The 72,089-nt window shown below is 38.4% G+C and overlaps 1 protein-coding gene and 1 non-coding gene across 2 annotated transcripts; one reads left to right on the top strand and one right to left on the bottom strand.

Annotated features, from left to right (window-relative positions):
• Positions 1-44,200: 44,200 nt before the first annotated feature.
• On the bottom strand, positions 44,201-44,306 carry LOC145593255 (small nucleolar RNA R71). The gene has a single exon (XR_014102625.1). It is a non-coding gene; the product is annotated as a small nucleolar RNA R71 (small nucleolar RNA).
• Positions 44,307-48,959: 4,653 nt separating this feature from the next.
• On the top strand, positions 48,960-49,409 carry LOC145592059 (uncharacterized). Its single transcript, XM_081648526.1, has one exon. The coding sequence runs from the start codon at positions 48,960-48,962 to the stop codon at positions 49,407-49,409; it is 450 nt and encodes a 149-aa protein (XP_081504652.1).
• The last annotated feature ends 22,680 nt before the right edge of the window (positions 49,410-72,089 follow it).

The raw sequence follows: 72,089 nt of genomic DNA, 5'->3' as shown, positions 1-72,089 counted from the left end.
AAAGAGAGTCAAGAAAATAAAAGGAGTGAGAAATAAAACAATGAGTGAGAGAAGAAAAGAATAAGAGTGTTGAGAATATCTGATTTTGGCTAATTTTGTTGAATTATGTCCTTGTGGTTTTAATGCAGGAGAAGGAAGCAAAAAAAAAAAAAAAAGAAAGAAAGCAAGGAAGGATTCAATCAAAGCTTTGAGCAGTGAGGAGCGGGCGCTCCTCAGCCTTGCGCGTCCGCTCGTCACAGGAAATTAATTTCAGCCAAAACAGAAGAAAAGCAAAAGGTTCTCCAAACAATTGGAGCGGGCGCTCCAATGATCTGCACGCCCGCTCCAAAGCCAGGAGCGGGCGCTCCAAATTTTGCACGCCCGCTCCTCACAGGGTGTCCCAAATTAACAAAAAAAACAGAAGGTTCTCCAAAGCCAGGAGCGGGCGCTCCAAATTTTGCACGCCCGCTCCTCACAGGGTGAACCAAATTCAAAAAACAGAAGGGTGAAGAAGAGTTCGGAGCGGGCGCTCCGGAACCTAGAGCGGGCGCTCCACCCTCAAGAGAGGGCGCTCCAAAAATTGCACACCCGCTCCTCACAGGAAAATTCAAAAAAAAAAAAAAACAGAAGTAAATTGCCAGGTTCGGAGCGGGCGCTCCTCTTCCCTGCACGCCCGCTCCAGTCGATCCGGGTAAAAAAAGGGGAATCTTTCTCCTTCTTTCAATCTCCTTCACCCATTTTCACCAATCATTCTAACATTCATGCTCTCTCTCCTCATCCCCATCTACTTCTCACTCTAAAAACCCTCACTTTCTCCAACTTCTCTCTTCATTTTCATCATCAAATCTCAACTTTCTTCAATCAAAATTCACAAATTCTTATTCTCCATCAAATTCTCTCTCCAAAAACCATAATTTTTCACTAATTTGGGCGAAAATTTTGAAGACCCATGAAATCAAATTAAAAGAACAAGCAAGGAAAAGGGGTAAAGTTTGCTAGAGGAGGAGGAAATTTGGGTAAATTGGAGGATTGTAGAGTATTTTCATACTCTAATTGGTAAAATCTTCTTCCCCACTTCACTTTCCCTCTTAAACCTTATCTTTTCTAATTTGTTTATTTCATGATTGTTGTATGATAATTTGCATGATTAGGTGAATTAAACAAATTTACTTGCCTTTGATAATTAAATTGTAGAATTTTGTGATTAGTTATGGAGTAAGAGAATTGTGATTTGTTTCTTGCTTAAGTTTGATGAACTTGTGCACAAAAATTGGTTAAATTCTGTTGGAATTGTGAATTTGTTGTGTTGGAATTATTGTGTTGGAATTGTTGGTTGTTTGTGTTGGAATATTATTGAATTGTAAGCAGGTACTTGGATTTTATCGGGGGTTTGAAGTTTCGGAGATTGTTTGTGTTGTGTCGTGAGTGTGTTTGTGGTGTTTTAAGTTACCTTCCCTGTCCAATCTTAAATTCCAAAATGGTTCTTCGTTTATTTGGAGGTGCGGGAGGGAAGAAGAGGAAGACTACTTCTGGTATCCAAATAAATGAAAATCGTCATTTCGAAAGCCCAACTGAAACCCCAAACCAAACAATAGATCAATCAAATCCTCCCCCTTTAATAAAAATACCCGAAAAATCCAAAGGTTACCACAAAAAGCTATCCGCACGAAAAATTCTTCCAACCCGATTCTATGACCAAGAGTCGTGCCAATTGCTAGGAATAGACAACGGAATTCGTCAAGTGGCTGCAAATTTCGGATGGTTAGACTTCCTTCGAAAGAGGGAGGAAACATTCGAATCGCTCACTCTCGAATTCCTATCCACCCTAACCGTGAGAAAAACTAATGGTGAGGGAGAGCCCATTGAGTGCGAGATTAAGTTTAACATGTTCAATCGACCTCAAAACATAAGCTTAACTCGCCTCAATCAGATATTCGGGTGGCCCGTGAACAACCAAATAACCAAACCCGATAGTTACAACCTCACCAGTTACGAAGAGTGTAATTGGTGGAATATTATTGCGGGGTACCCCGCATTCACGTCTCGGTCTAGCCACGCTAGCCACATCATCCACCCCGTACTCCGTATATTCATGAGAATTATGGGGTACGCTTGCTTCACAAAGCAAGATCTCGGAAAGCTATCTAAAGAGGAGATTAAGGCCCTGTTCTTTTGAGCTTCTAGGCAGAGCAGAGCAGAGCAGAGCAGAGCAGAGCAGATTTCAGCAGAGCAGAGCAAAGCAGAGCAGAGCATAGCAGATTTCAGCAAAGCAGAGCAGAGCAGAGCAGATTGAAGCAGAGCAGAGCAAAGCAGAGCCGAGCCGAGCAGAGCAGATTTCATTATTATTATTATTATTATTATTATTATTATCATTATTATTACTAATATTATTAATACTATTATTATTATTATTATTATTATTATTACAATTATTATTACAATTATTATTATTACTACTACTACTACTACTACTACTACTACTACTACTACTACTACTACTACTACTACTACTACTATCATCATAATCATTAAATTTTATTATTAAATATTAATTATTATTAATAATATTAATATTATTAAATATTAATTATATTATTATTATTATTAATATTAATATTATAAAATATTAATTATATTATTATTATTATTATTATTAATATTAATTATATTATTATTAAAATTATTATTATTATCAAATATTAATTATATTATTATTAATATTATTATTATTATCAAATATTAATTATATTATTATTAATATTATTATTATTAAATATTAATTATATATTATTATTAAATATTAATTATATATTATTATTAAATATTAATTATATATTATTATTATTATTATTAAATGTTAATTATTATTATTAAATATTATTTATTATTATTATTAAATATTAATTATATGTTATTATTATTAAATATTAATTATTATTATTAAATATTATTTATGTATTATTATTGTTAAATATTAATTATTATTATCATTAAGTATTAATTATTTATTATTATTAAATATACATTATTATTATAATAATTCAATATTATGTATTAATTTTAAGCAGAGCAGAGCAGAGCAGGGCAGAGCAGAGTAGAGCAGATTGAAGCAGAGCAGAGCAGAGCAGAGCAGATTTCAGCAGAGCAGAGCAGAGCAGAGCAAAGCAGAGCAGATTTCAGCAGAGCAAAGCAGAGCAGAGTAGAGCAGCTCTAAAGAACGGGGCCTAAATGCCTCTTTATAGCTTCCCGATTTGAGGGGAATCTTGAGGGGAACGTGAATATGGGGTACATGTTCATTAAGCGGTGCTACGATATCAAGATGAGCACGGAGTTGACGGGTGAGATTAAGTGTGGTGGGATGATCACAATCATCGCCAAGGCATTGGGTTTCACCGGTTGGGTTAACCAATTAACCCTAGTTGAAGGCCCAAATTCTCTTGACCTTGCGGTTTTGCCACAATGAATATGATTGTGGAAATCCGGGGAAATGTGACCACCTACTCTTGGTTGGTCAAAGGGAAACACCGTTGCATTCTCCCTAATGCGGCGGTTATGAACATCGTGGGAACCACTTGGCAAGTGCCAAATGAGCCACTCCCCGACAATATTCCCGACCTTGATCAACCATCTCAACCCCGCCGCCATAGCATTTCTACCATTCCTAATTTCATGGGCGGTCAATCCTCCTCCTCATCTTCCTCCTTCAACCTCGAGTCGGCCTTCCACTACCTTAACCTTTCTAACCAAAGAATTCTCCAAGAAAATGAATATCAAAGCTATGTCTCCCAAATGTCCTACCAAAACCTCGTTGAAAGGGGAGAGTTTCTCCCTTATGTCAACTTTCCTCACCGACCCGTTCAAGAAGGGCCGGTTGCGGGTTGGAACAACAACCAACCTACCTACCCTTATTGGCAAGGACCCCGTAGCTCCATTTCGGAGCTTCGTTCCTTCCCTCCCTACGATTATACACAACCCGGGGGTTGTGATTTTAGGGGGGACCCCTATTACTACCACGTCCCCGAGACATGTGGTAGGATGACTCCGGAGGAGATCGATAACCACCCCCAAAGGGGATACTTCGGGTTCCCACCCGGGTATAATGGTGGTTGGGGCACTAGTGATGCACCGAACTACGGTCATTACCGTAGTAGCCCCAACTATGATCTCCCTCCCTATGTGGATCAACCTTCCTACTCCGGCGATGTAGATCCTAACTATAATTTCATGCCATCGCCGAGTAGGGAGGAGTGATCGGGAGTAGGCTTAGGCTTTTATATTTACCGTTCCCTTTTACTCTTTCCCGTCTTTTGAGACACCGAGGGCGGTGTCAAGTTCTAGCTTGGGGGGGAGAGTTGTCCCCTTCGTGTCTATCTTTTGTGGGTACGGTATTCAAAAGTCTAGCTTGGGGGGGTAGTCTTGGGGTTTTTATGCCTATGAGTAGGTTTTGGTTTTGGTAGGATGTGTGCCTTCTTGTGATGCTTTTTGTACTATGTATGGAGAAGTTTGAGTTTGTATGTGGAATGTTTGGCATGAAATGCTTAGTTTAGCCTTTAGGACTTGTGGTAGGATTCATATGGTATTATGTTCTAGTTTGCATGCCTATTTTAGGTTGGTTGTTGCCCTTTTCACGTTTTTTATGGCATGCCTAGGCTAGAACAATTGCATATTGATGTTTTTGTCTCACTTCTCCTTATGTGTGTGCTATTTGGAGCATCTTACCTATGGCTTTGATATGATTATGCTTTGGTTGGTTTGCTTGTTGGTTGGTATCATGGGTTGATTGGCATTGTCCTTGGTTTTTCTTGATGATGAATTTTGATGATGATTTGTGCGGATTTATGATGATGGTTTCCCCTAATATCCAAATTTCTTTTTCTTATCCTCTAATCCCTCTAACATCCAAAACCCTAATATCCAAATTCTTTAATTAGTTTTCCTTTCCCCCATTTTTAGCTTTCTAAAAAAAAAAAAAAAAAAAAATTGAAAAATGAAAAAAAAGGGGATTTTGTTTGCCTTTGATCTGTTTGCAATGATGATATTGAATTGTATGTGGTGGATGTTTGTTTTCTTTTCGTAATAAAATTTCGAGCATGGTTTAGATGCCCTTGGTTGAAAATAGAATTGGTTAGTTTAGGCTAGTGTGAAAATAACTTTCCCCAATGTACGAGACTTAAAGTCTAGGTTTGTGGTAAGATGGAGTCGCCTATCTCAAAGGAATTTGATCCCCGGATGGTAGTATTTGATCCCGCATTGTTCCAAAAAGGTGAGGTTTTATTATTTTTCAAGCCTACTACATTTTGCATGAGTGGCAAGGATCCTCTTTGATTTGGTACCTAGATCGAGAACTTGAGTCTCAACTCCCAAGGCCGTGGCCTAAACTACTCTTAGTATTGATAAAAGGTGTCATGTAATGTTTATTCACTAAGGGTTAAGGCATATCATTTTTCCTTATTTCTATTATTACCATTTCCATAGTTTAATTTTTAGTTCTCTATAATTAGTAGTTAGTGATGTATATACTTTTCTCAAAAAAAAAAAAAAAAAAAAAAAGAGAGAAAAGGGGATGAATGAAGAATAAAAAGAAAGGGAAATAGTGCGAAGAAGGAATGTATTGTCACCGCCCTAGCAACCAAATAAGCTTGGGGGTGTACTCTAAAAAGTTCATCCATAGTTGCAACTTGGGTCAAGGTTAGAAGCCTTCTTGGGTTTGCTATAAATAATACAATTTAGTCGGCTCATATTGCAAAACACTTCTAGTTTTATATATATGCCTTAACCTTGTGTCGTAGTCCTTGAGTCTTGTAATGATTAGGAGAGTAGTGGATGCCTTTGTCGGTGGAGGGAGTTGATTCGCAAGCATATGGAGAGGGTACTCCTTCATTGAGATGTCGAGCGTTCGAAACCCGCATTTATCTATGTTTTTCCGGCTCCTTCGTGGAGTCATGAGACACTACCATTAGGGGGGATTTGAACTTTTTGATAGGGACGCGGTAAGATGTGTTGAATAGGCTTGAGTTGAGTATTTTCGGAAAGGTTAGCTAGGCCTTGGCTAGTCATGACCGTGGTTGATCTTAGGCATAAACCTCATGCTCGAGTCTTATTGCTTAAGGATTCTTGTATCTATGCATGTGCTTTTCTTTGAGCAAATTGATCTTTGGGTTTGTTTTTGGGCAATGTAAATTGCTTGAGGACAAGCATTTGGCTAGCTTGGGGGGATTTGATAAGTGGTTTATTTGACCACTTATTGTGTTAATTTAAACCCGGTTTTGCATTCATTTCCCCTCTTTCTAACCCGTTTTGAATGAAAATGTTTTATCTCGGCCTTGCCTCTCCTTGGTTTGTGTTTGTCCATGTTTTGCAGGTTTATTGATTCAGTTTGGCAAGCATTCGATGCATGGATTTTGTCTAAGGCAAGAAAATTAGAGAAAGGAGAGCGGGCGCTCCAAACTTCCTGCAAACTTACTGCCAAGTGCACCCTGTGAGGAGTGGGCGTGCACCTGTGAGGTGCGGGCGCTCCTCCCCAAACTTTCAAAACCACTTGTATTCTAAAGACAGCTGGAGAGGGCGTGCAGCAACATGGAGCGGGCGCTCCTAGCCGTGGAGCGGGCGCTCCTCAGGTGGAGCGGGCGCTCCTTCGCTGGGAATCTATTTTCTTTTGACGGATTTCCCTATGTGTTTCGGGGAGTATAAATACTTCCCCTTTAGTTCATTTGTGGGAAGAGGAGATATAGCCTAGTTTTTAGAGACTCCTCTTAGTTTGAAACATTCCTTTTAATTAATTTAGCTTAATTTTCATCAATTCAATCATTGTAATAGTTGGTTTCAAGTTTGTTTCTCAAGATTGGCACTTTGTATTCAACAATTTCAAGCCTCAATTAGTAACTTCCTTCTACTTTTCTCCATTTAATTTCTGATTTTATTTGTTGTTGCATGATATTTAGATCTTCTTAGTTATTGATAATTTGTTATTAGATGATAGTTATTTCAATTGTTAATCATTTTTCCCCAATTATTGAAGAAGTTAGAAACCTAATACTTGTTTGCATGTTGATAAATATGAGTTGTGAGTAGTCTACTTGCTAGGGGTTGTGTGAAGCTCAACCTTTTGGGTTAATTATGCAAATGTGGGAGAAGCATTGATGCTTGTATTACAATTAAATTGATTATATGAGATTGCTTGTTAGTTCTTCAATGATAGGATTAGCTACCCTTGATTTAGGGGCTTGATAGCATGATATGCTTAGTTTGACATGGAAATGTGAATGAAGCATGACATTACTTATTGCAATTTGATTATGTATCTTCTATTGCTAAACTAATAAGGAATCTAAGTTTAGTAGTGTGAGTTGTTTCCTAATTGCATGAGGTTGATCTTACATATTGTCCTTGCTATATCTTATCAATTTCGCTCCCCGTTTGTCTATTTGCCTTGGTCGAGTGGATCCCATTCCCTAGTGTCCTCAATCCATTGATTGAGAACCATAGTTTGTTTGTCTTCTTGACGAACCCCAATTCACCATTGACTTCGAATTAGCTTAAGTGTTAAGATCTTTGGCAACCATATCTCGTTCCTTGTGGACCGAACTCTTACTTGTCATTATGCTTGGTTTGTAAGGTGTTTGTAAATAAATGTGTTTGATTGAGTGTGGAATGTGCGACCGTTCTAACGCCCATCAGGATACTAATTAGAAAAACAAAATTAATTTGGTTTGGTTTTGATTAGACCGAATCTTAATTTGGTTTGAGAAACCCTAAATCGAATTAATTCGAATTTGATTCAGTTTTGTCTATAATCCAAACCGCAAACTAAACTTTCACCCCTTGTATATATTAGATACACTATCAACAACCATCAAAACTACTCATTTAATTATAATAAAAATAAACAACTACAATATAAATATTGGAAATTTATATTAATTTTGGGCTAATAACTACCACCCATTTTAATGGAAAAATTGTAAGAAACCACCTTTTATAACACCTTTTTTTTTTTTTTTTTTTTTTTTTTTTTTTTTTTTATGAAAAAACACCTTATAAAAATTTTCTTGTAAAAACACACCTAAAACCAGATTTTTTTTGTGTGAAGTAACACCTAATCCGATTTTGGAGCTTTGACGTAGTTTTTCGGCGTTGACCCTCACATGCTCAACCCCTCCCTCCTCAAAACCACCGAAACCATAGCCGCCTAGCCAACCCAGCCGCCAACACCACTACCTAGCCGCCACTAACACCACCTCTCAACCTCCAACGTTGACACCACCCCCACCAACCTAGTTGCCATCACCGTCTTCCCAATTCACTCTAAACCCACCCCCTTTTTCTTTCTTTTTCCCCATTTTCCCCTCCAATTAGACTTTCTCACTCCTCTATTCTTCATAGCTACCCTCGAATTTTGTCAATTGAAGGCGAAAACTCCATTATTTTGATCGAATTGCGGCAAAGAACAACCTTGATTAATCTAATTTTGAAGTAGGTATGTTGTTAAAGTTAAGTTTTTAATTTTGTTGGATTTTTTATTTACCTTAGGTCTAGGGTTCTTAATTGGGGAAAAAGGGGGAAAAATTGTTACCTACCTTCTTCTCGATCTCCTCTCTATTGATTTTTGGGGGAGGGTATGCTTTTTCCAAATGGATTTGGGTGGGACGTGGGTGGCTTTGGAGGTGGGTAAGGATTTTTGTGGACGAGATTTAAGTGATTTGGGTGGGCGATGATGGCGGCTAGGTTGATCGGTGGTGGTGTCGGTGACTGAGTGGTGGTTCTAGTGGCGGCTAAGTGGTGGTGTTGGCGGCTGGGGTTGGCTAGGCTTGATTTTGGTGGTTTTGTGGAGGGAGGGGTTGAGCACGTGACCCTCACGTGAGACTCAACTCTAGAAAACAGGGTCAATGCCCTGAACCAGCCTAAAGTGTTACCTTGCAAAAAAAAAAAAATTGGTTTCAGGTGTGCTTTCACAAGAAAATTTTTATAAGGCGTTTTTTCACAAAAAAAGGTGTTTTAAAAGGTGATTTATGACAATTTTTCCTTAAATTTTTGATAATCAATATCTATCGATATACTTGGATGACAATTGAGTGAATAATAAGCACAAACACTACAAATTAATAAATAGCGTACTTGTAACTTACTAATTACACTAAAGAACTAGTTGTATAATGAATAAATTAAATATATTGTATAACTCATGTACAAGAAATGAACAAATATATTATGAACTTTACAAACAAATTTAGCAAATACTTGTCTACCTATTAAAAAAGATAAAAATCTTAACTATACCTTTCCTATAGCTAGGATTTTAGAATAAAAGCTCTCCAAGTTGCACTACACTCTCTACAGCCAACTTAGCCATAATTGTTCTTGGATTTCCAACAACTATTGATATCACATACGTTACAATAGCCTTTAGAATTCTCCAATACTTGCTCCCATCTCTACCACTTCTTCGCTTCTTAACTGTTGGTAGTAACTCCAAATTTGCTAAAGTCGTACCATCACTTATAGAGTTATTACCTATTTTTGAGCTCTTGATGATAGCCAAATTCATAATGCATGACACGTGACACTTATAATCTTTGTTCTTGGATGCATAAAACCATCCAGAATCAATTATATCACTTTTTTTTTGCATCATTTGAGTTGCAGAGGTCACACTTTTTTGGCACTCTATCTTTATTGAGAGTAAGCCTTAGTCAATCAATCTCTAGATGAGTTTCTAAGCTAGCACAACAAGGGTGCAGTTCGAAACCCATTATAAAGCAATGGTAAACGAACCCTTTCACTTTCACTCCACAAGAGTCACAATATCGCTTATAACTAGGTTTTGGTAATGGACGAGGCTCTTTCATGAACTCAAATGTATCTTAAAAAAAATGAATTGAAACACGATAAGACTAAGCCTGATTAGAAATTAGGCCTAATCCATGTATCAAACCTAATTTCGGACGAATATAGGGCGCTTAGGTTAAAAACTAGAGTTGCCGCAAGCAAATCTTCGCGCAACTCAAGAAGTCGTGATCAGTTTTCACGCGCTACTTTCATTGTTGGACGCAGCAGACCAGCACAACTCTGAGTGTTGCGCTCGCGAGATTCAAAATTTCACAAAGATACTGAATCGAATCTTACCATATAATCACGCGCAAGAACAGAAGTCACACTTCCTGCAGCGCAAATCCTCCATTTTCACGTGGATGCCACGAGCAACTTTCAAATTAAAGTTGCACCCGCCCCCAGCTGCGGCAGAATGTTTGAAACCTTAATCTTAACCTTTCTCTATAAATAGGGGTTCAAAACGAGTTTTAAACACAAAGAAAAATAGCCAGAAAGTAGTTAGCTATATTAACTCATAACTTTATGCAATAATCAAACCCTCTTGTCCTTAAAACTCACCCTTTTTGTTACTTTGTCCTTACGGTGGAGGTTGCCGAACAAGAAAGAGTCCATTTGCATTCTAAAGTAAGATCTAGCAAGGAAAAATGGTAATTCCCAAGCACATAGTTCAATCACTTTACTTTTCTTTTCCTAAATCACTTTTAATCAATTAACTAGTGTTATTTGATCACTTTAAATAAACTCTAATTAATCGATTCCACATATTATGCTTTCGTTAAATAAAGACTAGAATTGATTAATAAATTAATTGATTATTTTATCACTTAAGTCAAGACAAATCTTGTTTATTTATTGTTCTTTTCAATAATTTAGAATAAATGAGACTAATAGTATTCATTGCAATGTAAACCTTTTATGATTGATGTTTGTATATAAAACCAACTAACTTAGTTTTAGGTATCGCGTTGCATATATTGTTTGGTAATGCAATTGTGAAAAAGAAAGAGCTAGTAGAGGCCACAAAAGGACTAGGCCGCACTCATTTCTGGTACTAGTATATCAATTTGGGCATGAGTATACTTATGGTTTGGCTAAATATTACTTGAACTCTACTTGGGAGGAAGGCATGAACGAAGAATACGTGTTTTCTAGAAACTCATTGGCGACTCTCTATTGGTTTCTAATAAATTAAAAAAAGGATAATGATAGACTCAATTCTAATTAAAGGTCCCTCAAATAGTCATGAATTCAAATCCTAACACGCCCTAAATAGTGTAAAGTCTTAGCCTTTTAAAGGGTCAAGGGCATAGAGGAAATGAGATCCCCAATGACGGGCTACTCTCCTCACAGTGGCGATTCCACTAGGGACTTAGAGGCTAAAAGATTAGCTTTTCGTTATGGTTCAAGGTTTCCAACTTAGGTTACCTATGATTTGTAATGAAAGGCTAACTTGGATAATATATACTTAGATAGCGAGAGTTAAACGTATAATATCTTCCTTTTTCACAAAAGTAAAAGTCAAACAAGAAACATTGCATCATGCATAATCATAAAATGGGGATTGACTCATTAACTACGGGTCGCCAACACAAGGCTTCTATCCCGAAATTTATAACAATCATCTCACCCATACTGCCGCCAAAATTTTGGGAGAACCATGCCATGGGTCAACACGTTGAGTGATTGATTCATGCATTGTTTCTTAAGATACGGTACCTTTGGACACCCAAGCCTTGACCATAGAATGACCTTATATGCTTTGACGGTTCCTTTCATATGTTTATGTGTTGCATGACTATATGTAATATGATTAGGATAGCTTAACCCCTTTTAGGAGACCCTACTTAGATTAACTCATTTATGTCTCTTGACATGGGTGAATTAATTTGGGTTGGTTAAGGAATGTACTAGCTTGGTACTTTAAATAGAACCTTGTTAGTGCGATCCCTCTTCTTAGAAGTTTTTACTTTTGCAAGTGTCTTACTTTTGCAACTCCATAGTGGTCCTGAACTATGACTGGATATTTGGGGATGAAGGTACAAATCCAACCTAAAAGAGATTGAACCTTCCCTAAATAGGTCTCTACTTTGTTCTTCTCATATTCATGTATGCTTTCTAACTAACATATAATCAATATATTAACCTTAAGCTTATTTAATCTATGTTGGTTAATTATTAATGCACAAATAAATCTATTATTGGCGATCACTTGAATTAAAATCATATTAGCCTAATTCCAATTATTAATTATATTATTAAGCGTGATTTCAAGTACAAATTCCCTTTAAACCTGCATGAGAGGGCGTGATCAAGCAATAACAATAATATCAAGCAACATAATAATATTGACACAACAATCATCATCATAACGATATTCTCATCAAAGCATAATAATATTAACAAGATCCTAGGCATGATACTAACAAGATTAATAACAAATCCTAGCATGTCACTAAACAATAGAAATCAAAGCTTTAATCCTAACATGATACTAATCTAATATAAGAAATAGGAAGTAACCAAAACAAGATACTAGAAAGCGATAAAAGACATCCTAACATGATACTAGGAATTAAAATAAACTAAGCATGATTTATAAAGATATATAGCAATTAAATTACTCACTTTATTGCCTCGTATCTTTTTCTATCAAAACAATACACACGTTAGTAACTTCAATAAAAGTATTAAATCAAACAATTAATGTAAATAATTGAAATTGGGATTTGTGACCAAACCCTCATAAATTATCAACCTTTCACGTCTAGGACGAAGGCAACTTCAAGCTTGGCTAGGTGTGTCTAAGTCTCGTGATGCAGGAATATTTTATTTGAAAAGGCAAGACTTAGAAAGAGAGAGAGAAAGAATAAGCTTCTAGCTTAGAGAGAGAAGAATATAATAGATGATTGTTGATGATCGAAAACGGGAAAATATCGACCCTATTTATAGAAAAAAAAACGACCGTAAACGATAGAAAAAAGTCAGAATTTCAATCGGAGTAAAACTAATCTGTTGCGACGTGACAGAGCTTGTCGCGACGCGGTAGAGCTTGTCGCGACACGACAACTTTATCGTTCAGCGACATGCCTGTTGTTCAGCGATAGGCTTGTCGCAACGCGATGGAGTTGTATGATAAATTTTCGTACGGAGTCCGTGTTCCAATTTAATTGGGATTAATAAGAGTCTGTACTTATCTTCAAAAATCAGATTTAATATTCTAAAAACACTTATTTTATTCCAAATAAAACCCTTTATCTTTCCAAAATTAAATATAATTAATAATCCTAATCCCATTAGAACTTAAAATAACTTTCTAGATTATTCTAGAAAATTAAAGTAATTCCTAATGACTTTAGGAATAATAACTGAATTGACCCTTAACTTAATCATTGGGTCGTCCATAAAAGTCATTTAAGATCCACTTTAGTATTTTGGCCATAACTTCCTCATTATTCATCGGAATTGGGCTTATAATATATCGTTGGAAAGCTCATTTCAAGCCCCATCCAACTGCACAATTATTGGACCCATATCATGGACCAAAATAAACTAGGTCGGAAGATTTTCATAAATAGGATACGAAAAGATAGATTTTCGAAAACAGAAAGAACTATTTTATTAAAAACAGAGAATCACGAGACTCTTTCACACTTCACCTCATTCGATAATCAATGACATGAAAGGTACTCATCACTGGTTTTGGTTTTTGGGGGGTTCAATCAGGTGTCTACAGAAGCCCCCACTTTACATGAGTTTAGAGAAACACATGTTTCGAAAACAAAAGTCAAAGTAGCGATAGAGACGGATATTGGTTTAGAACTTTCTGCGATCCTAAATCATTCTTGTAACGCCTATACCTGCAAACTAGCGTTAGTTAGACAGATAAGAGAGTTAGAAACGCATATCTTGCACCGTCGAGTACACGTCTCTAGAGTAACCGATTTTTATTGCATTTTGTTGTGATAACCTCCACAGTGCCTCGTGAACGCCATCTGAAGGTAAAAATGGCTAGCTATCTTCATTTATTTGTGACAATCTTCCACATCTTAGGGAACATTGTAGTTATCTTCAGTTTACCTATAACAATCACATCTTAATGAAAGTCGTCGAAGACCTCGATACCTTGTGATCCTCAGTTTGCTGATGCTTCGTTTGAATGCGTGTTGTGCTAATTCTTTAGTGTAATCTTGTTGTGCCAGTACTTCGGCGCTTTTGTAGATGTGATGAGCCGGTACCTTGGCGCTTGTGCTTGCTTGTGAACCAAAACCTCTGTGATTATAATGAGTCAATGCTTAGGCGCTTAAATCAAGTGAGATGATCGTCGTCAAGCCGATCACCAATTGTGATTGAGCTGAATATTAATCATGTCAGTTGCTTGTAGAGGCTAAATGGCGTACCAAGGAACCTAGAATGCTGTAGAAGGTCCATATAAGGTGGCTATGAGACCTAAGAATTGCATCACTGAAGGGAGGAGGATCAGTGCGTGCTGCCACGCATTGTCACAGTGCGTCATGTCTGTCGCGTTTTTACGGTTTTAAACCCTTCTTCCTCATTTTGCTGTTTTTCTTTCTTTTTCTTCGAAAAGCGTCAAAATCTTTGAATTGCTCATTCTTGGACGTTTCTCAACCAAATTCGCTTAAATATTTTGCAAATTAAAGCTCTTCATCTCGAGTTTGCCGATCTATGTAAGTTTTGGTCCAACTCTTCTCATTTTGTTCATGTTTCTTCATGGATTTTCAAAAAATTCGAATGTGTTCTTGCTTGTTTTGCTTTGTTTGTCAAATTTATTGCCATGAAATTGCTTGTATGTGTTTGTATACTACCTTAGGACTATTTTAAGACTTGTTTGACATGATTTGGTGAAGAAACGGATAATTTTCCATTGTTGAACACCTTGAGTTCGTGAACAAAATGTGGCTTGTTTTACATGATTTTGCTTGATTTTTGTGCTTAATTTGTCACAATAATTGTCATAGTATTGTAAGAAATTGTTTGATTGCCCAAAAATCTTGTTATTACTCGAATTGAAATCATGCTCTGTTTTAGTACTACGTACTCTGTTTTTTGACGAACATAGTATCATGCGGCTAGGCGAACTCTAGATACTATAGAACCTTTTAATTTACTATTCTTATGCATGGAACGTTATTAGCATGGCTCAACGTCGTGGTTCTGGCTCACGTTCCCGTGGGGCTCACCGAGAGGACGAGCCTATCGACGCAGGCGTAGGGACTTCTACCAGTCTTGGTGAGTTCCCTGAGTGGGATGAGCGTACCTTGTACTTTGTGCCCATCTTCCATATTTCGAAGCGTGTACGGCGCGGTATTACGACTTAGAAAACAACGATATTGGGCATCTGTACGATCTTTACTTTCGCAACAACACGGAGCTGTTCGCACTTTGGTAGTCATGCGGCTTGACTCCTCTTTTGCAGACCACATTAGCGCTCTTTTCTTTGCAATCGAGCCATTACTTGGTTCGAGCTCTGGTGGAGTTGTTTTGGGACACCACCAACACTTTCCACTTTCCTTGGGGTGAAATGACTATAACTCCCCTCAACTTCTCTGTCATCACCTATTTAGATTTCTAGTCAACTGTAGTTCCCCTAGACAGGGACCTAACTATTTCCTCACTAGAGGTTTATGAGCTGTTGGGTCCTATTGTTACTCGGGCTCGTGCTAAAGTTGGGTCGGTACCGTAGAGTCGTCGATCCATTCGCCAGTCCTTATTAGCAGAGGCCTTTCGGGATGATGCGACAGCCTTGGAGCAGCGGGTGCGTATTTTTGTTTTGATTCTTTTGTCAGGGACTTTCTCCCCTGACAAGGGTAGTTGAGTGTTGCTCTACTACTTTCCTGCCGTCCGCGACCTTCGACTGGTCAGGACTTTTGAATTGGCCAGCTTGGCCTATGCTGACTTCCTACTTGGGTTGCGACTCGCTTGTCGTCACCGGAGATTTGAGGAGGAGGTCTCTCTTTCCAGTTTCTGGAGGATCGTAGAGTTATACTCTATTTTGTCAACTAGAGTTTAACGTCTCGTGTGTGTTAGTTTTTACAGATCTTTAGACCTTCTTTGTTATTTCAGATCTGTATTTACGAGTACATTCCGACCTTGGCTCTAGCCAGGTCTTTGCCTTGAGGGCTCCCCATTGCTGCCAGTTGGGAAGGTCGTTATCTTGGTGTGGTTGCTACTGCGCTCGTGAGATAGTCGCTTCTCTCGGTATGGATCATCATTTATTTCTGTTTGTTCCCTTTATAGGATTTTGACTAATGGATTTTCCCTTTTCAGGGTCCTCGGTCGACTTTCGCCCATGGGTCGAAATGAATGTCTCAGCGCTGGCTCTCTAGTATACAGCCCAAACGGCGCTATTCCCAAGGGACGTATGACATTATAGTGTACTTGGGCGAGAGAGTTACGATTCAGCACTCCTCGAAGTTTTTCGTCGTTCCGACTCGTCCTCCATTGCATATGATGAATCAGGCGAGTATGAGGACTCATATGGATTCGGCGGAGATTGGTGTGAAGTAGCGGAGATTTAGCCATCCAGGCCAATTTTATGGCGAGAGACTCTTGCCACGGCTGGCCCCACCACCTTGTAGACTAGAGGAGGAGGAGGAGGTATGTTTTTACATCTTTTTGGTATGCCTTTCAATAGCCTATAACGTTTTTAATTGTTGGCGTGTAATCTTGTAGGAGGACGCAGCTTCTTAGTTCGTACGTCCGACTATGTCCATCACCTATCAGGGGGCCTTATGGTCCGATCAAGGAGATGATACCCCCGGCTCCTGAGGAGTGGCGGCTGGTAGAGAGATCGATCCCTCGACATCAAACCTGGGTGAGTTTATCTCCTATTTTTATCTGTTTGTATATTTTGATTACTTCTAACCTTTTACTTTTGCAGTTTAATCACGAGGTGATGACGAGGATGGCGAGAGCTGTGGACGCCTTCCGTTACCAGTTGGTGAGGTTGAGGCACTAAGCATCATGCTGTCATGATGGTGATGCGTCAGAGGTACATCTTTTGACTTGCATTATGTTTGTTTTTTTGAATCTGACTCGGCTTTTGTTTTATCTTAGCCTGTTCCTTCGACCCGTACTTGCTCGAGACCAGAGGGTAGGAGAGAGAGATCTAGTGTGATGCGTTGTTGCACTTCGGTTGAGACCCAGGACGGGCGAGAGAGGTCGGATCATACTATCGTTTTAGATGATTCCGGCTCTTTTTTCGAGGGTGTGGTGATGTGACCACCTGGCCAGGGTACTCCGACATTAGCTCCTTTCATGGTTAGTGGGATGTACGAGGTTAGCTTGTCATCGTATCAGCCGCAGCGGCAGGAGCCTTAGCAGGGTGAGACAGGATGGGAGTGACTCAACGGACTTTGCAGTTTTATGATGCCTTGGGCATTCGTCCTCCGGCGCCATAACTTTGTGCCTGTATTTATTTATTTTGGACTATGTAGGACTTTGCTTTATATAAGTGTATCTGTAGGGAATATTTTAAGCATCCCACACTTGAGCCCTACTGTGATCATACACTTAAGCATGGTGGCGTCCAAAGGGAAGGAAGCTAGAGCAAAAGAGTCGCCAACAAGTTTTAGGAACTTGTAGATCGTTCACAGGGTGAAGGTTACACCCCTTCACGATCCATGAGATCGCTAACTCCATAGTGGTCCTGAACCATGACTGGATATTCAGGGATGAAGGTACAAATCCAACCTAAAAGAGATTGAACCTGCCCTAAATAGGCCTCTACTTTATTCTTCTCATATTCATGTGCGCTTTTCGACTAACTTACAATCAATATATTAACCTTAAACCTGTTTAATCTATGTTGGTTGAATATTAATGCACAAATAAATCTATTATTGGCAATCCCTTGAATTAAAATCATATTAGCCTAAATAAAATTATTAATTATCTTATTAAGCGTGATTTCAAGTACAAATTCCCTTTAAACCTGCAAGAGAGGGCATGATAAAGCAATAACAATATTATATCAAGTACAAGTTATTATTTCAAGTACAAGTTATTGCTTGATCACGCCCTCTCTTGGAGGATTAAAGGGTATTTGTACTTGAAATCACGCTTAATAAGATAATTAATAATATTATTTAGGCTAATGTGATTTTAATTCAAATGATCACCAATAATAGATTTATTTGTGCATTAATATTCAACCAACATAGATTAAACAGGTTAGGGTTAATATATTGAATGTATGTTAGTCAGAAAGCGCACATGAATATGAGAAGAATAAAGTAGAGGCCTATTTTTAGGGCAGGTTCAATCTCTTTTAGGTTGGATTTGTACCTCTATCCCTGAATATCCAGTCATGGTTCTAGACCACTATGGAGTTAGCGATCTCTTGGATCGTGAAGGGGTGTAACTTTCACCCTGTGAACGGTTTACACATTCCTAAAACTTGTTGGCGATTCTTTTACTCTAGCTTCCTTCCCTTTGAACGCCACCATGCTTAAGTGTATGATCACAGTGGGGCTCAAGTGTGGGATGCTTGAAATATTTCCTACACTTAGGGGATGAGAAAATTCCTGCTAAAGATCGTCTGGGTTCAAGAGTTGAATTCAAGACTCCTATTATGCCTAAAAAGAAAAGTATTGCTAAAGGTAAAGAGAAAAGAAAAGCTGACTCTACAGAGAAAAAAGTGTGGGTTGAGAAAAAGATTGGTGTACTAGCTAAGGGGGAAACTATTTCTACCAAAGTTTTATGTAGATCATCTAATGAATCCTTATTGGTGAAGGAGATGGATGATGAAGAGGAAACAAACAAGAATTGGAAAAGAGCTAGGAGAGAGAAGGCCGACTAGAGCATTGCTTTACTTTCAATTTATTAGACAATTTTAATTTAAGTCAATCTTATTTTAAGCTTTCTTTAATTCCATTAATAATGTTATTTTATTTTAGGAAAATTTGTCAAGAATAAGTCAACCTTTGTCCGGTTCGCTCAAAATAAGCCAACCTTTCAATTAACTTAGAATAATCCAACCTTTGCAGGGTATCCACTTTAAATGAGTCAAATGACCTGTAACTGTTTATTAACCGGTTATTAATATTAATTGTGACACGTGTCAGCATGTGGTTCGTCATTTTTCTTATAATAATTAATTAGGAATTATTATATAATTAATTATTAAAAAATCTAATAATTATAAATTTTTTTTTTTAAAAAAAAACCCCAACCCCTTCACCCCTCCCCTGCCAGCTCACCCCCTTCCCCTGCCAGGCCGCCGGTGGCCGGCGACCACAAAATTCCCCGGAGCCGACACCGACGGCCTCTACCGCTCACCCACGATGCTCCCACCCAACCCCACTCCTTCCCCTTCCTTTCCCCACCCCGACACGACACCACCCCCTCCTCTTCACCCCCTGCCGGAAACAACCCCTCCCCCGTCTCCCTGTAGAAGTCCCTCCCCTTCCTTACCATCTGTCGACCCCCCTAAACCCTTTAACCCACCCTAACGAAACCCTAACAAAATCGTAATCGGGGTTCAAGGGTTTTGGGGTGTCGATTGACGGTGGGGAAGGGGAAGGACGGGGTAACGGGGTGGGGAAAGGGGGATGGGGAAGGGGAAAGGGAAAGGGAAGGGAAGGGGAAGGGTGGGGGCGTCGTGGGTGGGTGGAGAGGCCGTCGGTGCCGGCGCCGGGGAATTTGTGGTTGCCGGCGAACTGGTAGGGGAGGGGGGTGAGCTGGCAGGGGAGGGTGAGGGGGTTGGGGTTGGGGTTTTTTCCTTTTTTTATTTTTTTTGAAATTTATAATTATTAGTTTTTTTTTTTATAATTAATCATATAATATATCCTAATTAATTATTAATAGAAAAATGACGAATCATATTCTAACATGTGTCACAATTAACCTTAATAATCGGTTACAACAGGTTTTGACTCATTTAAAGTGAATACCCTATAAAAGTTGGATTATTCTGAGTTAATCGAAAGGTTGACTTATTTTAAGCGAACCGGATAAAGGTTGGCTTATTTTTGACAAATTTTCCTTTATTTTATTTATTAATGTAATTTTCAGCTTTAAATTAAATCAACTATTTATATTGAATTTTTATTTTATTTAAAGCAATGGAAAACACTTGAATAAATTCGAAAATTGTTCGAGTACGGAAGTCGAAATTTTCCGAGATTCACCGAAACTTGCCCAGATAAACTAAGATTTTTTGTCGCCGAAAATTCGGGTCCATCGCGGCGCGATAATCTTGTCGTGGCACAATGGCCTTGTCGCGTCATGCTGATCCAATTTTTCATGCGATGATGCTTCTGACTTGACGCGTCGATGTAGAAATGCGAGATTTGCAAAAATCAAAGTGGCCGCACCCCGTAAAGGGTTGCCTATGTATCTTTTTCTTAAGGAATCAGGCCAAACGTAGCTCTTTTGAGTGTAATACTCAGCGATCATGGGTAGAATTTCTTAAGTTGGTCAAGATTCGTCATATTTGAGAACTCATTACCATCCATGTCAGTTAGTTTCGCGGCACCTCCTAATAGGATGGTTTTGACGATGTATGGTCCGGACCAATTAGGCCTAAATTTGCCTCTTGGGTCTAGAACATTTTTCCTTAATGATTTTAACACCAAGTCTCCTACTCTGATGTTTCTTGTCTTGACCTTCTTATTAAAGTAACTAGCCATGCAGGTTTCATAGCATTGAGAATGATGTAGAGCTTCTAGTCGCTTTTCATCAAGTAGAATTAGCTCTTCATATCTCGCTTTTATCCATTTGACCTCATTAAGTTTACTTTCCAACGCAATGCATAAGGAAGGTATTTCCAATTCTATAGGTTGTACGGCATCCATTCTGTAGACCAGGGAAAATGGCGTATTTCATGTGGATAAAAGAATTGACGTGCGATAACCTCAAAGAGCGAAATGGAGTTTGTCAGGCCAATCTTAGTAATTTTCCGTCATCTTCTCGATGATAGTCTTTAGATTCTTATTAGCTGCTTCTACTGCACTATTTGCTTGAGGTCTGTATGGAGAAGAGTGATAATGTTAAATGCCATATTTTTGAAGTAATTCTTCACATTTCGCTTGAAAGTGAGTTCCGTTGTCACTTATCATTTCATGTGGGACTTCGTGTCGACATATTATGTTTCTTTCGATGAAGAGTGTTACATGTTTTGCGGTGAGTTTTGCGTATGATGCTGCCTCAACCCATTTTGTGAAGTAATCAATTGCAACAAGAATGTATCCATGGCCTCCTGTCCCTGGAGGGTTTATTTTTCAAATAATATCTATTCCTTATGTTGAGGATGGCCATGGAGATGTATAAGTGTAGAGTAGAGATGGGGGAACATGTTGTAAGTTGGCATATATTTGGAATTTAGGACACCTTTTCACATATTGATGGCAATCCCTATTCATAATAGTCTAATAACACCCTTGGCGCATTATCTTTTGGACTAGCATTTTGCCATTCATATGAGTTTCACATGCTCCTTCGTGGATTATTCTCATTGCCCTTTGTGCCTCCTTTTTTCCTACGCATAGGAGAGCTCTCCCTTTAGGTACTCTTTTATGTAGCTCATCGTTTATGAGCACGAATAGGGCTGCCAAAACTCTTAGAGCTCGCTTTGCCCTTTTCTCAGCATGAAGTGGATATTCTCCTTTGGTGACATAATTGAGGATGTTAGTATACCAAGGTTCCTCTTCTTCTTCTTGAACTACTTCATCATCTTCGATTGCTTGGATGTAAGCCGGTTTATGTCTCTTTTCTATTGTTAAAGGCATTTGCTCAATTTCCTGAGGAACTCTAACCATTGAGGCTAGTCTTGCCAAGGCATTAGCAAATTGATCTTCTTCTCTTGGTAGATATGTGTATTCTACCTTCTTTAGTTGATTAGTAAGGGTTTCTAAATATGTTTGGTTTGAAGCCAAGCTTTCACTCCTTACTTTCCATCTCTTGGAGATTTGATTGATGATGAGGGAAAAGTCTCCGAATATTCGAAGCTTCTTTACTCCCAATGCCAAAGCAGTTTCGAGGCCTACCACACATGCTTCGTATTCCGCAGCATTGTTGGTAACGTCAAAATCTAGGTTTATCGAGTTTGGGACATGTTCCTCTTTAGGTGATACTAGTAGGACTCCTACACAACATCGTTTTTGGTTTGTGGCTCCGTCAAAGTATAATGTCCTAGTATCATCTTCTGTGACCATTAAGTCTTCATCAGGAAAGTCATTTTCATGTATTGGGGTTGAGTCTTCAATCGGGAAGTCTGCTAAGAAATCCGACACCATTGATTCTTTGATTGCTTTTTGAGGCATGACCCTTACATCAAATTGCGCTAAGTTGACTATCCATCTAGATATCCGCTTGTTGAGTGTAGATTTCTCAAAAAGGTATTTAAGGGGATCCATCCGTGATACTACATATACTGTGTGGACAAGCATGCATGTAGTGTCTTAGTTTGGTTGTGGCCCACACAAGTGCGAGGCACAACTTTTCAAGTGGTGTGTAGTGTACCTCATACTCGAGCATCTTTTTGCTTAGGTAGTAGATGGCGTTTTCTTTACCTTCTACTTCTTGTGCAAGCATAACCCCTATTGTTTCTTCGATAACCATTAGGTATAGGCGAAGGGGAATTTCCGGAAGTGCAGGTACTAATACAGGAGGGTTAGCGAGATAGGCTTTGATTTTATCAAAGGCTTTTTGACATCCGTTGTCTTATATTATTGGCACGTTCTTCTTGAGTTTCATGAATATTTGTTCACATACCGTTGTGAGTTTCGATATGAACCTACTTATGTATTGCAACCGGCCAACAAATCCTCACATTTGTTTCTCGGTCTTGGGCGGCGACATTGACATGATTGCTTTTACTTTGGTTGGATCTATCTCGATTCCTCTAGAGCTAATAACATAGACTAAGAGTTTTCTTAAGGTGACTCCTAATGCACACTTGGCTGGGTTTAGCCTTGTGCTATATTTTCTTATTCTTTCAAAAAATTTCCTTAGGGCTACTTGATGTCCTGGTCGATCCTTTGATTTTACAATCATATCGTCCATATATACTTCCACTTCTTTATGCATCATGTCATGAAGTAAAGCAGTTGCTGCTCTTTGGTAAGTGGCACCCGCGTTTTTCAACCCGAATGGCATCATCGTGTAATAGTAAGTGCCCCAAGATGTTAAAAATTAGTCTTCTCCATGTCTTCTTTGGCCATGAGGATCTTGTTGTACCCTGCGTATCCATCCATAAACGAGAAAAGCGCGTGATTTGATGTATTATCTACTAAGATATCGATGTGTGGTAAAGGAAGTCCTCCTTTGGATTTACCTTATTCAGATATCTGTAGTCGACACACATTCTTACCCTACCATTCTTCTTAGGAATTGATACCACATTTGCGACCCATTCGGGGTATTTGGATGCCTTGATGAAACCTGCAGTTATTTGTTTTTGAACTTCTTCTTTTATCTTAAGAGCTACATCGGGTTTCATTCGACTTATTGTTTTACAGGTTTCATTCCTGGAATTAAAGGTATAGTGTGTTTAGCAATTTCTCTATTTATTCCTGGCATATCTTCATACGACCAAGCGAAAACATTGATAAATTCTTTTAGTAAATTTATTAAATTGGTTCTTTCCTCTTGATTAAGGGTTATACAAATTTTAACTTCTCTTTTAATAATTCGATCTTTTAAGATATTAACTATTTCGGTGTCTTCAATTATTTGTGTTTTATTTTCAAGCGTTTCCACTGCTTTAATTATTTCTTTGTCATTTTCATTGTTAGCTAAGCAATCACTACAACAAATCATCACTTGTGCCACGAATTATGCCACGGGAATTCAAAATTCGTGGCTTAATTTTAACTAGCCACGGGATAAATGAACTATGATACAAAACCTAAATAAGAAGAACAATTTATGCCACGGGAATTATTTTCCCGTGGCAAATGTATCATTTGTGCCACTAGTAATGCATTTTCCGTGGCAAACTTTACATTTGTGTCACAAGTAGTTTTTTCCTGTGACAAAATTTACACTAGTGTCACATGTAATAATTTTCTAATAACAAGCATACACTTATGCCACGATCGATTATGGCTACCACAAAAAAATTTGTATCTAGATCTGGTCATGCCATGAAATAGGAAACATAGCATACAATAACTTTACTAAGAATATATAATTACAGGTTTCAAAAAAAAAAAGAATCTATAATTACATGACAATTAAATTAGATACCATAAATTAGTCATGTTACTTTGTTTTTCTTTAGTTCTAAACTTGAAATACCATAATCACTAATTAATACAAAGTATAATATTAAAAGACGCCGAAGAAATGCACTAGTTTTATAAAAAACCTCAGTCCCTCTAATTAAAATAAAATAATGTAAAATTCCATTATAAAGGCACAATTATTTTTTTCAAAAAATTTTTTCTTTATATATGATTTATTTCTAATACACTTAAATTTCTTATTATAGAAATGTTTAGCTTTTTTTTTTATTTATTTTTTTCATTTTTTTTATAAATGTTGTTCAGTTCAACGCCAAATAAGTGCATATCACTAGTAGAAATTTTTTTAAAGACTTCTGAGGAATGCACTAGTTTTATAAAAATCAGAGTTCCTAGATAGTGAGGGATAGATCAGGTGGTATGGTTAAAGTTTATCTCCTGATTCCAAGAGACCTTGGAATCGATTCTTATTAGTTTACGGGAATACAAAATTATATTAAAACCATGTGATTACATTGATAAGAGACACGTTAAAGTTTTTTATTTACTTTTATTTTATTTTTTGAGGAAATTCATTTATTTTATTTTATTCATTTCATTTTCCAAGTCTTTCCTCTTTCTTAGTATTGACCATTTTAGTGTTAGAAAAAGGAATTGAACATTTTTCAAAAAAAACAAAAAAAGAAAAAAAAAGGAATTGACTATTTTTTAAAAAAATTTTAAAAAAAATAATGAAAATTGAAAAACCCAACTACCCAAGTCTTTGGCTCGCGATTTTATTTTACAATAATATGCCAAGTCCCAAATTCCCTCATTTCTAACTGCTCATCCACCATTGTTCAAAAGAAAAACCTACTCATCCACCACGTATAGTCGCCTACTCCGCCTTCTCCTCTGATGTCCCCACCACCGACGCCGGCTCCACGCTGCCTCCTCCATCTTCTTTCACGCGCTTCGCCGCCCAGTACTGTATCAGCGCCCATGCTGCCTCCTTCAATTCGCCGCCTACGCACTTCCCGATCGACGACTTCCACCACCAACCAGCGGTATCTACCTCCTCCATCACCGTAGACTTTTCCCTAAGCAATTCAACTCCTTCTCCACTCTTCCATTTTCAACAATTGAGCAAGGTTAGGGTTTCGGTATTTTTTTTACCCAATTTGTGTCTTTAATCGTCAAACTACCTATCCAACGACATTCGCCGCCGAATTCAATCCTATTCTTCGTCTCTCCACCCTAGAAAAATTAATTACAACCAATCGTATATTATGAGTTGAACATTAAAAAAGATGAAGAATCGAAGTGAAATTCGATATTATGAGTTTAAATTGGGAAATTAGGGTCTATATCAGGAGGAATTTGGGGGAAACTGGGAAAAAGAGGTTCATAGCTCCGCCAAGCCGGCACACCGAGCAATCGAGAACGCAGGGCTCCACTTCACGCCTTTCATTGTAAGTTCTAGTTTTTTACTTTGCAAATCTTTTCATTTTTTTCAATGTTTCATCCATATCATTCTATTTTTTTTCAATTTTCAAGTCTCAATTTTTAATTTATATATGATATTATCTAGGCATTAGATTAACTGATTATATAGCTAATTTATGGTTGAATCAGTTTTTGATATTTCAAGTGATTAGTTGAATTAGTTATTAGCTTTATTGAAAATGTTTGAATTTCAATTAGCTTGGTAACACAATGTTGAGCGTATTATGTCTGCTTGTTGATCCAAATTTGATAAAGAAATCTTGAAACTCATTGTAAATGGACGGGTATGTACTATAGGGTTGGAATTTGTTATAGCTAATTGAAGTTATGCATATTGTTTAGTAGAAATCCATGCATGTAAAGTGTTAGTTTATTTTATAAGTAAGATACTGTATATAATAAGCCTATAATAAATTTGGATTATCGTTGTATACTTGTATTCTACTCCGCTGGCGGAAATGTCACCAATATATGCATTTAGGCACAAGTAAAACTCTTTGTCCCGTGACTTTTATTCGATTTAATATAGACTTGGCTTTATATTATCAAACTACACTAGTGGAGTGGTCGACAGGGAATGTACTTTTCTAGTTATTCGATTCCGGTCGTGTCTGTTTTGATAATTGTATAGCCTTTTTAGGTTAATTATTTGAACTATGTAGAGGTATAGGTATTAGATGCTCTTGAATCAGTATAAAATGTGTAGCATAAGAATGCTTTGTGGTACATGTTAAAATTTTTGGTAGTATTGGTTTAGCTATTACGAGTCTTAATTGTCTGATAACAATTGTGGGCAGCTTAGGTTGTGATGGAGAGGGTAGACTCTGCTCTGAATTATGGTAATAATAAGTTAGCTCTGTTAATTATTAGTAAATTTAATATATTTGTTTGTTGTTTTGTTGCTTCTTTTGATTCTAGTTAGCTGATGTGTAGAGCATTGTAGTATTTACTCTTTGGTTGAAGGAAGTGTGTTTTGGAACTAGTCAAGTTGAAGCTAATACAATTACATGATGGAAGCAATTATTTTGTAAGCATTATTTCATTGGTGCATATGTTTTCTAGATGTTTAATATTTGTATACCAGAATTAGCAGTTTACTTCTCTGATTGGCTAGTAGTTAAAGCTCGTTAGTGTTGGGAGTCTAGTAAGTGGTGAATGAGCATTTTCGCACTTATTTACCTTGAAGGTTGAATTGTTGTTGAGCTAATTTATTTACTTATTTATATCTGTTTATTTTAATATGTTAAGGGCCAGAAGATTAGTAGCCGAATACTATCAGCAACAGGGTTGAAATGCTGGAGGGTTTTAGTGAAATTTATAAATTTATTGCTTTGTTTGGTCATTGCAGTTGAGGAGTTTGGAGGTCGCAAAACAACCATTTTATCAGCTTTGCATTTGATTTATCTAATCAAGTAACTACTGTAAATTGCTGCTACAACTGTAGGATGCCACTGCTGCTGCTTTAGGACACAATTGTCGCTGCTGTAGGACACTACTGCTGCTGTTGGACACCACTTCTACAAGTGGCTCCTACTGCAGGACGCTACAGCTGGCTGCTGCTACTTGTCGCTACTGTTAATGCTTAAAGTTTTAAACTGCTGTTGCTATATGATATTGTAATACGGTAGCTACCTATTCTTAGTGATGTTGTAACATTCATGTACACCTAGCCTTGAACCAAATGTAATTTCTATGTTATAATGAAATTGTAATATTAAAATAATTTATCAATGAAAATATTTAAGTTTATATACATGATAAGAAAAAGTTTGTGCATCATTTTATGATAAAAAAATGCAAATATTTATTTTCAGGCATGAAAAGGCGTCGATGTTATGGTGGAGAAGCTTATTAGCCACGGTATAACTTGTGGCAAATAAATTGTCAGCCACATTAATATTCGTGGAAGTGATTTTGTTTTCCATGTGGATATCCGTGGCATAAAATTCAAAGTTTTCCACGACATTCATTTTCTCGTGACAACTTTCTAGCCACGACCTCTTGTGCCACGGTAATAAATTTCAAAATTTTCGTGGCTAAATAGTATACCCACGAGAATTTTGAACTTGTGCCACAATTTAACCCGTGGCACAAAGGTCAATTTGTTGTAGTGAATGCTCATCATCTTGGGTGAGAGAATGACATGAGGAGTAAGCAAAAGAAGACATATTATTAAATTCCAAAACCATTACATTAAAAAGTGATATGTCCGTTGGGACTTGACTACTGACTATTCTAGGAGTAGGTTCTAAACTAGGAGGGATGGAAGGAAATGTAATAACGTAAGACTCAGAAGACTTAACTACAGAAGGACTTGAATTCAGACTCAGACTCAGACGACTCAGACTCATCGAACATTGGTCCTTGTCCTATGGTGATGGAGATTCTTCTTCCACTTAGCGTAGTCACGTTCACTATCTTTCGCCATCCTTAGACTAACCCTTCTGCCGGAGTAATGTCAAAGTTTTAACTTTGCAACACCGTTTGGATAAGCGCGAAGTTGTTGTCGACACGCTTAGGCTCATTTTTCTCGTACCCAAAGAGGAGACCCATAACATTGAAGTCGAAGCATGGAGGTGCATGTTCCTTGTGGATGGGAGTTGGGATCTCATCTAAGAAGTTACAGTCCAAATATATTTCGAACCCTGGTTATCTTATCCCATTTTTGACAAAAGGTTCGAGGAATTCATGGCATGGGTAATGTTCACCCTCTTTTATGAATTTTCCATTTAGAGTGAGGGGATAGTGATCCATTGGAATGGCTCTTTTTTGAGTACGAGCATTTCTCCGGGCGTTGAACTTTTCTCGAGCTCGCTTAAAATCTTTCGAAGTCGGTTCGAAACCAAGTCCAAAAGTATCTAACTTAGTGAGGCCAGGCAGTCCCATTTGTTTTGCTATTCCTTTTTTCTTTCCTAGGGTCATTTCGGGAAAGTGTCCTTGTCTTCTAAGAATAGCATTGACTATCATGTTTGAATGGAGGTCGTAGTGAAGAGGGGTCTTTTTTGTCTTCCTCGATTAAAGAGACCTGTTCAACATTAAAGGCCCATAAGTCCTCATCATTTTCATCGTGCTGCACATTTATGATTGGTTTATCAATTGCTTTGATTCTCATAGGGGAAGCATCGATGGTGACAGGAATTCCTCCAACTATAGCCTTGACTTGTTGGTGAAGGCACGAAGAGACGACCTTAAGGTCATGAAGCCAAGGGCGTCCTAACAATAGGTTGAACGAAACATCCTCAATGACTCTTGTCATAAGCTCTTATGCCTTGCGTTGATGGAGATAAATCTTCATCTTTTATCCCTAACATTCTTGCAGTTCGGAGTGGACAAACATTAATTGCTGACCCATTATCTACAAGAGTCATTGGAACGTTCATCCTTTTGCAAGTAACTGTGAGGTTTAAGGCCTTATTGTGTTTGTCACCTTCAGGAGGTAAGTCTTTATCAGAAAAGGTGATCATGTTGATCGGACTAGGGAGATCACTACTTAGGAAATTAGCTAAACCTTCAGGTGAGGTTTTTGATCTATCCCTACTTTAGCTAAGGCATCCATCACTGCGAGTCTATGCTCGTGGGACGCGGCTAATAATTTCCATACATTCATCTCAACCTTAGTCTTTTTCAATTGTTTGACAACATCGTTGTCTTCTATAATTGGTATTGGGACTTGTTGAGTGGTAGGAATGGGTTGATTTGTGATGTGAGGTTGCATTCTTCCTGATCTTATGAAGACATCTATGGGGGATTCTTCTTCATCCCAAATGTCGTCGACCGGAAAATCGTGGAGAGTGGGATTTCTTCTACGTCTTTGAGGTAGATATCCTCATCACCGCTTTCCCAAACTCCATTGACGCTAACATCTTTTTTTGGCTGAATTTGAACTAACTTTTTACTATCAATCAATCCTTGGATCAGGTCCTTGAATTTTAAATAGTGTTAATGGTATGTCCTCCAGATTGAGGGTATTGACAGTAGAATCTATCTGTCCTTTTCAATGATTCAAATGGTCTTAACTCGAGAGGTTTGATCTTTCCATTCTCGAAGAGCATTTTAAACATGTTTGCATAGGAGGTCCTAATAGGTGTATATACTTTATTATTCCTTTTGGGTGGTTCGACTACATTGAGAGAAAATGGTTTTCTTTCAATAGTTTTAGTAGGCATCGTCTTTTTAGTGATGCGCCTATTTTCCATCAACCTTGCTTCCTAGATGGAATGATTAAGTAGGGTCATTGCCGCCCTCATTGTGTTTATGAGAATCCATACATGCATCTTCTTTGGAGGCAAGCTCTTCGGTTGGAGGAAAATTGCTCTTAGCGTCGAAAAAGGTTTACTCCTCTTCTTCACTGGCATGAGTTTCTTTAATCGGTTTGGTGAGGAGTGATAGGTCAACGTGATCTTCCTCATCAGAAATTTCCAAGGCATTTGAAAGTGGAGCACTACTGATACTTGGCTTCTTACTAGCAGGAGGCAATGGAAGTTTGTTGTTAACAATTAGATCTTGAATGGCTTCTTTCAACTTCCAGCAATTCTCAGTGAGATGGCCCCTGCCTTGGTGGTACTTGCAATGTGCATTGGGGTTTAAACTAGCCGTCCTCCTTTCGACTGGTTGATCTCCAAATGGTCCAATAGGAGTTATGAGTCCTTTAGTGTGAAGACGATCGAACGCTGTGGCATAACTCATGCCAATAGGTGTGAAATTTTTCCTAAATGGCTTCTTTTGTCCTTGATTGTTCAAAGCAAGGACCTCATTCAAGTTAAAGGTGCTAACATTGTTTGAGTGGGTGGTTTTGGAAGAAGAAGGATTGTCGTTCTTCTTTCCTTTCCAGCCACTGTTGGCTTTAATTTCCTTAATATTCATTATAGTCTCGAAAGTTCTTAAGAAAATAAGGGTTGTCAGTTGGCTTGAATTTTGGGATGTCATTGGCATTGAACTTCTGCGGAAGAAGTTCCTTGTCCACTAAGACCCTTTGTGAACTAATTCCCTAGAACTTATAGTCGTTGGAAATTTTGCTAAGGCTTTCTTCCATACGCTCAGGTTGTTGTTGCTTGGTAGGATCGTTGACTTGAAGAGCAATAATCTTTATCATCTCAGTCACGTTATTCATGTTTTACCTTAACTCATCAACCACCCATTGGGTGGCCATTAATACGAAATTTTTTCTGTGTCTGATGGGTTTGTCGAAGAGTAGAACTTGAACGAAAGTGTTGTCTTTGTTTAATCGTCCTTCTCTTCTTGACCAAGCGCTGTAATATTAAACCATTGATTTTAATGACTTGACTCAAATTGACCTTGATTTTTCCTGGTTTTAAAAAGCAAAAAGCGAAAATATGGGGTGTATTTTGGAAATCAAGTTTATAGTTCAAACAAAATGGTTATGTTGGGAGGATTAATATCCGACTTACTTACCCCCTATAAAAATGACGGAAAAGACGCGCAAACGAGACTTCCTATACATGGTCATAGTGAAACATATACAAAGTGTGTGCTTTTAAATAGTGAGTAAAAGTGGCGTGCTTGAAACTTGTTGAAGACCATGGAACTAAGTAGCTAGACTCAATTAAAGACTAAAAATGACCTCGGTTTATTAATTAATTAATCAATTAGACACGTCGTGAAGACCCAAGCCGAAAACTGGACCATCGCGCAAACAATGGTACTGTCGCGTCAAGACAAAGTTGTTGCGACGCGATATCACTATCGCGTTGCGGCAGACACTTGCGTGTCGCGCCACAAGTCAAACTTCCGCGACAACTTTGAGAAATCAGTTTGAACCTATTTCCAGTTTTCTACTTTAAAAGGAATAAGCCTATAGTCGTGCTAAGTTATGTTTAGTCAATTTATATTAGACTTTAATTACTCATATTAATTAATTAATTAAGAAAATTCCTTTAGTCATTAGTTTATTTAGAATCAATCACAAGTCAAACAAACGGTAAGCGTAAACACATACAAGCTATGCACAGGTAAATAATGCACACGTAGTCACAACATGATGCAATGAGTTTGCAACCTAACCATGTCTCTAGTTCTCTAAAGTTCAAGGATTAAGGTAGTCAAAATAGAGTCCATGGTTATGAGTACGGATGCATCGAGCGGAAGCCTTACCTTAGGAAAGGTTGGCGCGTATGGATGGGACCCCGCAAGTTAAACTTGCTTCAATGGTTTGGTGAATTCACAAACTCGAATGTACCCTTCGTTGCAATGAGCGTTTGATTGGGTAGATGAAGCGTGAATTCCCAGAGGGTTATGGGCATATGTAGAACACATATGGGTTCTGAAAACAAGGAAAAACTAAATCAGGAAGTAGAGTCATCCAAACAGTGCTAGAATCGGTCGAAGCAAGAAGGCAGATTTCTAGCACTGCAATGGGCACTGTTTTCTCACGACAGTTCCTACATGCCTCGGCAGCGTTCTGTGTTCTCAAAATCATCCGATTTTTCGCAGTATTTTTTCGATTCTAGTTGTGAAAAATATTTCCTAAATTTCCTACGTGTAAAAATCCTACGTTTTTTATGCATCATAGATGGTCTATCCAGTGCGGACCTTTTTATGCTTATGCAATTAATGTCAATCAAAATTACACACATGAATATTTAGAACATTGCGAGTCTTATCCACTCATTCTAAATTATTGCCAAAATAAATTTTAGGAATTAAAATAGAAATCCTCCCTAGCAGAGTCGCCAAAAAACTATAGGGAATATTTTAAGCATCCCACACTTGAGACCCACTATGATCATACACTTAAGCATGGTGGCGTCCAAAGGGAAGGAAGCTAGAGCAAAAGAGTCGCCAACAAGTTTTAGGAACTTGTATACCGTTCACAGGGTGAAGGTTACACCCCTTCACGATCCGTGAGATCACTAACTCCATAGTGGTCCTGGACCATGACTGGATATTCGGGGATGAAGGTACAAATCCAACCTAAAAGTGATTGAACCTGCTCTAAATAGGCCTCTACTTTGTTCTTCTCATATTCATGTACGCTTTCTAACTATAATACAATCAATACATTAACCCTAAGCATATTTAATCTATATTGGTTGATTATTAATGCACAAATAAATCTATTATTGGTGATCACTTGAATTAAAATCATATTAGCCTAATTCCAATTATTAATTATTTTATTAACCATGATTTCAAGTACAAATTCCCTTTAAACCTACAAGAGAGGGCGTGATCAAGCAATAACAATAATATCAAGCAACATAATAATATTGACACAACAATCATCATCATAATGATATTCTCATCAAAGCATAATAATATTAGCAAGATCCTAGGCATGACACTAACAAGATTAATAACAAATCTAGCATGTCACTAAACAATATAAATCAAAGCTTTAATCCTAACATGATACTAACACGATATAAGAAATAGGAATCAACCTAAGCATGATACTAGAAAGCAATAAAAGACATCCTAACATGATACTAGAAATTAAAATAATCTAAGCATGCTTTCTAAAGATATATAGCAATGAAATTACTCACTTTGTTGCCTCGTATCTATTTCTATCAAAACAATACACACGTTAGTAACTTCAATAAAAGTATTAAATCAAACAATTAATGTAAAATTAATTAAAATAGGGATTTGTGACCAAACCCTCATAAATTATCAACCTTTCACGTCTAGGGCGAAGGCAACTTCAAGCTTGGCTAGGTGTGTCTAGTCTCGGGATAGAGGAATATTGTATTTAAAAAGGCAAGACTTAGAAAGAGAGAGAGAAAGAATAAGCTTCTAGCTTAGAGAGAGAAGAATAGAATAGATGATTGTTGATGATCGAAAAAGAGGAAATATCGACCCTATTTATAGAAAAAAAACGACCGTAAACGATAGAAAAAAGTCAGAATTTCAATTGGAATAAAACTAATTTGTCGTGACGCGACAGGTCCGTCGTTCAGCGACAAGCTTGTCGCAGTGTGATGGAATTGTATGATAAATTTCCGTACGGAGTCCGTGTTCTAATTTAATTGGGATTAATAAGAGTCTGTATTTATCTTTAAAAATCAGATTTAATCTTATAAAAACACTTATTTTATTCCAAATAAAACCCTTTATATTTCCGAAATTAAATATAATTAATAATCCTAATCCCATTAGAACTTAAAATAACCTTCTAGATTATTCTAGAAAATTAAAGTAATTCCTAATGACTTCAGGAATAATTTATCATTGTGTCGCCCATAAAACTCTTTGGGTCGCCCATAAAACTCATTTAAGATCCACTTTAGTATTTTGGCCGTAACTTCCTCATTATTCATTGAAATTAGGCTTATAATATATCATTGGAAAGCTCTTTTCAAGCCCCATCCAATCACACAATTATTGGACCCATATCATGGACCGAACTAAACTGGATTGGACGATTTTCATAAAAAGGATACGAAAATAGATTTTCGAATACAGAAAGAACTATTTTATTAAAAACAGAGAAATCACGAAACTCTTTCACACTTCACCTCGTTCGATAATCAATGACGTGAAAGGTACTCATCACTGGGTTTGGTTTTTGGGGAGACACAATCAGGTGTCTACAATCTTCCAAAATGAGACTAACATGGAGTTCAAATCAACTTTGCGTGAACTCGAAATGCTTATGCAAGACGATGATGAAGGTTTTCTTGCTTTCTATGGTAAAGGGCATCAAAAGGTAGCTCATCTTGCTCAAAAGTCGTCCGAACTCGAACTAGTACTGATACAAGGAAAAGTAGGTCGTTATCTAATTTTTCCTAGAGCCAAACAAATTTATAATCACTTAACAAACCTAAATAAAAGTATAGAGGTAAGTCAAGGATCGAACCACTAGGAACGGTTATGTTTAAGTATTTCCAATCAATGCCTAAGCTAGGTCGAAGGTGAAAGATAACACTAATCACCTACATAAACAAAGAACCAAACAAAAGAAACACTAGGGAATAGGGATCAACATGCATTCATGATAATCAAGCTAATAAGGGAATCAAGCAATGCAAGCAATGTAAAGACAAATAGTAGGAGCAATTAGGAGAATTCACTTAATCATCCTCATACTCTCTAACATAGATTTCTCTAGTGCTAAACAATAAGAAGAAACATAATCAAATACTCAACAAATTATGATCAAATCAATATCAAGTGGTCATGTCAATCAATTCAATCATGCAATCAAGTATAGCATCATGGTTAGCTACTCCAATCAAACTAGAAAATATGCAAACCTCTATTAATCAATTTAATTACAACACAAGAACTACTCAAATTCCCAAATCAATATCAATCCATCCATCATACATGTTTACCTAATCCTAAGCAAAGAAACTACTCAAGAATTATCATCAAACCAATAAGCAAGTCTGAAATCAAACAAAGTAATAAAGAGGAGAGAGTGTGAGAAATGATCACTAATTGATAATGGAGATCTTCAATATAATTGTTACCTTGAATCTTTAATCTCTAAAACAACCATTGAAATCCCTCACTTTCTCTCTCAAAAACTACTTCTAAACTAACCCAAAATCTAGAGAGAGAAGCTCTCAACTAAGCTAAGAATATCAGAGAGAAATCATAGGCTAGACTTGAAATTTCCCCTTTTAGAAAGGAAATACAAGAGTATAAATAAGCAAACAAGAGAAAACAGACGGGCGCGCCCTCTCCTTAAACTTCTGCGGGCACATAGCCCGTACCCACGGAATCATCGACCCTGCCCGCAGAGGAAGACGGCTGGAACAGGGAGCATAAGGGCCACACCTGCGGCTAGACCCGCAGCGCGGGAAATAGACCACGCCCGCAGGGTGCCTGCGGCCAGACCGCGGCGGAAAACTGTCCAAAATCTGTTGTTTTGGTGCAGTCGAGCCCGCGCCCATGGAAAACAGGCCTGTGCCCACGGCAAGCAGGCCTTACGCCCGCGGTGGCCGCGCTGCTCGGGGCTTGCTACCTTGGTTGATGCTTGGGCTGCTGCGGGGATACTTGGGCGAGCTCGCTTACTTGATTGGCTTCCCGAACTTGGCTCCGTTGACTTCCTTGGTTGTGCTTGAGTTTTCTTCTCGATATTTGAATCCCGAGAAACCCGACACACCTACAAAACAAGTCAAAGAAACGGAGAAGTGAGAGAAATATCCGAGAAATGAATAAAATAATAAGAAAACCATTAAAAGCACGCATTTCTCTAAACTCGCACATTAGCACGCAAATCAAGCATTATTACCTAAAAACAAGACATAAAAGGCTAAAAACAAGCATAAAACTACGAAGAAATCTACCCTATGAGTGCCATAAATAGCTCTCATCAAATTCCTCCAAGCTAAACTTTTGCTCGTCCTCGAGCAAAACAAAATTAAACCCAAGGGAAAAAGACGAATTTATTCGAAACAAGAAAAGAAGAGGGGAGATGAGAATTTACACTAACTTTCTTTCGTAGGAATCACGGTTAATTTTAGCAACTAAAGACAAGCCATTTAAACCCCTAGATTGCTCTAGAGGACGAGTGATGCTCTCGTAAGGGTTTCCTAAGAGATTAACCCATAACTCTCACAAACCAACCAAATAAGGAAAAGCATAAAAAGAAAATCAAAAGAAAAGTAGAGAAAACATATTTTCTTGAAATGATTTTTGCAAATGAACAAGCACAAATTGATGCAATTCTTTCTAAACAAGTAAGGGAGTGCACATTTCAAGATATCCAAGGTTAATTGAAATATAGAATTTGCTAAGCATGGAGAACTAATAAGACACAAATCACCTCCATCCCAAACAAGCTTACCATGTTCTCCCAACTAGTTTTAAATCCACCTCTAGTGGGCATCTCAATGATTCCTCGAAGGAACCGGAAAAGAAGAGATTTTAGGGCTACTCGACATCTTGACTATGCACACCACTCCATAGGCTTGACTCACATGTCTCTCCACCGACTTGTGACTCAAACATGAAGGTTAAAAGGTCTTGGAAACACTACTACAAAAATGGCCAAAGAGACCTGTCCAAATTAGCCAAAGAGACTACCTTAGAGGTGCTCTATAGCTAAGCGGTCTCTTTGGCTAAGAGACTGCTTGTGTGGAGGCGGTCTTAAGTTGCAATACTAGAGACCTATTATCTAAGAAAAATGGTCTCTTTTGGTGGTTGAAATTTTCAAATTGTAGAAGCATAAGAGACTGTTTTAGTCAGAAAAGTGGTCTCTCATATAACAAACTAAGACCGCCTCTTTAACTTAGGCCGTCTCTCTATTTGAAAAAATAAGACCACTTTTAAAGTTAGGTAGTCTGTTTAATTTTTGTTATAAAGTACAACGAATTGAATTGCATGTGTAGAGACCTGCGTGTATGATAACCGGTCTCTCAATGGGTGTTTTTTTTGTTTTTTGTTTTTTTTATATCGAATTTTTAAATCCTTGCTTTGCATTAAATAGTTGCGCCAAATATTTCCTATATATATCCTGCTCTTTTTTTTTTACACAACATGTATACATCCTGCTCAATATTATTAAATTGCACCAAAAATCCTTGAACCTGCTAATATATATACATAAAAATAGCATTAAAAAAACTATATATACATACAAATAAATTTGTACTACAAATTAGAGGGCATATATATATATATATATCCAACACAGTACTAATATATGTACACTAGCTAATTGCCAATGTATCCAAATACAAAATGTAGAGATTTTTCAAGTATCATGACTAATTAACACTAATCTGATTTTGTACTCATCATGCCAAAATCACCAATCACGAAGGTTCTTATGGCACATCATGATCAAGAACATATTGAATCCATAAGTCTCTAATCTCGTCAATATCTTCCGAAGAATATGTGCAAGGATCTTTGGGAAAGATCCACAACATATGCCATTATTAAATGAGTAAAAAATATAATTACATAATAGTTATGAAATAACATCAAATTAGATTACTAAATGAGTAAAGAAATAAATTTACATAAAAGTTATGTATGCACATTACTCTTGCTAACTAATAACATGGTATCATGACTAACACTAATCTGATTTGCTAGCTAGGTAGTTGCTTTGCCCTGAAGGGGTATGGTTCGGTCAGTTTATAGCAATGAAACGAAAGCTCAAAGTACTAGCTCCCTCTGTATTCTGAATTTGTTAAAATTAATTGTGATGCTAGTCTAAGGGATGAGGGATTGATTGGGCTAGCTGCTATGGGTCTGAATGCTTTAGGTGATGTCCTTTTTACGAGTGTCAAGCGCATGAGAGGCTGCTGGTCCTCTGAGGTAGCATAGTGCAAGGCAGTGTTGTATGGAGTGCAACTAGCCAGACGTTAGGGTGTTAAGCAGGTGGTCTTTGAGTCTAACAGTGAAATCGGCTGTCCAAAGCAACTACCTACCTCATTGAGTTAGACTACCTATCCAAAGCAACTACATAGCTTGGTTGGTTTAAAATAAATAAATAAATACTAACTGGAGAAATTAGAGCATTTGTGACTCCAATCTCAGTTACAGTGAGAGATATATGAACGCAGATTGCACAAGGAATATTTTTCATAGAACCTGCTGAGTTGAAATAGAACGAATGGCATTTGAGGTATTTAAAAACAGAACAGATGGCATTTCATATTAGATTCGAAAGAAGGGAGTTGTATTATAAGTTTACACTGATCTTCAATACAATTTATCAGTTTTGGGTGACAATTTTATTCCCTTTTCTGCTGGACAGTTGCCAAAAAATGAACACTTTTTGAAACCCTTCTTAGAAAGAGTGGATCTATGTTTCTTTCCAAAAGTAATTTCAATGTCCTTCACCTTTTCGAAGAGCTCTTCACCTAACATGACTTTTGGTCGCCCTTTGAATTCTTGTGTCCCATCAAACGAGCATTCTTTCTCCTTCGATATGGATGATCAGACGGCAAAAATTGACGATAAACTGGATAAACATGTTTCCAGATTCCTTTAACCATTTTACCTTGCAATCCTCTATACTAATAGGACAAGCTGTTTCCCCTTTCACAATATACCCCGAAAGATTTCCATAAGCCGGAAAATCTTGAATGGTGCAAAATAATATTGTTGTCAGATTAAACTTCTCATTGCGATGTGCATCAAAAATTTCCACAGCTTCTTCCCAAAGCATAATCAAATCATTAATAAGAGGTGCCAAGTACACATCAATGTCATTTCCCGGCTGTTTTGGCCCTGAAATTAGCAATGAAAGGAACATATACCTTCTCTTCATGCACAACGATGGGGGTATATTGTAGGTCACCAACATAACAGGCCAAGTACTATACATACTACTCATGGAACCAAATGGATTGAAATCATCTGTAGACAATGCAAGGCGTAAATTACGCTTTTCATGCGCAAACTCAGGGAATTTTGCATTAATAAACCTCCACTGCGGAGAGTCAGCCGGGTGTCTAAGCATTCCACCATCTACTCAACCATCGAAATGCCATGTCAACTTCTTTGCATCTTCTGCTTTTGAAAACAACCTCCTAAACCTTGGTACTATCGGAAAATACCATAATGTTTTGGCAGGTACTCCCTACTCCCCTTTCTTATACCGTGAGGCTTTACAAATTGGACAACTCTCTAACAATTCATATTGATTACGATACAATACACAATCATTAGTGCAAGCATGCATTTTCTCATAAGGTAAACCCATAGAGCTTAGTGTCTTTTTCGCCTCATATGTACCAATAGGAAGGACACTGTCTTTGGGAAGCATGTCATTCACCAATTCTAATGACATATTTTAACTTATGTCTGTCCAACTATGACTAGCCTTCAGGTTGTATAATTTGAGTATGGCTGATAACCTTGTGTACTTGGTGCAACCTTCATACAATGGTTTTTCAGAGTCGTTTAACAAGCTCTCCAACATGGAAGGGTTGTCATAACTGCATGCAACATGTCCTCTAATCGATCACCCTCATTATTGTTATGAACCTCGTGCACATTATCCCTTTTCTAACCACTACCACTATCTTGTCTGTCCCTAAACTCTCTATGCTAGATCCAACAGGTATATATTTTATCAAATGCCCATTTACTCAAATGATTGAGAATTTCATCGGCTCTCTTATGCAAAAAATTATGGCACATAAAATAAGGACAAGGTAGCTTGGAGCGACCTCCACTATTTTCTACTGCAAATTTAATAAATTCCTTAACCCCTACTTCGTATTCAGGGCCACCCGGCTTTGATGTTGATATCCAATTTCAATCCATTTCTAACCACCAAGAATGAGACCTCAATTCTTATATATATCACATATGTAAAAGCTCATATAAAGGCAATTTGGAATATAACCACAAGATTTACAATATTTATAAAACAATATATAAAACAATACATATATAAAACAATAATTGCATGAGTATATTAATATTGTTTAAAATTCGAAAAACAAGATTGAGATAAATTAACTTACCTATGCAAAAGAATAGCACCTCAAATACTCAATAACGGATTGAATACGCGCTTCAAACAAACATTTACTTGAAATTGTACTCCCTTAAAAAAACAAATACGATATTCATTAACAAATAACAATTTTGGGATCCATTTTTCTATTCTTTTTTTTCAGCAAAAACAATATACTATAAAATTAAAGTAAAGAATAGAAACATGGGACCACTAGTCATTTACTACTTTGTTTTTGAATGTGAGCAGCATGAACATCAATTTTGGGAGCTTCCATGTTCATGTTCTGTCATTTTTTATAGCACAGATTTTTTGACATGCAAATATTTTATCCTTACATGTGGGGTTAGCTTATAGACTTTATTTTATACTCCTTTTACAAAGGTACAAAAGGAACTTTTGCGGGAAAATCAAATTCCTAACAAGTACGTACTACTAGCTGCTCATAACTTAAACAAAGCTCTACTCTAAGCCAAATCAACTAACTAGTAGTATAAGAAGACGATTGACATACAAATTTTATGCAAACAAATAAAATAGAAATAATGAAAAGAATTTGCAATTAAATAAACCAAACAAAATTTCAAACTTTAATCAAACCATTATGCAAATTCTTATGCATTTTTTACAACAGTAGAATTCTTATTTAGCAAAACAAACAAGGCAACCTCAATGAAATGGTATAATATGAACAAAAATCAATAAATTTTATGAATTATATGTGCTACATACATAGTTACAAAACTAGTAGAGGGAAACTGGAAAAAAATAAAAAAGAAAAAAGAAAAAAGAATACCTTCTCAAAAGTTAGGGTTTTAATCGGATAATTGCAGAATTCTCAAGCTCCAACAACTTAATGCAAAATCGGCACTTGAGTGGTGGAATTGATGTTTCTACGGTGCGCCGGAAAGCAGAGACCGGTTGTTTCTGAAAAATAGAAAATTTAGGGATTTTTGGCGGTTTAGAATGAGGGAAAGCAGAGACTGGTTGTTTCTTTGTGCTAGTCTCTACCAATTTTTAATTTGAAAAAATAAAATAAAAACCACCAAGAGACCTGTTTTCTTAAAGAACTGGTCTTATGCTATTTTAATTTAAAAATAAAACTCTAAAAAACCGCGAGAGACCCATTATCTTAAAAAAATGGTCTTTTGAATTTTTTTTTTTGGGACCAGTTATTAGTGATAAACGGTCTCTTGGAACAAAGAGACCGCTTATGTAGTTAACAAGTCTTTTATATTGGGTCTCTTTGGCCATTTTTGTAGTAGTGAAAAGGTTGTAATGTGAGGGCGAAAAGAGTAAAGGTAGGCTAAAATTTAAAATTTGGTGGTATACCTAAATTGTGAAGCAAAGGGTGATCAATCCTCAAAACCATAATCAAGTTAATACCAAACAAAGACACCAACACCCCCAAGCTTATTCAAAGCAAAAATCACAATCATATATACAAAAAGCGTAAGAACGCTTCCCCCCAAGCTTGAACAAAGCATTGTCCTCAATGCTTAAAATAGGGAGAAAGACACTTACATCGAAATATTTTTTAGCTTTTCATTGTTCTAATTTTTTTTCCCTTTTGCCAAAGAATTTAAGTTTCCTTTGATTTTTTCTCAAATTTTTTTCATTTTTTTACTTTTCACTTTATTGCATTGTCCTCGCCTCCTTTAACTATGGACGGCTTTTTCAACTAGGCATTTGCCTTTATTCACAAAATATACACAAAACAAACTTGCTTATTATAAAAACCAATATTCAAACTCATCCACCACAATCTCCAACAATAATGATTAATTGCTTCACAAAAACCAAGAATGGAAACAAGAATGAATCAAAAGGCTCAAAAGCTAAAGATATGGCTTGAAAAGAAGGTTTATGGCTCAAACAGTTAGAAATTAGGCAAATGTAAACCCAAAATAAAGAAATAAAATCTATCTTAGAAAATAAAAATCACCACCCCGAAAAGATGTCTCTGTCCGTCCTCAATGGTTCGGTCGCAATCTCGGAAGACAAGAGTCAAGTTCTAGATAAAGCATGCAATAGTCAAGGATCCATGTGTGATAAGTGGTTTATTTGACCACTTACAGTGTTGATTTAAACCCGATTTTGTAATCTTTTCCCCTCTTTCTAACCCGTTTTTGAATGAAAATGTTGTATCTCGCCTTCGCCCTTTCTTTGCTTGTGTTTGTCCATGTTTTGCAGGTACTATATCTCAATTTGACAAGCACTCAAAGCATGGAGTAACTTTCAAGGCTTGAAGAAAAAGAACCTGGAGCGGGCCTACACCACTCCTGGAGCTAGCGCTCCTCAACTTCAGCAACAATCTGCCCAAGTTCAGAGTCTGTAAGGAGCGGGCATGCACCTGACCAGGAGCGGGCACTCCTCCCTAGGAAATTGAATTCTGCCTATGCTGTGGAATAGGGGAGCGGGCGTGCATCCTGTTAAGAGCGGGCGCTCCTCCTTAGCACTTTCAAATCTGACTTTTCACTGAAATAGCTGGAGAGGGCGTGCAGTAGTAAGGAGCAGGCGCTCCTAGCCTAGGAGCGGGCGCTCCTCATTTTGGAGCGGGCGCTCCTCATTTTGGAGCGGGCGCTCCTCGCTGGGAATCCGTTTTCTTTTGCCGGATTTCCCTATGTGTTTCAGGGAGTATAAATACTTCCCCTTTAGCTCATTTGTAAGGACAGAACAGTAGCCTAGTTTTTAGAAATCTCTCTTAGTTTGAAACATTCCTTTTAGTTAATTTAGCTTAGTTTTCATCAAATCAAATCATTGTATTAGTGAAATTAAAGAATTATTCTCAAGGTTTGGCAATTTGTATTCAACATTTGAAGCTTCAATTAGTAATTTCATCAACCTTCTTCTACTTAATTTCAGATTCTATTTGGTATTTGCATGTTACTTGAATCCTTTTAGTTCTTGATAATTCCTTGTTGGATGATAGTGAATTAGATTGTTAACCACTTTTCCCCAATTATTGAAGTAGTTAGAACCCTAATACTTGTTTGCATGTTGATAAATATCAGTTGTGAGTAGTCTTCTTGCTAGGGGTTGGGTGAAGCTTAACCTTTTAGGTTAATTATGCAAATGTGGGAGTAGCAATGATGTTTGTATTGCAATTAAATTGATTGTATGAGATTGCTTGTTAGTTCTTCATGATAGGATTAGCTACCCTTGATTTAGGAGGTTGATAGCATGATATGCTTAATTTGACATGGAAATGTGAATGAAGCATGGCATTACTTATTGCAATTTGATTATGTATCTTCTATTGCTAAACTAATAAGGAATCTAAGTTTAGTAGTGTGAGTTGTTTCCTAATTGCATGAGGTTGATCTTACATATAGTCCTTGCTATATCTTGTCTATTTTACTCCCCGTTTGTCTATTTGCCTTGGTTGAGTGAATCCCATTCCCTAGTGTCTTTAATACATCGTTTTAGAACCATAATTTGTTTGTCAACTTGACGAACCTCCAATTCACCAAAGACTTTGAATTAGCTTAAGTGTTAAGATCTTTAGCAACCATATCCCATTCCTTTTGGACCGAACTTTTACTTGTCATTATGCTTGGTTTGTAGCATGTTTGTTTATAAGTGAGTTTGATTGAGTGTTGAATGTGCGACCGTTCTAACGCCCATCAAAATGAGGCCGTTGCCGAGGAGCGGTGTTGTTGATTGCTAATTGATTACTTGAGTCTAGTTCACCATAAAACAAGAAAAATTCAAAAAGAGTGTGTTTCTTTTTGGCTACACTTGTAGCCTTGTTACTAATTGCAATTTTTGAGAGTGTATGCGGAGAAATCATAACAGGATTTGGTGCCTTACAATCCCGAGATTGAGCAAACCTATAAGAGGAGAAGGAGAGCCGGTCCTAGGCCATTAAATACTTCCCCAACTAGGGAGGTCAATTTCGAGGAAAGACAAGAGCAAATGGGTGACGCGAAACCACCAGTTCAAAGACTTTTGAAGGAGTCGGGAACTCTGGGAGCTTATAGAGCTTCAAGTGGCATTGCTCCGACCGTTACTCAAGCCAATGATTTTGAAATTTGCCCCGCAATGATAAATTTGATCGAAACGAGGCAATTTAGTGAAGCAAAACATGAGAGCCCTCTTGCATATTTGAACGAATTTGAAAAATATTGCAATACGATCAAGGTAAATGGGGTAACTCAAGAATTTGTGAGACTAAAGATATTTCCTTTCTCCTTGATAAGAAGGGCTCTTGAATGGCTTGAGAAAGAGGTAAGGCCGAACTCCTTGAGAACTTGGGACGAGGTCACCACGGCTTTTTTAGGGAGATTCTACTCTCAAAAGAAGACGGCCAAGGCAAGGGCTTTGATCCAAGGTTTCTGTCAAAGGGCTAGTGAAACCATTTACGAGGCTTGGGAGAGATATAAAGGATATCAAAGGGAGTGTCCCCATCATGGCATTCCGACATACCAAGTGCTTCAAATTTTCTATGGGGCTTGAGCCCACAAGGAAAGACTAGCTTAGATGCGGGAGCGGGTGGTCCGATTATGAACAAGATGGAGGAGCAAGTCATAGAGATAATTGAGGATGTGGTGAGGCACCACATGGATTGGCAAGAAGAGAGAGAGAGTCTCTAAGCAAGGGAAGAAATGCAATTTACTCTGTTGATCACCTCAACGCCATCAACAATTTGACGTCCCAAATCGCCAACCTTGGCAAGGAAATGATGTCTATCAAGGCAAAACTTGAGGCCTCTACTTTGTAACAAGAGCATCCCTCCCAATCTAAGGGGAGAGGTATGAATTCTAACTCTTCTTCTTCTACTTCTAATAACATGCCACATGGGTGTTTGTTTTGTGAAAATTGTGGGTCATATGACCATGATACTTCTTCTTGTAATTATGATTCCCACCCTCAACCCCAATATGAAGATGGTAATGATAATGAAAATGAACAAGTCAATGCCTTGTCTTATGATAATAGACCTAGGAATGACAATCAAAGATACTTACCACCTAATCGAAGAGAACAAGGGGGAAATTCCTATAACCAAAGAGGAAATGATTATGATTACCATAACCAAAACCAATGGGAAAATAGGAACCAAAGGGACCAAAATCCCCAAGGTAACTACAACCAACAAGGTGGTTATGGTAACCATAACCATAATAACCAAGGGAACTATGGGAATCAAGGCCAATATCACAAAGGGGGGAACTCTAATAATAGGAAAAATTAGAATAACAATAACAATAGACATTCTTCTAATCAAAATGCTTCCAATTCAAATGTGAGAGGTAATAGAGCTCCCCAAGATAACTACTATGCACAAGCACCACCTAGTAGGTCTAACTTAGAGGAAATGATGGAAAGTCAAACCAAAATGTTCAATACTTTCATGGCCTCTAGTGATAAGAAATTTAGTGAAGTCATGACCCATAATAAAATGCTTGAAACACAAATTTCTCAATTGGCCAATGCTTTGAAGGAAGGGATTAGCACTTCCAAACTTCCACCCAAGGACTAGATCCCAAGAGGCTCATAAATGCTATATCAACTAGGAGTGGTAAAGTGTTGGAAGAGAGTGTTCCTAAGAAAATCAATGAGAGAATGAACATGAGTGAGCCTCCCCTTGAGAGTGAGTTTGAGCAAGAAAGAGAGGAACATCATGAGAATGAAAAAGAGAAAGAATTTAAGAAAGAAAAAGAATGTGAAAAAGAGAAAGATTTTGAAAAAGAGAGTGAAGAGAAAAGAGAAAAAGAGAGAGAAACAAAACAATTGCAAAATCTACCATATCCTCACAAATGTGCAATTTGGAAAGTTTCTTGAAACATTGAAACAAATTCGCCTTTTAATTCCTTTTACCGATGCTATCAAGCAAATGCCTAACTATGCTAGGTTTTTAAAAGATATTTTTAGTGGAAGGAGAAAGTGTGAATTGGTGGAAATGGTGAATCTCACCGAGAATTGTAGTGCAATTATCATGTATAAAATACCACCGAAATTGAAAGACCCCGGTAACTTTTCTTTCCCTTGTGCTATTTATAATATGCAAATTGATAATGCTTTATGTGTTCTTGTGGCTAGTGTTAGCCTTATGCCATATTTGGTATATCAAAGACTTGAGATAGGGGAACTTCTACCCACCAACATTACCTTACAATTGACCGATTGTTCTATCAAATTTCCAAAAGGTAAGGTAGAGGATATTCTTCTAAGGGTGGGAAAGTTTGTAATCCCGGTGAATTTTGTTGTGTTAGAGATGGATGAAGATGTGAACATTCCAATAATTCTAGGAAGACCTTTTCTTGCTACTTCGGGTGCTTTAATAGATGTTAAAAGTGCTAAAATTTCTCTAAAAGTAGGAGATGAGGTGATAGAATTTGATTTGAATGAGAGCATAAAATATCCAAGCTCTAGTCTTGATAATTGTATGATGATTGATACTATTGATTCTATTGTGACTTCTATGCATAAGCACTTGCTCACTACTAACGATGCCCTTGAGAATATCCTTTTGAATAAGGAAAAGATAGGTGAGCAAAGCAAGGAGATGGCATTGTATGAAGGAATGCTTGAAGGAAGTACGGAAGAAAGCATTGAGCAAGTATGCATGGGAATCACAAGTGATGATGCTTTGGAAATAGAAACCTCAAGAGAAGGTAAGGGTATTCCAATGGTAGAGTTGAAACCTCTACCATTACACCTAAGGTATGTGTTTTTGGGTACTAATTCAACTTTTCCAGTAATTGTGAATTCTTCTTTGAACGAGTGGCAAACTCAAATGTTATGTGGTGTTTTAAGAAACCACCAAGGTGCTTTAGGCTATACCATTTATTACCTCAAAGGTATTAGTCTCGCTTTATGTATGCACCACATAACACTTGAGGAGGGTGCTAAGCCTTCCATTGAGAGGCAAAGGAAACTCAATCCTCAAATGGGGGAGGTGGTGAAGAAAGAAATCACCAAACTCCTTGATGTCGGCATCATCTTCCCCATTTCAAGTTCTAGGTGGGTTTCCCCCGTTCATGTGATCCCTAAAAAGGGAGGAATGACCGTAGTTGAAAATGAGAATGGTGATCTCATTTCAACTAGAACGGTGACCGGTTGGAGGATGTGCATAGGCTATAGACGTTTAAATGCATCCACTAACAAGGATCATTTTCCTCTTCCTTGTATCGACCAAATGCTTGAAATACTAACCAAGCACAAGTATTATTGCTTTCTTGATGATTATTCGGGTTTCTTTCAAATCCTCATAAACCCGGATGATCAAGAGAAGACAACTTTTACTTGTCCATATGGTACTTTTGCATATAGGAGGATGCTGTTTGGACTTTGTAATGCACCGACAACCTTTCAAAGGTGCGTGATGAGTATCTTTGGAGACATGCTTGAGGCCGAAATGGAAGTGTTCATGGATGATTTCTCGGTAGGGGGCCTTTCATTTGAAGATTGTTTGTCCAATTTGGGCAAATGCTTAGCAAGATGTGAGAAGGTCAACTTGGTCCTAAATTGGGAAAAATGCCACTTCATGGTTGAAGAGGGAATCGTCCTTGGTCACAAGATATTAAGCAAGGGGATTAAGGTCGACAAGGCCAAAGTTGAAGTGATTGAAAAATTGCCACCTCCAATTAATGTGAGAGGAGTAAGATCCTTTTTGGGGCATGCCGGGTTCTATAGGAGATTTATCAAGGATTTCTCACAAATTTCTAGACCCCTTAATGCTCTTCTTCAAAAGGATTCCATCTTTATTTTTGATGAAAAATGTCTTCAAGCTTTTAACAAATTAAAGGAGGCTTTGATCTCTACTCCAATCGTGCAAGGGCCAAGATGGGATTTGACGTTTGAACTTATGTGTGATGCTAGTGATGTTGCAATTGGAGGGGTGTTGAGACAAAGAATTGAGAAGAAGCTTCACGTCATTTACTACATGTCCAAGACCTTGAATGAAGCTCAACGGAACTACACCACGACGGAGAAAGAGTTTCTTGCCGTGGTACATGCTTTTGAGAAGTTTTGGAACTACCTCATTGGTTCCAAAACTGTTGTTTACACCGATCATGCGGCTATTAGGTACCTTATGGCAAAGAAAGAGTCCAAACCTCGTCTTCTTTGATGGGTCCTATCTCTTTAACAATTTCATGTTGAAATCCGTGACAAGAAAGGGGCCGAGAATATGGTTGCGGACCATCTTTCCCGATTAGAGAATGTGAAAGCTAGTGATGATGAAATCCCCATATAAGATGAATTAAGAGATGATGTGCTTTATATCTTGAATGAGAAGGAGCTTCCTTGGTTAACTACTTGGCATGTGGACAATTTCCTCCCGATTTCTCAAAGAAATAAAGGAAGAAGCTAAAGAGGGAAGCAAGACACTATGTGTGGGATGACCCCATTCTCTACAAGAGAGGAGTAGATGGTTTGCTCCGTAGGTGTGTTCCGGTTGAAGAAGTGCAAAATGTGCTCAAGATGTGTCATTCCGATCCTTGTGGAGGGCATATGGGAGTAAACAAAACAACATTGAAGGTCTTACATAGCGGGTTGTGGTGGCGTCACATCTTTAAGGATGTTTGGGGGTTTGTGAAGACTTTTGACCGGTGTCAACGAACCAGCAACATATCCAAGCGAAATGAGATGCCTCAACAACCGATTCTTGAGCTAGAGGTATTTGATGTATGGGGTATTGATTTCATTGGACCATTCCCTACTTCTTATGGAAATCAATACATCCTTGTGGCGGTTGATTACGTCTCAAAATGGGTTGAGGCCATTGCCTCCCCAACTAATGACCACAAGGTAGTTATGAAATTGTTCAAGAAAGTGATATTTTCGAGATTCGGAATTCCTAGAGCTGTGGTAAGTTACAACGGTTCACATTTTGTTCGTATTGCTTTTCAAAAGATGCTAAGAAAGCACGGGGTTCACCAAAGGTTCGGCCTTACCTATCATTCACAAACTAGTGGACAAGCGGAAGTGTCTACCGTCAAATCAAGCTAATCCTTGAGAAGACGGTTGCAAGAAATAGGAAGGATTGGTCGAAAATACTTCCCTATGGGCGTATAGAACGGCCTACAAAACCCCTATCGACACAACCCCATATCGTCTAGTGTATGGAAAATCTTGTCATCTTCCTGGTGGAACTTGAACACCGAACCCAATGGGCCATTAAGAAGATTAACTTCGACTTGGCTAGTGCGGGAGAACATATATGGCTCAATTTGCATGAACTTGAAGAGCTTCGATTGGAGGCCTATGAATGTGCTAACAACTACAAGATTCGCACTAAGGGATGGCATGATCGGAATATTAAAAAGAAAGCGTTTCTTGTGGGTGATAAGGTGCTCTTCTACAATTCAAGAATGAAGTTGTTCCCCGGAAAACTTCTATCAAGGTGGAGTGGACTTTTTGTTGTTAAGCAAGTGTTTTCACATGGAGCTGTCGAAGTCACAGATTTGGATGGAAAGAGATTTTTCAAAGTCAATGGGTATCGCCTCAAGCCTTACTATGAGGGTGCTCATGTTGGTCTATTTGAGTTATTACATTGTGATTTTACCTCATGAGTGTGGAGGTCGTCAAGCTAATGACGTTAAAGAAGCGCTTCTGGGAGGCTACCCGAGTAAAAAAAATATAAAGAAAAAAAAAGAAGAAAAAGAAAGAGACAAGAAAGAAAAAGAAAAAATTGAGAGAATGAGAAATAAAATTTTTTTGAGTGAGTGAGAAAAAGAAAGAATAGTGTTGGTGATATCTGATTTCGCTACAAATTGATTGGATTTTGTTCTTGTGGTTTGATGTAGGCACTTAAGGAAAAATGGAGTAAATGAAACAAAAACAAAAAGCTGTCAGCAGCTAGGAGCGGGCGCTCCAAGCACTATGCACGCCCGCTCCTAGCTTAATGTAGAAATCAGAAGCCTCCAGTGGAATGAGGAGCGGGCGCTCCACCACTAATGCACGCCCTCTCCTAAGATCCGTACAGAAACAAGTATGTTCAGGTACCATGAGGAGCGGGCGCTCCAACTGAGCTGCACGCTCGCTCCTAGTTTAATAGAAAACTCCAATAATAACGCACGCCCGCTCCAATAATAAAGTCTACAGGTCGATTAGGAGCGGGCGCTCTAATAATAACGCACGCCCGCTCCATTATGGGTTAAAATACAAGTTCAAGAATCAAAGTAGGAGCGGGCGCTCCATCGCCCCTACACGCCCGCTCCTCCCAAATGCCATAGCCAAAGTTTTATTTGGAGCAGGCGCTCCATCACATATGCACCCCCGCTCTTTGCTTAATGAGGGAAATAGAAGTTCTATGAAGAGAAGGAGCGGGCGCTCCATCACACCTGCACGCCCGCTCCTCGCAAAAGCCGTAGCCAAAATTTTAGTTGGAGCGGGGCGCTCCAAGCAAAGTGCACGCCCGCTCCATTCTGGGAAGGAAAACAGAAACAAGAACTTGAGAAGGAGCGAGCGCTCTAAACCTTGAGCACGCCCGCTCCTCGGAAATGCCGTAGCTAAAATACTTTTCGGAGCGGGCGCTCTTCTCCCCCTGCACGCCCGCTCCTGTCTAGGGCTTAGACTTCAGTAATGTTTTCGAAGTTTGGAGCGGGCGCTCCTCATTACTGCACGCCCGCTCCGTACTGGATTCTTAAAACCAGAAGTTGTTCTTTAGAGTCGGAGCGTGCGCTCCTCTCACCCTGCACGCCCGCTCCAACTAGTCCGGGTAAAAAAAAGGAGATTCTTTCTTTTCCTTTTATCCTCCTTCCCCCTTTTTCACCACTCATTTTCCCATTTTTATTCTCTCTCCTCTATACACATCTTTTTCTCTCTCTAAAAACCCTTATTTTCTCCAATTTCTCTCTTCAATTTCATCATCAAATCCCCATTTTCTTCAGTAAAAATTCACAAATCCTCAATCTCCATCAAATTCTCTCTCCAAAAATCACAATTTCTCACAAATTTGGGCAAAAATTTGAAGACCAACGAATCCAAATTGAAGAATAAGGAAGTAAAAGGGTTACGATTGGTAGAGAAGGAGCCAATTTGGGTAAAGTTGGAGGATTTTAGAGTATTTTCATACTCTAATTGGTAAAATCATCTTCCCTACTTCACTTTCCCTCTTAAACCTTAGGGTTTTTCTTCAATCTCCTTAAATTTGTTTATTTCATGAATGTTGTGTGATTAGTTGCATGATTAGGTGAATTAAAATAAATTTACTTGCTATTGAGAATTAATTGGTAGATTTCTTGTGATTAGTTATTGGAGTAAGAGATTTGTGATTAGTTTCTTGCTTAAGTTTGGTGATCTTGTGCATGAAATTTGTGTGAATTATATTGGAATTGTGAATTAGTGTGTTGAAATTGTTAGTTGGTTTTGTTGGAATTGTTTGTTTGTTGTGTTGGAATTATATTGAATTGTGAAACAGGTACTTGGATTTTATCAGGGGTTTAAAGTTTCGGAGATTGTTTGTGGTGTGTTGTGAGTGTGTTTGTGTTGTTTTGAGTTAACTTTTTAATCCAAACCTAAGTACCAAAATGGTTCTTTGTTTATTTGGAGGTGCGGGAGGGAAGAAGAGGAAGACTACTTTTGGCATCCAAATAAATTAAATGAAAACCGTTCTTCCGAATGCCCAACTCAAACCCTAGCCAAACACCAAAAAAAGCAATCCTCCCCTTTCAATAAGAATTTCTGAAAAATTCAAGGGGTACCAAAAAAAGCTTTCCACACAAAACATTATTCCAACTTGATTTTACAACCAAGAAGCTTGCCAAATCCTAGGTTTAGACAATGGAATTCGGCGAGTGGCCGAAAATTTCGGATGGTTAAACTTCCTCGACAAGAGGGAGCTAACCTACGAATCCCTCACTCTCGAATTCCTTTCTACCTTAACCATGCGAAAGGTTAGTAGTAAGGGAGAGCCTATTGAGTGCGAGTTTAAGTTTAATATGTTCAACCAACCAAAAACATTAAGCTTAACTTGCCTCAATGAGATTTTTGGATGGTCCGTTTACAACCAAATAACCAACCCCGATAATTTCTACCTCAACATTTACGAGGAGTACAATTGGTGGAATACTATCGCGGAGTACCCCAAATTCACTACCCGGTCTAGCAATGCTAACCACATTGTCCACCCCGTACTCCGTATATTCATGAGAATTATGGGGTACGCTTGCTTATCGAAACAAGATCTCGGGAAGCTAACTAAAGAGGAGATAAAATGCCTCTTTATAGCTTCCCGATTTGAGGGAGACCTTGAGGGTAATGTGAATATGGGGTACTTATTTGTTAAACGGTGCCTTGAAATTAAGAAGAGTTCGGAGTTGACGGGTGAGATTAAGTGTGGTGGGATGATCACTATCATTGCCAAGGCGTTGAATTTCACCAATTGGGTTGAGCAATTAACCCCGGTGAATGGCTCCAATGTCCTTGACCATGCCGGACTTGCCTCAATGCATATGCTTGTGGAAATCCGGGGAAATGTGACCACCTACTCTTGGTTGGTCAAGGGGAAACACCGTTGCATTCTCCCTAATGCGGCGGTAATGAACACCGTGGGAACCATTTGGCAAGTGCCAAATGAGCCACTCCCCGGGAATGTTCCCAACCTTAATCAACCATCTCAACCCCGCCGCTATAGCATATCCACCATTCCTAGTTGTATGGGTGGCCAATCCTCCTTCTCTTCTTCCTCCTTCAACCTTGAGTCGGCCTTTCACCATCTCAACCTAACCAACCAAAGAATCCTTCAAGAAAATGAATATCAAAGTTTTGTGTCTCAAATGTCCTATCTAAGCCAAGTTGAGATGGGAGATTTCCTCCCCTATGTCAACTATCCTCACCGCCCCGTACAAGAGGGGCCGGTTCCGGGTTGGAACAACAACCAACCCACCTACTCCTATTGGCAAGGACCATGTAGCTCCATTTCGGAGCTACGATACTTCCCTCCCTACAATTATACACAACCCGGAGGTTGTGATTTTAGGGGGACCCTTCTTATTACCACGTTCCCGAGACATGTGGTAATATGGCTCCCGAGGAGATCGATAACAATCCCTTAAGGGGATACTTCGGGTTTCCACCCGGGTATGATGGTGGTTGGGGTACTAGTAGTGCACCAGACTACGGTCACTATCGTAGTAGCCCCAACTATGATCTTCCTCCATACATGGATCAACCTTCCTTTTTCGGCGATGTAGACCTCAACTATAACTACATGCTATCACCGCCTAGGGAGGATGATCGGGAGTAGCCTTTAGACATTTGTTTTTACCGTTCCCTTCTCTTCTTTCCCATCATGTGTAACACCGAGGCCAGTGTCGAGTTCTAGCTTGGGGGGGAGATGTTTCTCATTGTGTTCATCTATCGCGGGAACGGTAATCAAATGTCTAGCTTGGGGGAAGTCTTGGGGTCTTTGTGTATAGGGTAGTTTTAGTTTTGATAAGATTTGTGCTTTTATGTGATGATCTTGTGCTATCTAAGGAGAAGTTTGAGTTTGTATGTGGAATGTTTGGCATGAAAGGCTTAGCTTAGCCTTTGGGACTTGTGGTAGGATTCATGTGTTATTATGTTCTAGATTGCATGCCTATTTTAGGTTGTTTGTGCTCTTTTCTTGATTTCATGGCATGCCTTGGCTAGAACAATTGCATGTTGATGTGTTTATCTCACTTCTCCTTATATGTGTGTTTTGGAGCATCTTATTCTTATGATTAAGTTTTGGTATTTTCATATTTTTGGTTGGTTTGTGTGATGGTCGATTGCATGGTATGGTTGGTTTGATCTTGGTCTCTTGTGATGATGATGATTTATGATGATTGATGATGTTGGTCTCTCCCTAATATCAAAACTTCTTCTTCTTATCTTCTAACCCCTCTAATATCCAAATTCCCTAACATCCTAACCCCTAATATCCAAATTCTTTAATTAGTTCTCTTATCCCCCATTTTCAGCTTTTTACAAAAAAAAAAAAAAAAAAAAAAAAAGAGCTTTGAAAAAAAAAAAGAGTTTGTTCTGCCTTTGATCGGTTTGCAATGATGATATTGAATTGTATGTGGTGGATGCTTGTTTTCTTTTTGTAATAGAATTTCGAGCATGGTTTAGATGCCCTTGGTTGAACATAAAATTGGTTAGTTTAGGCTAGTGTGAGAATAAATTTACCGAATGTACGAGACTTAAGTCTAGGTTTGTGGTAAGATGGTGTCGCCTATCTCAAAGGAATTTGATCCTTAATGGTAGTATTTGATCCCACAATATTCCAAAGAGTGAGGTTTTAATATTTTTCAAGCCTGCTACTGTAGACACCCATTTGTGTCTCCCCAAAACCAAACCCAATGATGAATACCTTTTGCGTCGAATGATAATCGAATAAGGTGAAAGTGTGAAAGGTCAAGTGTTGCTGTTGGTTTTATTAAAACTCTTTCTGTCTGTTTTCGAAAAACAACTCTATTTTATGAAAATAGCCAATCCAGTTTAATTTGGTCCATGACAAGGGTCCAATAATAGTGTAGTTGGATGGTGCTTGCAAAGAGATTTCAACGATATATTATAAGCCCAATTCCGATGAATAATGAGGAAGTTATGGCCAAAATACTAAACTGGGTCCGGTTTGATCTTTACATGCGGCCCAATGATCTAGGGGAGGGCCCAATGTTAATTATTATTCCTAAAGTTATTAGAATTAATCATGGTCTTCTAGAATTCTCTAAAAGGTTCTCTTTAATCCTAATAAGATTAGAATTAATAATTATATTTTGATAAGTTTTATTTGGAATAAAATATTATTTTATAAAAATACGATTTCAGTTTTCACACGGACTTTACTAGTCAATTTTGATTGATAAGTGGACTCCGTGTTTGAAAGCGCGTAGGAATCCAGGCTGTCGCCAAACGACAGGCCTGTCGCTACGCGACAAGCCTTGTCGCAACGCGACAGAGCTTGTCGCCGAGCAACAAAGTCGGTTTTGCGGCGACAGAGTGGAGTTTTATTCCTTATCAAATTCTACCTATTCCCGAACTGTTTTCTTATAAATAGGGTCCTGAACCTCCGTTTTTAATTATCATCAACAATCTACAATCTACAATCTACAATCAATTATCATCAATTCTCATCTATCATCTACAATAATCTTCTCAAAGCTCTCATCTTTCTAGCTTTTCACAAACACAATTCCTCATACACTAGATCTAGAAACACCTAGCCAAGTTCGAAGTTACCTGCGCCTTAGACGTGAAAGGTTATAATTTCTGAGGGTTTGGTCCCAAATCTCTATTTCAATTATTTGATTTAATTGTTTTGATTTTATATTTTCCTTGAAGTTACTAACGCGTGTATTTTGTTATTAGAAAGAGGTACGAGGCATCAAAGTATGTAATCTTAATGCCTTATTCTTGTCGAAAGCATGTTTATTACTTATTAATTCCTAGCATCATGTTAGGATGTTATTATTGCTTTCTAGTATCATGTTTAAGGTGCCTTTTACTCTTTTCTAATATCATGTTAGCATCATGTTAGGGCTAAAGCTTTGATCTTTATTGCTTAGTGACATGCTAGGGTGTGTTATTAATCTTGTTAGTATCATGCCTAGGATCTTGCTAATATTATTATGCTTTGAGATTGAGAATATTATTATTATTATGATTGTTATTATGATTATGATTATGGTTGTTATTGTAATTATTATGTTGCTTGATGCTTATTTATTGTTATTGCTTGATCACGCCTTTTATGCATGTTTAAAGGGAATTTGTTTGTAATCACGCTTAATAAGATAATTAATAATCTTGTTTAGGGTTAATATGATTATAATTCAAGTGATCGCGAATAATAGTTTTATTTGTGCATTAAATTCAACCAACATAGATAAACAGGTTTATGGTTAATCTGTTGATTGCATGTTAGTCAGAAAACGCACATGAATACGAGAAGAATGAAGTAGAGGCCTATTTAGGGCAGGTTCAATCTCTTTTAGGTTGGATTTGTACCTTCATCCCCGAACCCTATGTGGTTCAAGACCTTTTAGAGTTAACGATCTTATGGATCGTTAAGGGGTGTAATCTTCACCTTGTGATTGGTTTACAAGTTCCTAAAACTTGTTGGCGACTCTTTTGCTCTAGCTTCCTTCCCTTTCGACGCCACCATGCTTAAGTGTATGATCACAGTGGGGTTCAAGCTTGGGGTTAATGGCTTGAAATATTCCCTACACCTACATTTTGCATGAGTGGCAAGGATCCTCTTTTTTTAGTACCTAGATCGAGAACTTGAGTCTCAACTCCTAAGACCGCGGCCTAAACTACTCTTAGTTTTGATGAAGGTTGTTATGTGTTGATAATTCACAAAAGTTAAGGCATATCATTTTTGTTCCTTTAGTTCATCCTTTAAGTTGATTGTATTTAGTAGTTAGTGATGTATATATCCAAATTTCTTCAAAAAAACAAAAGAAAATGAAAATGAAAAGAAAAAAAATAAGTGAAAGAAAGGAAGAAAAGAAGTGATGAAATGTCACCACCCTAGCAATTAAACAAGTTTGGGGGTGTGTTTTTTTTCAATTCATTCATGGTTTGTAGCGTAGGTCAAAATTAGGAACCTCTTAGGGTTTGTTCTTAATGATATACATTTTAGTTTGGCTCAAATTGCAAAACACTTCTAGTTCTATCTATGCCTTAACTTTGTGTCGAAATCCTTGAGTTTTGTAATGATTAGGAGAGTAGTGGAAGCCATAGTCAGTGGAGGGAGTCGATTCACAAGCATATGGAGAAGGTACTTTTTCATTGTGATGTCGAGTGTTTTGAAACCCGCTTTATTTATGTTTTTCCGGCTCCTTCGAGGATTCACGAGACACTACCATTAGGGGGGATTTGAACTTTGTGATGGGGACGCAGTAAGATGTGTAGAACAGGCTTAAGTTCAGTATTTTCGAAAAGGTTAGCTAGGCCTTGGCTAGTCATGACCGTGGTTGATCTTAGGCATATACCTCATGCTCGAGTTTTATTGCTTAAGGGTTCTTGTATCTATGCATGTACTTTTCTTTGAGCAAATTGATCTTTTGGTTTGTTTTTGGGCAATGTGAATTGCCTGAGGACAAGCATTTGGCTAGCTTGGGGGGATTTGATAAGTGGTTTATTTGACCACTTATAGTGTTGATTTAAACCCGATTTTGTAATCCTTTCCCCTCTTTCTAACCCGTTTTTGAATGAAAATGTTGTATCTCGCCTTCACCCTTTCTTTGCTTGTGTTTGTCCATGTTTTGCAGGTACTATATCTCAATTTGACAAGCACTCAAAGCATGGAGTAAATTTCAAGGCTTGAAGACAAAGAAGGGAGATCTCGCTCAAGGGGGAGCGGGCGTCCATCTCTCCTGGAGCGGGTACTCCTCAACTTCAGCAACAATTTGCCCAAGTTCAGAGTTTGTGAGGAGCGGACGTGCACCTGACCAGGAGCGGGCGCTCCTCCTTGGAAGTTGAATTCTACCTATGCTGTGGAACACGGGAGCGGGCGTGCATCCTGTGAAGAGCAGGCGCTCCTCCGTGGCACTTTCAAATCTGACTTTTCACTAAAGCAGCTGGAGAGGGCGTGCAATAGTAAGGAGCGGGCGCTCCTCTCTGGGAATCCGTTTTCTTTTGACGGATTTCCCTATGTGTTTCGGGGAGTATAAACACTTCCCCTTTAGCTCATTTGTAAGGACAGAATAGTAGCCTAGTTTTTCAGAAATCTCTCTTAGTTTGAAACATTCCTTTTAGTTAATTTAGCTTAGTTTTCATCAAATCAAATCATTGTATTAGTGAAATTCAAGAATTATTCTTAAGGTTTGGCAATTTATATTCAACATTTAAAGCTTCAATTAGTAATTTCTTCAACCTTCTTCTACTTAATTTCAAATTCTATTTGGTATTTGCATGTTACTTGAATCCTTTTAGTTCTTGATAAAATTCCTTGTTAGATGATAGTGAATTAGATTGTTAACCACTTTTTCCCAATTATTGAAGTAGTTAGAACCCTAATACTTGTTTTCATGTTGATGAATATAAGTTGTGAGTAGTCTTCTTGCTAGGGGTAGGGTGAAGCTCAACCTTTTAGGTTAATTATGCAAATGTGGGAGTAGCATTGATGTTTGTATTGCAATTAAATTGATTGTATGAGATTGCTTGTTAGTTCTTCATGATAGGATTAGCTACCCTTGATTTAGGATCTTGATAGCATGATATGCTTAGTTTGACATGGAAATGTGAATGAAGCATGGCACTACTTGTTGCAATTTTATTATGTATCTTCTATTGCTAAACTAATGAGGAATCTAAGTTTAGTAGTGTGAGTTGTTTCCTAATTGCATGAGATTGATCTTGCATATAGTCCTCGCTATATCTTTTCTATTTTACTCCCCGTTTGTCTATTTGCCTTGGTTAAGTGAATCCCATTCCCTAGTTTCTTTAATACATCGTTTTAGAACCATAATTTGTTCATCTACTTGACGAACCCCCAATTCACCAAAGACTTTGAATTAGCTTAAGTGTTAAGATCTTTAGCAACCTGTAGGGAATATTTCAAGCATTACCCCAAGCTTGAACCCCACTGTGATCATACACTTAAGCATGGTGGCGTCCAAAGGGAAAGAAGCTAGAGCAAAAGAGTCGCCAACAAGTTTTAGGAACTTGTAAACCGTTCACAGGGGAAGGTTACACCCCTTAACGATCCATGAGATCGTCAACTCCAAAAGGTCTTGAACCAAATAGGGTTCGGAGATGAAGGTACAAATCCAACCTAAAAGAGATTGAACCTGCCCTAAATAGGCCTCTACTTCATTCTACTCGTATTCATGTGCCCTTTCTGACTAACATACAATCAATAGATTAATCCTAAACTTGTTTATCTATGTTGGTTGAATTTAATGCACAAGCAAAACTATTATTGGCGATCACTTGAATTATAATCATATTAGCCTAAACAAGATTATTAATTATCTTATTAAGCGTGATTACAAGTACAAATTCCCTTTAAACATGCATAAAAGGCGTGATCAAGCAATAACAATAATAATATATATAATATCAAGCAACATAATAACAATCATCATAATCATAATCATAATAACAATCATAATCAAAATAATCATGTTAAAGCATAACATTAATAATAGCAAGATCCTAGGCATGATACTAACAAGATTAATAACAAATCCTAGCATGTCACTTAACAATAAAAATCAAAGCTTTAGCCCTATTATGATACTAACATGATATTGATATGATATTAGAAAGTATAGGAAGCACCCTAAACATGATACTAGAAAGTAATAGAAACATCCTAACATGATGCTAGGAATTAATAAATAATAAACATGCTTTCTACAAGAATAAAGCAATAAGATTACATACTTTGATGCCTCGTACCTCTTTCTAATAACAAAATACACGCATTAGTAACTTCAAGGAAAATAATAAAATCAAAAATTTAAATTAAATAATGAAAATAGAGATTTGGGACCAAACCCTCAGAAATTATAACCTTTCACGTCTAGGGCGAAGGCAACTTCGAATTCGGCTAGGTGTTTCTAGATCTCATGTATGCGGAATTTTGTTTGTGAAAAGGTAGAGAGAAAGAGAGCTTAGAGAGAATTTAGAGAATAGATGATTGTAGATGAGAATTGATTGATTGTTGATTAATAAAAACGGAGGTTCAAGACCCTATTTATAAGAAAACAGTCCGAAAATAGGTAGAATTTGATATGGAATAAAACTCCACGCTATCGCTGCAAAACCAAACTTGTCGCTTGGCGACAAGCTCTGTCGCGTGGCAACAAGGCTTGTCGCGTAGCGACAGGCCTATCGTTTAGCGACAGCCTGGATTTCTACGCGCTTTCAAACACGGAGTCCACTTATCAATCGAAATTGACTTGTAAAGTCCGTATGAAAACTGAAACCGTATTCTTCATAAAATAATATTTTATTCCAAGTAAAACTTATCAAAATATAATTATTAATTCTACTTTTATTAGGACTTAGAAGAACCTTCTAGAGAATTCTAGAAGACTATAAGTAATTCTAATAACTTTAGGAATAATAATTAACATTGGGCCCTCCCCTAGATCATCGGGCCGCATGTAAATATCAAACCGGACCCAGTTTAGTATTTTGGCCATAACTTCCTCATTATTCATTGGATTTGGGCTTATAATATATCGTAGGAAAGCTCTTTGCAAGCCCCATCCAACTACACTATTACTGGTCCCTTGTCGTGGACCAAAATAAACTGAATTGGCTATTTTCATAAAATAGAGTTGTTTTTTGAAAACAGAAAGAAAGAATTTTATTAAAAACTAACCGCAACACCTGACCTTTCACACTTTCACCTTATTCGATTATCATTCGACACAAAAGGTATTCATCACTGGGTTTGGTTTTGGGGGGACACAAATGGGTGTCTACAGAAGCCCCCACTTTGACTGAGTTTGGAGAAACGCAAGTTTCGAAAACGAAAGTCAAAGTATCGATAGGAACGGAGAATGATTCAGAATGTTCTGTGATCCTAAATCATTCTTGTAACGCCGATACCTGCAAACTAGCGTTAGTTAAAATAGATAAGAGAGTTAAGAAACGCGTATCTTGCACCGTCGAGTACACGTCTTTGAAAGTAACCGATTTGTTGTGTTTTGTTTTGACGACCTTCCACAAGTTAGGGAACACAATCCTGCGGCTTTTGACGATCTTCCTCAAGCTAGGGGATACCGCCTGAAGACTGGTACGCTTGTAACTGCCTCCAATTTCTGCTGTGATAGTCTTCTACAAGCCAGAGAATCCTACCGAAGACTGCTTCGCTTGAAAAGATCTCCATTGCCTTGTGACCATCTTCCGCAAGCTAGGGAACATGATCAAGATAACTTCACCCGAAATCACCTCCTGTTGTTTGTGACAACCCTCCACAAGCTAGGGAACGCTGTCGAAGATATCTTCGCCTGAAGTCATCCTCATTTGTTGTGACAATACTCCAAAGAATATCACCGAAGACCAACGCCTGTTAATCTTTTCAAGTTCGCTTGAACTTGCTTTTGCTATGCCAGTGCTTCGACACTTTTTCTTGCTTGTGAACCAGTGTGTCTGTGCTTTTGCAGTTTATTAACCATTATGTCGAGTTTTTTAAATACCTTCCCTTTCTTCTTCATTTTCCGTTGCTGTTGTTCTGTTTTTTCGCATTTGCTCAAAACTTCAACTTTCTCGTTCTCTCTCAATTCTCAACCGAATTCGCTCAAACTTGTTGCAAATCAAAACTTATTTCATTCTATTTTTCCGATCCATGTAAGTTTTACTCAAACTCAACTCGGTTTTTGCTGAATTATGCATTCTTTGTTCGTGACTTTTCCAAAAATTCGAATATGTTCTTGCTTAATTTGCTTCTTTTGTTGAATTTTATGCCTTGAACTTGCTTGATTATGCTTATGCATTGCTTTGGGAGAGTTTTTAGACTTGTTTGACTCAATTTGGTGAAGAAATGAGCGATTCACCATTGTTGGACCTCTTGAGGCCGTGAAGAACAATGTGATCCATTCTTTGTGTTTTTACTAGTTCTTCTTGTACAATTTGTCACAATATTTATCATAGCATTGCAAGACATTGTTTGGTTGCTTGAAAATGCTAATTATGCTTATATTGAATTTGTGCCCTGTTTTAGTACTACGTACTCTATTTTTTTTGCGAACATAGTATCATGCGGCTAGGCGAACCTTGATACTATAGAACCTTAATTTTTATTATTTTCATAATATAGCATGGTTAGGCAACGCGGCTCTGGTTCTCAGTCGAGGAACACGCGCTGGGAGGACGAGCCTGTCGGCGTGGGTGAGGATCCCTCTACTAGACTTGGACCTCTCCCAGAGTGGGATGAGCACACTATTTTCTTTTCTCCTAAGCACCATATTTCTGAGTGGGTGCGACGCGGGCTCATTAGCAGGAGGATTCACAGTCATGGTTCTGGAAGCAACGTCATCGGTACGCTATATAAAGCGTACTTCAGTAGAGACGATGCGTTGCGACAGTTGTGGGAGTCCTGTGGGTTGAGTCCCCTTTTTCGGTCTTCTTAGGCCATGTACTCCTATGATGGGAGTAACCTCATCGTCCGAGCTTTGGTGGAGTTCTTTTAGGACACCACCAACACCTTTCACTTTCCCTAGGGTGAGATGACGGTCACTCCTGCCAACTTTAGTCTCATCATAGGTTTGGAGTTTTGTCCTTCTCCACTGCCATTTGACAGTGATATTACCGTCTACTCACCGATGGTTTTGGAGTTATTGGGTCCGATTGCTATTCGGGCCCGTGTTGAGGCTCAGCCGGGACAACTTAGTTCCCGGTGCATCCGCCACTCCACCTTAGTAGCGGCTTTAAAGGATGATGCGACCACTCGCGAGCAGCGGGTGCGCATCTTTGTTCTTATTTTGTTGTCAGGGACCTTTTCTCCTGACAAGGGTAGTCGAGTGTCCTCTACTACCTGAGAGCTGTTCGCGACCTTCACCTGGTCGGGACGTATGATTGGGACAGCTTGGCCTATGCTGACTTCCTTCTGGGCCTGCGACGTTCCTGCCGTCACAAGGCCTTGTCTGGAGAGATCGCACTTTCCAGTTTTTGGAGGGTCGTAGAGGTATATTTCCATCCTTTTGAAATTATCCCTAGACTTGCGCTGGTGAGACCTTCACCTCGCGAGCTCCCTGTTGGCGCTGGTTGGGGAGGTCGCACTAGCCAGGTCGAGACTGCACGTATTTGAGATCTAATCCTCTCGGTAGATTCTCGGGAACACTTGTTATTTTTGATATTACTCTTTTGAGGGCATTTATCTTACATAGCAGTTTTGTAGGAGCTTGGCGTGGTATACCAACCATGGGCTGATTTGGCTATACCTGTTCTGGCCATGGCGGTATACTACCGAGCGTCATTATTTTCAGGGGACGTATGACGCTACAGTGTATCTTGGCGAGAGAGTAGCTATTCAGCACTCCTCGGATGTTTTTCGTCGTCCCCACTTGCCCGCCTCAACATATGTTTCATGAGGCGCTGATGCGTGACTCCGCGGGTCGGTCGTCTCCTGGCACTCCCTGGCGGTCTCATGTCCATTTGGGGCAGAGTTACGAGGATGACTTGTTTCCTTTGCTAGCGCCGGCCCCTGTTTTGTCTGAGGAGGCGGCGGTATGTTTTACTTTTTATTTTTCATTAGGTAGCCCCCAAGTGAATTTTGATCATTTTAATTTTATTTTATTAGGCTGGGCCTAGGGAGTTCGTCCCTCCAAGGATGTCTATCTGTTACCAGGGTATGTTTGGACCGGTCGAGGAGATGATTCCTCCAGCCCTCGAGGATCAACGTTTTGTGGAGCGCTCCATTCCTCGTCACCAGACTCGGGTAGGCTTCTCTATTTTCTTGCTTTTGTATTTGTTTTGTATTATTACTGACTTTATTCCTTTGACAGTTTTCTCGCGAGGTGGTGACAGCTATGGCGAGGTGTATAGACGCCTTTCGCAGCCAGCTCGTGAGGTTACGGAACCGAGCTACCTGTCAGGGGAACGACATTGAGGAGGTATCTCTCTTGTCTTTATTTTGTGTCACCTTTTATTATATTCTTTACTTGGTATTTGACTTGATTTACCTTTGCAGGGACAACCTATTCCATCACCCCGCACTCGGTCGAGACCCGAGGCTAGGAGAGAGCCAACTAGATCTGGCTCAAGGCGTTACTGCACTTCTGATGGCGGCCGAGGTGGCCGGTCTGAGGCTGCTCCAACCGAGGACTCGATTTCTTCACCTGAGGATGTCTTTGCTGGGCCGACGGGCCAAGGAGGCGTGACATCAGCTCCTTCGATGGGTGGTGGGACGTACGAGGTTGGCTCGTCGTCGTAGTAGCCCTTGCAGCCTCAGCCGTTGTCGATTGGTGAGCCTGGATGGACTGGCCCTGAGCTGAGGTTTCCGCCGTCTGGTGGGTCAGAAGATGGTGAGGGGCATACTCCCCGGACTACAGCGTTCTTTGACATAATGGGCGTACCACATCATCTATGGCCTGCGGCACCATAGTTTGTACCTGTGCTTATTTTATTATTTTTGACTTCATAGGACTTTGTCCTTTGTAGATTGTATTATATGACTCACATACTAGACATATTGTATATACAAACTTTTTATATTAAGCCTGTTTTATCTTTGCATTTTATTTTTCATTTTATGCGCATGTGAGTGTGTGCAATTGTAACTTAATTTTGTGTGAAAATTTCCGTCATTTTTATTATCAATGGAGGGTATATGACTTTCTCCCCCAAAAGAAAAAAATGAAAAATGAAGTGATTTCGACTAAAATAAGCCTAAGCTTAATTTAATAATAAAAAAAAAAAGCAATATGGATTGGATTTGTACATAGGGGTATTGAATAACGGGGTGTAATATGCAAAATCAAAGTCGAATCAAAGTCTGAATAACGCGGTTTGTATAACGCGTAATTGTCGCTGGTGTAGACGCGTTGTTGCCACACATTTCCTCTGTCGCTACGCGACAAGATTTGTCGCCACGCGACATATGTTGTCGCCACACGACAAAACTTGTCGTTTGGCGACAGACTTATTTTTCCAAATCCTTTCAGAATTCAAAATCTGCCAAAAAATTGTTTATAAATAGCCCCTAAATCTGACGATTGCTGTATAATTCGAATAGATTAGCAATTAATTGGATTCAAAAAATTAGTCATGGCTTTAATTAAGAAGAGCTTTTGTGATTTCTCTCGTGAGTGGTGTCGTTCTTTAACTGCTAAGGAGAGAAAAGAACTTGACTTTTTCCATATGGGGGGTATTTATGGCATAAAGGGGGTAGATCTTGATATAGACTTCATTCATACCTCCTTAGAATATTGGGATCCTAATACTCATTGCTTTAGATTAGGCTATGATGAAATTTGCCTTTTACCGGAAGAGTTTGGTACCATTCTAGGCTTTCCTTCATTAAATCTTGTGGTAATGCCTAGGGTGAGTGAGTATTATTACAAAAACTATGAGCGTTTCCTTCACCTTAGGGGTAAAGATCTAAAAAACATAGTGCATGGTAATAATGTTGATTTAAAAGAATTTGCACGTTTTTATTTTGATAGACCACGCTCCGAATCTTTTCATGTTTATAGGAGAAGAGCTTTCCTCTTTTGCATGCTTAGCCAATATCTTCTTACTAGTGGTGAAAATAATGATGGTCAAGCAATTTATAATATCTGTGCTAGAACAAATTGAATCTGGGAGAAATCCAATGCCATTAATCATTGGAGAGACTATGCTTAGTCTTGATGAATTGAAAAAGAATCCAGAAGCACCTCTTCGAGGCTCTCCAATTTTATTATAGGTAGAAAAATAATATTCTTAATTGCAGAAATTAAAAACATATTTTTGTATAGCAATACTGATTATGTGCATTGATTTTTACAGATGTGGCTCATGGAGAGACTAGAATTAATTAGTCCTCCTGATAATATTGACAAATATACCCCCAATTGCTTTGTTGGTCGAAAGAAACGTTTCTCTTTGAAGATGGGTCGCCGTGAGTGGGGCAAAGTTTTTTCCTATTGTGACTTCTCCATTAAATGGGTCGTTCCCTGGTGGAAGCTTGAAAAGATGATTGGTTGTAATACCCAACCCTTTTACCATTTTCCTAGTTTGTCAAAATTGACCTTTTATTATCCCTGTAGAGTAAAGAGGCAATATGGGATTGCGCAAACCATTCCCACGGGAGATCTTCGTCGTCCTTATGAATTCCCCGTTTCACAAGAAGTTGAAAGATTTGACAAGTATTGGTGTGCTAGGACTTTATGGGAAGTGATTACCCAAAAGGTTCCACCTTCTTTCTCCAATGATGTGAAGCAATGGTTAATCAGTAGATCTCAAAAGGACCGAACCAAAGTAGAGAAGACCAACATGAAGACTCGCCTTGGTGATAAGAAATTTCTTGCTAAGGAACGCCTAGGTGAAAGAGTTGAGTTTAAGACTCCTGTGATGTCTAAGAAGAAGAGTGCTAATAAAGACAAAGGGAAAAGAAAGGTGGACTCTACAGAAAAGAAGGTTTGGGTAGAGAAAAAGCATGGAGTTTTAGCTGTGGGAGAGACTATCCATACTAAAATCGAATGTAGATCCTCTAATGGATGTCTCTTAACAAAAGTGATGGATGAAGAGGAAGCTTCTGACAAGAATCGGAAAAGGATTAAGAAAGAAAAGAAAGATTAGAGTATTGCTTTTCCTTCAATTTATTAGACAATTTAAGTTAACTTTAATTTTTTAAGCTTTATTTAAATTCCATCAATAATGTAATTCTTTATTTATTAATGCAATTTCAGCTTTTTAATTAAATTAACTTTACATTTGATTATTTAAAGCAATGAAAACCATTTAAAATATTTATTCCGAAAAAATTTCTTCAAGTACGGAAGTCGAAAAAATTTCCAGAATGCACCAAAGTTGTCCAGATGTCCGCAGAAAATTGGCTTTGCCCATACGAGTCTGTCGCCAGACTTTTCCACTTGTCGCCTGGCGACACAATTGTCGTTTGGCGACTAAGGGTTTTTTTTTTTAGTTTATGCTTTTGTCGATGCTGGGACACGAAATTCTTAATAATTAAAGTGGCTGCACCCTTTAAAGGGTTGCCTACATATCCTTTCTTAAGGAATCAGGCCAAACTTAGCGCTCTTGAGTGTCCTACTCAAGTAATTATGGGTAGTACTTCTTAAGTTGGGCAAGATTGGTCATGTTTGAGAATTCATTGCCGTCCATGTCAGTTAATTGAGCTGCACCTCCTGACAAGATTGTTTTGACAATGTATGGTCCGGACCAATTGAGCCTGAATTTGCCTCTTGGATCCAAAACATTTTTCCTTAGTGCTTTTAGTACCAAGTCTCCAACCTTGATGTTTCTTGTCTTGACCTTCTTGTTGAAGTGTCTAGCCATACGAGTTTGGTAGCATTGGGTATGCTTTAGAGCTTCTAGTCGTTTTTCGTCAAGTAGAATTAACTCTTCATACCGTGCTCTAGTCCTTTCAACTTCATCGAGTTTACTTTATAACGCAATGCGTAGAGAAGGTATTTCTAGTTCTACAGGGTGTACGGCATCCATTCCATAGACTAGGGCGAATGGCGTGTTTCCTGTTGACATTCGAATTGACGTGCGATAACCCCAAAGTGCAAAATGGAGTTTGTTAGGCCAATCCTTGTAATTTTCTGCCATTTTCTCGATGATAGTCTTTAAATTTTTATTAGCTTCCTCAACTGCTCCATTTTCTTGAGGTCTATAAGGGGAAGAATGGTGATGTTGAATACCATACTTTTGAAACAATTCTTCACATTCGGCTTGAAAGTGAGTTCCATTGTTGCTTATCATCTCATGTGGGACTTCGTATCGACAAATATGTTCCTTTCGATAAAGAGTGCTACATGTTTTGCGGTGAGTTTAGCATATGATTGTGCTTTGACCCACTTTGTGAAGTAATCAATTGCTACCAAGATGTACTCGTGACCTCCTGTTCCAAGAGGTGTGATTTTTCCGATTATATCAATTCCCCATGTTGAGAATGGCCATGGTGAGGTGTAGGTGTAGAGAAGAGATGGAGGAATATGTTGCAAATTTGCATAAATTTGGCACTTAAGGCATCTTTTTACATATTGATGACAATCCCTATTCATGGTAGTCCAATAATATCCTTCTCGCATTATCTTTTGGACTAGCATTTTTCCATTAACATGCGTTCCACATACTCCTTCGTGGACTATTCTCGTAGTTCTTTGAGCGTCCTTCTTGCCTACACATAATAGGGCTCGACCTTTAGGTACCTTTTTGTGTAACTCATCATTTATGAGTACGTATTGGGAAGCCAAAAGTCTTAAAGCTCGTTTTGCTCTTTTGTCAGCATGAGGAGGGTATTCTCCTTTGGTGACATAATTAAGTATATCAGCATACCATGGTTCTTCTTCTTCTTCTTCTTTTTCTTGGATTGTTTCATCATCCTCTATAGCTTGAATGTATGCTGGTTTGTGTCTTTTCTCTATAGTTAGAGGCATTTGCTCAATATCCTTAGGAATCCTAACCATTGAGGCTAGTCTTGCCAAGGCATCGGCAAATTGGTTTTCTTCTCTAGCTAGATATGTGTATTCTACCTTTTCCAGTTGATCGGTGAGAGTTTCCAGATAGGTTTGGTAAGGGGCTAAGCTTTCGCTCCTTACTTTCCATCTTTTGGAGATTTGGTTGGTGATCAAGGAAGAATCTCCGAATATTCGAAGTTTCTTTACACCCAATGCTAAAGCTGTTTCGAGGCCTACCACGCATGCTTCATATTCTGCAGCGTTGTTGGTAACGTCGAAATCTAACTTTATTGAAATTGGAACATGCTCCTCTTTAGGTGATACTAATAGGACTCCTACGCCACATCCCTTTTGGTTCGAGGCTCCATCGAAGTATAAAGTCCAAGTATCATCTTCCGTGACCATCAAGTCTTCATCTGGAAATTCATTGTTGTGTATTAGTGTCGAATCTTCTATTGGAAAGTCTGCTAAGAAGTTTGAGACTACAGATCCTTAATAGCCTTTTAAGGCATGAATCTTACATCAAACTGGGCTAGGTTGACTATCCACCTTGAGATGCGTCCGTTAAGCGTGGATTTCTCGAATAAGTACTTGAGAGGATCCATTCGTGACACTACAAAGACTGTGTGAACAAGCATGTAGTGTCTTAACTTGGTTGTGGCCCACACTAATGCGAGGCACAATTTCTCAAGTGGTGTATAGCGTACTTCATATTCGAGCATCTTTTTGCTTAGGTAGTAGATGGCGTTTTCTTTTCCTTCTACCTCTTGTGCGAGCATAGCTCCTATTGTTTCTTTGGTGACTGTTAAGTACAACCTTAGAGGTATTCCTGGAAGCGCTGGGGCTAATACGGGAGGATTGGCGAGATAGGCTTTGATCTTCTTAAAGGCTTTTTGACACTCGTCGTCCCATATTACTGGCACGTTTTTCTTAAGCTTCTTGAATATCGGTTCACATATTGTTGTTAGCTTAGATATGAACCTACTTATATATTGCAACCGGCCAATAAATCCTCGAATTTGCTTCTCGGTTTTGGGCGGTGGCATTGACATGATTGCTTTGATCTTGGTTGGGTCTATCTCTATTCCTCTAGAGCTTATGACATATCCGAAGAGTTTGCCTGAGGTTACTCCAAAAGCACATTTGGATGGATTCAACCTCATGTTGTATTTTCTTAGCCTCTCGAAGAATTTTCTTAAGGCCACTTGATGTCCTGGACGGTCTTTAGATTTCACAATCATGTTGTCCACATATACTTCGACCTCTTTGTGCATCATGTCATGGAGTAGGGCAGTTGCTGCTCGTTGGTAAGTGGCACCCGCGTTTTTCAACCCGAATGGCATTATCGTGTAACAGTAAGTACCCCAAGGTGTTATGAATGTTGTTTTCTCCATGTCTTCTTCGGCCATGAGAATCTGGTTGTACCCTGCGTATCCATCCATAAATGAGAGAAGTGCGTGATTCGTTGTATTATCTACCAAAATATCGATGTGTGGTAAAGGGAAGTCGTCCTTTGGACTTGCCTTATTTAGATCTCAATAGTCGACACACATTCGAACCCTACCATCCTTTTTTGGAACTGGGACTACATTTGCAACCCATTCGGGGTATTTGGATACCCTGATAAAACCTGTAGTTATTTGTTTTTGTACTTCTTCTTTTATTTTAAGAGCTACGTCGGGTTTCATTCGATGCAACTTTTGTTTTACAGATTTCATTCCTGGGATTAGTGGTATAGTGTGCTGAGCTATTTCTCTATTAATGCCTAGCATATCTTCATATGACCAGGCGAATACATCGATTAATTCTTTAAGTAGATGAATTAAATCGTTTTTTCGTCTTTGTTTAGCGTGAGTCCGATTTTACTTCTCTTTTAATGGTTGGATCTTTTGAGATATCAACCGTTTCAATGTCCTTAATTATTGGTGTCTTATTTTCAAGTGTTTCCATTGCTTTAATAATTTCTTTGTCATTTTCATCGTTAGTTAAGCAATACTCGTCATCTTGAGTTAAAGAGAAACACGAGGAATAAGGGGAAGAAGACATATTATTAAACTCAGAAATCATTACATCGAATAAAGAAATGTCCGTTGGGACTTGATTGCTAACTATCCTAGGAGTAGATGTTGAAATAGAAGAGCTAGAGGGAGGTGCTACAACTAGAGACTTAGAGGACTCGATAAGGGAAGACTCTGACTCAGACAATTCTTGGAACATTGGCCCTTGTCCTGTAGTTATTGAGATCTTCTTTCCGCTTGCAGTAGTCACCTTCACTGTCTTGCGCCATTCTCGCACTAAATCCTCTGCTGGAGTGATGAGCTTAGAAGGATCAAAGATCTCGTTTTGTAGGACTATTTGAATGAGTGAGGAATTATCCTCTATATATCTTGGCTCATTCTTTTCTCGCCCAAAGAGAAGTCCAATGACGTTAAAGTCAAAGCATGGGAATGCTTTTTCTTTATGGCTAGGAGTTGGGATCTCATCTAGAAAGCAGCAATCCTGAAATATTTCGAACCCAGGTTGTCTTATGCCGTTTACAACGAAGGGTTCTAGAAATTCGTAACATGGATAATCTTCTCCCTCTCTTATGAACTGTCCATTTAAAGTAAGAGGGTATTGATCCATTGGGATTACTTTCTTTTGTGTGCGAGCATTTCTACGTGCTATTGATCTTTTTCGGGCTCGCTTTAGATCTTCGAGAGTCGGCTCGAAACCAAGTCCGAAAGTATCTAATTTAGGGAGGCCAGGTAGTCCCATCTGTTTTGCTATCCCTTTCTGAAGTGTCCTTGTTTTCTCAGGATAACATTGGTTATCATGTTGGAGTGGAGGTCATAGCGAAGAGAGGTCCTTTCATCTTCCTCGATTAAGGAGACCTCTTCATTAAAGCCCCACAGATCTTCGTCATTCTCATCGTGCTCCACATTGATTCGTGGATTTTCTACTGTTTTGATTCTCATGGGTGAAGCATCGATTGTAATTGGTACCCCTCCAACTATGGCTTTCACTTGTTGGTGAAGAGATGAAGGGACGGCCTTTAGGTCATGAAGCCAAGGGCGTCCCAACAGTAAGTTGAACGAGGCCTTTGTCGGAAAAAGTGATCAAATTAATAGGACTTGGGAGATCACTCATGAGGAAGTTAGCCAACCCCTCAGAAGTGGTGTCAGAATCTATCCCTACTTTAGCTAAGGCATCCATGACTGCAACTCTATGTTCTCAGGATGTAGCTAGAAGTTTCCATACGTTCATTTCGACCTTAGTCTTTTTTAATTGTTTGACAATATCGTTGGGGTTCCACCTAGCCGTTCTCTTTTCGACAGGTGGGTCCCCAAACGGTCCAATGGGAGTTATAAAACCTTTTGCATGTAAGCGATCGAATGCGGTGTCATAACTCATACCAATAAGAGTAAAGTTCCTCCTAAATGGTTTCTTTTGTCCTTGATTATTCATGGCGAGGACTTCATTCAAATTAAAGGTGCTAACATTATTTGAGTGGGTGGTTTTGGAAGAAGAAGGATTGTCGTTCTTCTTGCCTTTCCAGCCACTGTTAGAGTTACTATTGTTAGCAGCGTTTTGTTTAGCTAGGTCATCTTCAATTGATACCAATGTCATAGAGGAGAACAAGATAACTGATAATTTTTATAATACTCGGAGATTGCTTGATGGACTTGAACTACCGCATCACAAGATAGATGTATATCCCAATGGATGTATGTTATTTTGGAAGGAACACAAAGATCTTATAGAATGTGTTGTTTGCAAAGAAGGTTATTTCAAGCCTTCAAGGGCAAATGGTAAGAAAAATCCTAAAAGTGTGCTTCATTATTTACCAATTGCTCCAAGATTGCAAAGGTTGTACGCTACCAAATCTACGGCAAAGCAAATGAAGTGGCATGCAGAGTTTAAGCGACTAGAAGGTGTAATGGCTCATCCGTGTGATGGAGAGGCATGGATTGATTTTGACAAAACATTTCAAGATTTTGCAAAAGAATCGAGAAATGTTCGACTTGGCCTTTGTAATGATGGGTTTTCACCTTTTGGTAAGCCAGGGAAACAATATTTTTGTTGGCCTGTGATTGTAACTCCTTAAAATTTGCCACCATGGTTGTGCTTGAAAAAGCCTTTCATGTTTTTAAGTTTGCTCATTCCTGGACTAAAAAGCCTTAAGGGAAATCTCGATGTCTTCTTACAACCTCT

The sequence above is a fragment of the Chenopodium album genome, chromosome 18 (assembly GCF_948465745.1).
Source record: "Chenopodium album chromosome 18, dcCheAlbu1.1, whole genome shotgun sequence".
Lineage (NCBI taxonomy): Eukaryota > Viridiplantae > Streptophyta > Magnoliopsida > Caryophyllales > Amaranthaceae > Chenopodium > Chenopodium album.
This window is presented reverse-complemented; position numbering and strand designations above follow the sequence as displayed.

Coding starts and splice junctions, on each gene's coding strand:
- LOC145592059 (XM_081648526.1), top strand. CDS start 48,960: ATGGAAAATCTTGTCATCTTCCTGGTGGAACTTGAACACCGAACCCAA.